At 44.9% G+C, this 72,089-nt stretch overlaps 1 protein-coding gene across 1 annotated transcript; it reads left to right on the top strand.

The window, feature by feature from the left end:
- Positions 1–13,658: 13,658 nt before the first annotated feature.
- LOC147624613 (uncharacterized) lies at positions 13,659–68,896 on the top strand. Its single transcript, XM_086819629.1, has 5 exons — positions 13,659–14,054; positions 53,912–54,177; positions 54,654–54,775; positions 55,010–55,092; positions 68,360–68,896. The coding sequence occupies exons 1-5, from the start codon at positions 13,698–13,700 to the stop codon at positions 68,660–68,662; spliced, it is 1,131 nt and encodes a 376-aa protein (XP_086675755.1). The 5' UTR covers positions 13,659–13,697; the 3' UTR covers positions 68,663–68,896.
- Positions 68,897–72,089: the final 3,193 nt, after the last annotated feature.

Raw genomic sequence — 72,089 nt, 5'->3', positions numbered from 1 at the left:
GTGGATTGATGAGATTGATGTGGATGATGTGAATGAATGTGGAAATGATGTGGGATGATGTGAATGAATGTCGGAATGATGTGAATGAATGTGGGAATGATGTGGGATGATGTGAATTGATGTGGAATGATGTGGGATGATGTGAATCGATGTGAAATGATGTGATGTGAATTAATATGAAAAAATATGAAATAATGAGAAATGACTTGGAATGATGTGGAATGATGAGAAATGATGTGGAATGATGAGAAACGATGAGGAATGATGTGAAATGATAGGAATTTTGCTTGGAAACTGTATTTGTATGTGAAACCTATTTTTTAAAGATTGTTTTACGTCAAGAATTTTGAGGGAAGCATTTTGACTATCTTATGGATGAGGTCGGGACCGAAGTGGAAAATGTTGCAAGCTGACGGAGAGTCAAAGAAGGACGTCTCGCGTGGCAAGATCGGCCAAGGTCTTGACCAGCCTCGATTCGGTTAAAATGGTGAGCTTCCGGTACGGTGGATGAGGGGCCAAGGAAGCGACCTATGAGTGATGCGCTAGGTCACCTATGAAGGAGCCTAGAGGGTGCTGACCATACGGTGCTTGGCGGGCTCTGGGTTGCCCAGGACACCCACGCGTGCATCGAGGAAGAAAATGAGTTGGAGTTGGAGTTGTTTTCTAAACACAAGCATGGATCTGGTTGATTGGCCTTGCTGGTCTTCAACGGATGAGTTCATGGCTCTTTCAAATAGATCTTGTTGGTTGATCTGGCTGATCTTCAATGGAGAGTCCATATGGATTTTATGGAAAAATCTTGATTATATTCCTGGGTACTATGGGCTAGGAACTATTGTAGAAAAGGCCCCTGAGTGAAGTACTAGGTGAGCCTAGAGGGACTGACCAAGTGGTGAGCATTTTGGTTGCTGCTGATGATGCCATAGGTATACCAAGGAAGGAATGATTGGAATTTGGATTCATGGTTGGAAATTGGAAAAGTTGGAACTTGAACCCTGGAACTGGGATACTGAGGATTATGATGGAAACACTGTGGTTTTATCGCAATTCTGTTTGGAAATAGTGAATCTAAGAAAAGGCAATTTCATATTGGGTGCATAAGTGGTGTGCCTATTTAATTTTTGCATGAGTGCCAGCTAGGGGGCTTGGGAACTCTTTTCCTTGGTACCCGAGACAAAACATAACCAAATTTTTATAATGGATCCTATCAATATAATGGTTGGGCGGTTGGCTAACCCATGGGATTGGATGGGTTTAGGCTGGATCGATGGATTCCTATAATAAAATTAAATTCTGTTCAAGTTACGATAGTTGAAGTAAGTCACATGATAATCCTTGTTCTATGGAAAAGAATCAACGGCTGTGCCTCTTTTGATGGGGAAAAAAGCGTTGGTCTCTATGAACCAAGTGCAAGTTCCTCCTTTGATCTGGCCATGTGACCCGCGGGTTCGGTCGGAATACAAAGGATAGTTAAGGCTCTTGACTACATTAGAAGATTTTCCTGGAGGAATTGCCTATGCTTTCTGGGCAAGGGAAGTTTTTTCCGGGTTCGGTTTTGGAAGAACCAAGGAATTAGTCTCTTGTCCGGACATTCATGGGCGAGGCCCCGAGTGGGAAGCTTTGCCCTACGCATGAGGCTTCTACTTCCGCTTCTAGCACTCCAAAATTTGATGCGCAGAGAGGGCAGGGATCTGACACAAACCAAGAGCAGTACTAAGGTGAAGACCATTTCATCACGTTAAAGGATAGTAACCAAGGATAGTAACCAAGGATCCAAGAGCAGTACTGAGGATAGTATAGTAACCAAGGATCCAAGAGCAGTACTGAGGCCAAGCAAGATCAGGAGTAGTGAGGAGCCATTAACTATTCTACCATATGAATGTGGGAGAGGGCGGGGGGAGAGATGGGTGGGTTCTAGTAGGACTAGAATAGAGAGAGAATGAAGAAAAGGTATTCAAAAGTAACACATACTTCTACACACAAATATGATTATATTTATAAAAGCAACAAATACTCATACACACAAACATGATGCTCTTAATGATATAAATATGATTATATTTATATCATTGACATTATATGATCTGACTCTATGATCATTTTTATTTTATATAAATGAATTTCTAAAATAGAGCTATACACGCATGTATTGCTCATGTATCCTCTTATGTATACATGTATTGCTCATGTATCCTCTTATGTATTTTGTTTTTCCAAGTTTTTATCATCTTCCTTGAGCTCTTTTCATTTCCAGTAAGACACAACACCATAGTCTTTGCTATTATACCCTAGGGTACATGGGAAAACTTTGTTTTAAAATATGTTTTTTTTTTCTAAAATGCATTCATGCATTCATGTATGATGATTGGCCATTTCTTAAAACCTATCCTCCTAGAAGAAATATACCAAAGAACTATGGTTAAATGCCTATGTTACATGATGTCCACCCTTTGGCTAAACGGGGACTCCCATGATGCTAGTGTGCCATGCTAGCGAATTGGTATCATAGGTGACCACATTAAATACTAGTTATCTAGTGTCATTGATAAAAGCTTGAGACTATGATTGACAGGTGTATGTTGTCGAAGTGTAATAAGTAGTGCCATGCTTGACGATTGTGTGTTGTCAAAGCAAAACAAATGGATTACACTAAATAACTACATATGGTGGACGTGTAATAAGCAGTTTGTGCAAATGACATGCCATGCTAGATGATGTGTATATCGATACGCTCATTGAAGTGTAACAACTGGTAAGACACACCATACAAGATGATGTGTATAATTATACTCTCATTGAAGTGTAACAAGTGGTGAGTGTATGTTGTGTTTATGTCTATCAACATTTCATACTGGGATTGATTATTGTGATAATAATTAATTGGAACAACTAATGTGTTTAAGTTAATGAGATAGGTGAAATGAGTAGTGCATGTGTCACACATAGAGGATCTTATTTATATCATCTTGGATTATTATTACTCCGTATGAGTTATTTTGTTGGCCATGTGCCAAATGATTGTACATATTATTTATGCACGCTTGTGCATGGCATTGTTATATTACTAGCACATGTATTAGAGGAGTTTTCGTTATTTTACACTTAGTGTGTGAACAAGGTTTAGTGCTTGAGTTACTTTTGTAAAAGTGGAAAATCAAGCTCTATTTTGTGCGCACAACTATTATTAGCTCCTTGGGCTATATTTTGAATAGAACTCTCAAAATACTCATGTCGTGAAAGTGGAGTTGCACGCATGAGGGGGGAGATTGCACCCAATAGTGTGTTGATGGTGATGTTTACTCTATTTTCATGTTATATACTATTCTTTAATCTTGACAATTTGATTCAAGTCGATGCTTTGTTCCTTGATGTGTATGTGAGTTTGATTAATTCTTCAAGAAGTACATGAGGTCCTGTGACAGTGGTATCAAAGCTATGGGTACTTGTACTTGAAGAAAAGAAAAGGAGAAAATCAAAACCTTGATCTTTGGTTAAAGTTTTTGGAGCAAAGGAAGCTTGAAAATTAATTTTTAAAGGGTTTCAATAATTATTCTCACTGTTGTGGAGTCCAAATTTGGAGAGGAGAAGCATAAGAATCAAGAGAGATAAGGACATATTGTGGAAGACGGTTGGGCACCAAGCAAAGGTAATTTTAACCATTGGAGAATGCTTTTTCACACCACCCATGCAAGAAAACCACTTCCCACCTTCCCAAAACCACCCTCTTCTTGAAAATTCAGTTTTCTTTAGTCCTTCACCAATTGGTAATCCAACCATATGGATTGATTCAGCAAGGGATGGAGATTATCTCTCTAATCTCAATTTTGCAGAAGCTTCATTAATTTTTTCTATAATCAACGAATGTGGATTTCCTCTTCTTTCTATAACTCTGCATTGCGCAAATTTACCGTTTGCTTTAATTTTTTTTTCTCTCTCCATGATTTTGTTTGGCTTTTTTTGTTTTTTTAATCCCTCTTCCCCTTTGTGCTATTGTGGCTGCCACCGTTCCCTTTTCTCTCTTCTCTCCATTTTGCGTTGGACAGGAAGTTTTTCTTTTTAAAAAGCTTAAGCTTTTAAGCTTTATAACCTTTAAAAGCCTATTACTATTATAAGCCTTAAAGACTTATAACCTTTATCAGCTACAAAAGCTTACATTTTTATAAGCCTCATTCTCTCAAAAAGCTTCTACAAGCGTAGGGCTAGCTCATAAACAAGGGGCCCTCTAAAAGTTTAAACATAAAGCTTAAAGATTGGGAGCATTAAATAATTCCGATAAGATTTCAGATTTGGGGACTCATAGAAAAACTTTTAAAATTTGTTTCTTGTTATTCAAAGAATTCAAAGGCAAAGTCTCTCGAGCTCTTTATGGCAAGTCCATGCCCATTTTGATACTACTCAACGGTCTCTTGGCACTGGTGGATTTTTTTCCTCATAGCATGAGTTGAACAAGCTTCCAACTTCTTTCAAATTGTGGGTGAAAGCTAAGAATTATTATTATTTCAATAATTTTCATTTCTACATTTAAAATTTGCACATTTTATCTATCTACACCTTTTTTTCATCATGAATCCTCTACCCCCAACCATTCAAGGGCAAATTCAGTCACTCCAAAACCATATTCTAGTTGAGAAGGAGTTGAGAATGTATAAAGGATAGGTTATCCCAAGAGGCATAGAGGTGTTAATAATGCATCTTTAAACTCCGATGGTGACCAAATTCAAAGAACCATCCAAGCTACTCTTAGAGCTCAGGAGTCTAGAAAGGATAAGAAAATTAGCCGCAAATCTTTCACCTTTCAAAATTTTGATGTGACAAGAAAGATGATCGCACAATACTTTCTTGGTTTAGTCAACTTGATGATTACTTTTCGGGGGGAGAAACTTCATGAGAAGGATACCAAGCATTTAGTGGAAGACACTAGAATTTATTCCACATAGAATTCCTTGATAGAATGTCTACTTGGTATAATTAGATAATATACTAGAATTTCTATATTGTAAGACCTTGATCTCCTTTGCTCAAAATAAGCAATCATGCAAATGAGGTGAGTTGCTTATCCAGGCAGGAGGGATGTTACATAATGTCCACCCATTGGCTAAATGGGGACGTCCCCGTGACGCTAGTGTGCCATGCTAGTGAATATGTATCGTGAGTGACCCTGCATGAAATGCTAGCTACCCAGTATTATTGGTATAGCTTCATGCTTGACGGGTGTTATTGTTGAAGTGTGTAACAAATAGTGCTATGCTTGATGACTGTGTGTTGTCAAAGTGAAACAAATGGACTACCCTAGACAACTGCACACCGTCAAAGTGAAACAAGTGGTTTATGCAAATGACATGCCATGCTAGATGATGTGTATACTTATACTCTCATCGAAGTGTAACAAGTGGTGAGTGTATGTTGTGTTTGTGCCTATCAATGCTTCATATAGGGATTAATTATTTGTGATAGCAATTAATTGGAACAAATAATGTGTTCACATTTGTGAGACAGGTGATGAGCAGTGCATGTGTTGCATATGGATGATCTTATCTATATCATCTCGGATTATTCTTATTTTGTATAAGTTATTTTGTTGGTCATGTGCCAAATGATTGTACATATTATTTATGTGCGCTTATGCGTGGCGTTACTATATTACTAGCACATGTGTTATAGGAGTTTTGGTTATTTTACACTTAGTGTGTGAACAAGCTTTTAGTGGTTGAGTTATTTTTATAAAAGTGGAAAAGAAAATGTTGAGAGTTAAGGGGACATGAGAGCTAGAGAGAATGTGATAAGAGTGAAGAATTATCTCACATACAAAATAAACCCAAAGTGGATTGTACATTCTCCGATATATAAAAGGAGCCCATTTCACTTATCTCAAGTCTCTTTATGTACCCAAGCTAATTCATCTTGGCGTCTAATTGTACTTGAGTGCATCTTAATTAGCACACACTCATTATGAGATTTCTTCATTTCTATCCACCTTAAAGTAGTGACGTGATTAGTTAACGATTAGGTCAATATTTTGTCATTAGGAGAGCTTGATCCATAGTTTCAACATGGTATCAGAGCTAGGGTGAGGCTCTCCATTAGCTTAGTTTTTATCTCAATATAGCAAGGTGACTAGGGTTACCTTCTTGTCTCGTTAGGGTTTCATTTGTGTGAGAGAAATAGTGTTCTCTATGTAGAGCCAAAAGAGAGCAGCACCATGCAACATAATAATTTTTAAAGTAAGCTCCATTTGGAATATCCCTTGTGTAGCAACTCCATTAGCGAGCCATTAGCATGGTCTCCATGGATCTATAAGTGGTGCAAAGAAAGCAGAGAGAGGAGATGGCACAGTCCAAGGCAAAAGTAGTGCATTTGTAACAAAAGCTGAGCTTTACTAAGGGGCAACCCTCACAATTAACTTACACACACGTGTGCAACATCCAAGAGCTTGAGCTGACATAGTTCACTCCAGATTAGACAGCCTCTAAAGAAGCCACAAGCAGTGGAAGAGCAAGAAGCATCAAAAGGAGCTCAACAATAGTGAGCCTCGAGGATCAATACATTAACAAGGCTAGAAAGCCTTTGAGCATGCGCCTACTGATAGAGATCCATGCAAGTGACAAAGAGAAAGGCGTAGCAACATCATAAGTATCCGGTTCATACAGCCACGTAATATCAGCAGAGCGAACCAGTATGCATCATGATTGTTGTTGGGCAGAGCAAACATCGCAAGGCCACCGTATAGCAAAGCGCCTCCTGCGTAGATTGATGGTCACCACACACGAGCAGAAAGAAAACGGTGCCGTTATCCATAACTTTTTTTTATTATGACATGCTGATGATGATACATAAGTTATCCATAACTTTTTTTTATGATGACATGCTGATGATGATACATAAGTTATGTTGTAAGCGGCCGAATGAGCACGCAATAAAAAAATCCTACATCCTATAAAAAGTGCTTGTAAATAGCCTCCCAGACTGATGGCGTACCCAAGCTGGAAATACATCTCTCACACACCTAGAGCCAAAGTAGCATTAAGGGGGGAAGTGCACATGAGCCAAAGTTACTCATAGTACACATGGAAATGTAGAAAGTAAAAAAGTCAAAATCATTTTATAACCCTACTCTTATAAGAGACCTCTAGACCTCAAAGATAGGTCAAGTCACCATCAAGGGGGGTGTTGAGATTTGAGGTGACATGAGAGCTAGAGAGAATGTGATAAGAGTTGAGAATTATCCCACATGCAAGAAAAACCCAAAGTGGATTGTGCCTTCTCCTATAAAAGGAGCCCATTTCAAGCAATGAGATTATATCACTTGCACTTATCTCAAGTCTCTTTATGTATCCAAGCTAATTCATTTTGGTGTCTAACTCTACTGGAGTGCATCTTAATTAGCACACACTCATTATGAGTTTTCTTCATTTCTATCCACCTTAGATTAGTGATGTGATTTAGTTAACGATTAAGTCAATGACTTGTCATTAGGAGAACTTGATCCATAGTTTCAACAGCAAGCCCTGTTTTGTATGCACAACTATTAATTGCTCCTAGGGCTATATTTTGAATAGAATTCTCAAAATACTCATGTCGGGAAAATGGAGCTGCATGCATGAGGGGGGAGATTACACCCACCAATACTGTGTTGATGGTAATGTTTACTCTACTTTCATGTTCTATGCTACGCTTTAATCTTGTCAATTTGATTCAAGTCTATGCTTTGTTCCTTGATGTGTATGTGAGTTTGATTAATTCTTCAAGAAGTACATGAGGTCCCGTGAGAGCTTAAGCTTTAATACTATGTTACAAACACAAATTGTGGTAGAATGTAATTTACATTCACATCATGAGAACTAAACACTTATTGAAGCATAACTTATAAAAGAAAAGCATAACTTACACAAGAAATTGGAGAATTAAACACATATTGAAGAGCATAACTTATACAAGAGCGATAAGAAGAACAAATCTCCGTTTGGTTTTGATTTAATTTCAAAAGACGGCGCCCTATTTTAATGTTACATTCTTGAGTCAGATACTTGAATGGCATATCAAAGAATGCGATAAAGCCTAGCTGACGCTTTAAGAAAGAGAGAAAATTATTGAATTAATTGATGGAAGAATGATAAATATGTGGCCTTTATAGAGAGCGTTAGGTAGTGTAGTTGGTATGTTGTTTGACCTCTAAATGGTGGTGTTGACCTATACAACTCACTCTAGCTACTAATATTCTTCATGAGATGCCAAAAGTAAGGATGCATTCTAAAAAAGCCCCACAAACCCTAGATGTGTGTGCTTGGGTCCTCACAACATGTATGGAGCGTGAAACTTTAGTCCAACAATGTGGTGGCTAACAAGACCTAAACAAATTAGACACCACCATTATTGACACATAACCTTGTTTAGAATCCAAATCAATATATTGGGTCTTGGCATAAACCTTGCTACTCATATATATGGCCATACAAACTAGAGAAAGTTGAGTACCACATTACATAATTTAAAAAATGGTAAGAGTGGCATTAATTTCTAATAGTGTGTCCCATCATTAGGTCATATCCAATTGATACTCAAAATTATAAGAATTAATCCGCTCACCTCCTTCAGCTAAGATCAAGCTTATAAACACCTAATTGATGTGTAGATGTCTCAAAAACTACAGATATCTCCTATCTTTAAGTTCGTATAAACGTCTCACCTATACTTTCTTATACCCTTAGAATATCTCAATGTTTTTTATCCTAGCACGAAACACTTTGGTACAAGTTGCATGCTATAAGATTACAAATTTACCTAGCCCAAGCATTAAAGAGTGTGCCCATCCATCTAATCAAAGATGTTACAAAAGCATCCCCATGTACTAGTACTCTAATTATAGTCATTTGGGTAACATGATTAATGCGTCTTCATCAGCTTGTTGTAAGAAATATGAAAGCAAGAGCAAAACTAGAAATGAAACAAAACAAATGAAAGACAAAGAGTTACCTTGAGATGAGTGTAGACAAGACACGAGATTGATACTTTCATTGATGTGACACCTACAATATATAGGTGAGAAGTACAAGATTGAGTAGACTGACTTATGGGATAAATGTAGAGATGCCACATGGCACTAGACTCAAGACACAAAGACTTAAGTGAAACTAGACTAGAAATAGTACACCTAGTGTGCACTTATTTCCAACACCCTCCTTAAGTGGACACTAGGAGGAAGACAAAAAAAAGACAAGACTAGAAGATAGACATAAAGACTGATAGACTGAGAGACTAGACATGAGAGAAAAAAAGATCCTGAGACACCCCTCCTCAAGTGAGATCCTCATATGGGTCCACAAGGGTAGGGACAAGATGGATCTAAAACAAGACACAGTCAGATTGATAGACAGATAGACAGACAACAAATAGATAGACAGACAAGACTAGATAGACAGAAGCCTGACTGTAGACAAACAGATGGACCTTGAAGACAACCCCTCCTCAAGGGCAATCGCTGCCTCTTGGGTAGGGACAAGAGAGAGGTCAAAAAGCATAATGAGTAAGACACTAGAACCCCTTGACCTACATTATTGGTGGTCAAAGTGGGAGACAAGAAAGGTGAAGTAATCAGAAAGCCCATTCCTCATCATGTGAGGAATGAACAGCAAGATCTGCTGTTGTAGATGCTGCAGCAACATGTGCTGAGGCAGATGCAGGGGCTGATGTAGAGGTTTTAGAGTAGCAGTCCTTCTCCCGGTGATTATCACGGCCACAAATGGTGCATGGATGAGCCTTGAAGCAGTCCTTCTCCATATGATTAGTTTTTCCACAATGGGGGCAAGGCTTTCTTACCTTAGAACCTCCTTTCTTTGCTAAAAATGCAGTGTCAGTTACCTTTTGTTGTTTTGTTCTTTCTTCTTCTTGGAGAGCATTGATGATACCTTCAAGAGTAGGATTATTGTGATACTTGAAGGTAGTGACAAGAGTAGCATAGGTGTCAGGTAAGCTTTTGAGAAGCACAGCAATAGCAATATCTTCGGAGATGGGGGACTTCACTGATGCAAGCTGAACCATAAGACTGCGAAAATAATTGACATGAGAGGCTATAGTAGCTCCCTCCTGCATATATAGATCAAAGAATGAGATCATAAGTGCAATCTTAGAGTTTTTAGAGCGCGGTCCAAACAGGGTATCCAAAGTGATCCATGCTCGAGAAGCAGACTGTATGTCGGAGATGTGATGAATGTAATCATCTCCAAGACTGAGCAAGATGATAGCATAGGCTTTGTCATTCTTGGCAGTGGGAGCATAAGTGATAACTTGCTCAATGTCGGAATCTTCGGGAGTAGCATGATGAACAACATCCCACAGGCCTTCTTTCATAAGATGGCACTTGATTTTGATTTGCCAAGTATGAAAGTTGGACCCATTGAATTTGTCGATAGACATGAGAGAATGGGTAGAAGATGCCATGTGGGAAGGTCTTACCTCTTGCTAATGGTGCAAGGGCAGTGTCTATTCCCTTACAAGAGAGAGTTCAGTTTTGAATTATTTTTGAAGAAAAATAGAACTGAAAATATTGAAGCATACCACTTTGGTTTTTTTCCTCAGGTCTTCCACCCTTTCAGGGGTAACCCGAGAGAGAGAGAAAGAGAGAGAGCTGCGAACAGAGATTTTTGCAAATAGAGAAAGATGTAGTACAGGGCCACGATACCTAGAGAGACCGGAGAGCGAGCAGAGGTGGAGAATTTGTTGCAGAACCTCGGGCAGCTCCTGGAGAAGTGCAGCCTGTTGAAGAAGATGGCGCAGAATTCAGGAGCAGCACGGGGGCCAGGAGCAGGAGCAGATGTCGGGGCAACACAAGTGCTGCTCATCGAGAGAGGGAGGCCGACAGTAGCTGCAGGTATGGAGTGATGCGCAGCCTGTAGAGGGTGAAGCGCAGGCAGCAGCAACTGTAAACAGGCCAACGCAGGCAGCAAAAACTGGCGCAGAAAATGGCGGGCAGATTCCTGAGTGGAATGGCGTAGATCTGGGGCAGGAAATAGGCGGCCAGAACTTGAGCACGATGGAGAGGATAACGAGCGACGAGGCAAGGTAGAAGAGAATCAGGGCAGCATCAAGCTAGAAATGAACTAGGAAAGGCTGGCTCTGATACCATGTAAGAAATATGAAAGCAAGAGCAAAACTAGAAATGAAACAAAACAAATGAAAGACAAAGAGTTACCTTGAGATGAGTGTAGACAAGACACGAGATTGATACTTTCATTGATGTGACACCTACAATATATAGGTGAGAAGTACAAGATTGAGTAGACTGACTTATGGGATAAATGTAGAGATGCCACATGGCACTAGACTCAAGACACAAAGACTTAAGTGAAACTAGACTAGAAATAGTACACCTAGTGTGCACTTATTTCCAACACTTGTCCAATGTTTTTTAGCATATCCTTCATCAAACCAATTTTCTTTATACTCAATGATGGACCTATCTAAGTTGTACTTCAATTTGAACACCTAGGTACAATCTAAGATGTACTATTTTGAGCCTCATTTAAATATCTACACATGTTTCCATAGTTTATTTGCGTGTTCCCAAGTCCATGATTTCTCAACCAAAAGGACATGTGCTCAACATGCCAACTATGTCTCATGGGCCCAATTGGCTTGAACTTTGGTGCTTGGCTTGTAGGATTTTGGTGCTTTGCTTCTCAAATAAGAGGACATGTGCTTTAAAATGTAGCTATCTCTCATGGGCCCAATTGGCTTGAATTTTTGGGCTTGGGCTTGTAGGATTTTCTACCACCTACTTAATTTTGTTTTGGAATTTAAGGCCATCATGTCTAAATCTCATTAACTTGACATGTCTATAAGATAAAACAACTTCCCAGGTTTTCAAATACTTCATCCCTACTAACCACCACAAGCTTTGTAGAGGCTAGATTATCACATTTGTAGCTTCGAGTGGATTCTTGAAGATTTTTTTAATTTTGGTTGCATTGAAATGAATTTTTATTCTTACTTCATTTGGTATGGACATATCACACACATTTAAAATTGACAATAAGGCTTTACCTCTAATAAAATCATCAATTGGAGTCATGTCATGCACAAAGGTGGTTGGTGTTTTGTTCATGATGTAAACTACATATGCTACCACCTTAGATGGCAAGGGAGAAACAATGAGAGATTACTCCGTAAAGATTACTATGTGAGATGGTGGCAAGAGGATAGAGCAAGCAAACTTCCAATGTGTTAGGTGAAAATCATGTGGTGGCAAGAGGATAGAGCAAGCAAACTTCCAATTTGTTTGGTGAAAATCATGTGGTGGCAAGAGGATAGAGCAAGAAAACTTCCAATGTGTTTGGTCACAAGGATTTATTTCTATTTAATTCAAGTATTCAAATTTACTAAGGTTTTAAATTAGTTGGCAAAATGCCATTTGTAATGGTGTCCAACCAAATAATGTCAAAGATTGGCATTTGTGATCTAATCATTATGTTGAAACAAGAGTAGTTTAGTTATAAAATACAAATATAATAAGAATCGAAAAAACTTACCTAGAGATGGAAAATAGGTACGCAATGTATAACAACATTTTTTTCTCATTTGAACCACTATTCTATCTCTTTGCATTATTAAAGAAGTTGCACCATCTCTTTATCGCCTCTCTATTGGGTCAAAATTATTAACAAAAAGCTAAAGTTAGCAACTCCATGGCAAATATTGAAAATGTTGGAAAATTACGAAAAATAACCATTGTAGGATCCATCCCAGATGTTGACTAAACCATATTAACTATGTAAAACACCCAAAGTTTATCTTTGCAAGTTGGAGCCCATTGTTTTGTAGGAAGGTTTACTGGGAATTTGACCTTCTTGGAGAAGGGTAAAGTTTTTAATATGCCCTTTAATATATGGGCTAATGCAAATGTTACCTTTCACTGATATTTTATAGAAACATAAATACAACTCTTTTAAAAATTTTGGATAAGAACTAACCATAGATTGCAAAATAGAACCAATAATTTTCAAGCACACATACCTTTAAAAATGAGTATAATCATGATATTTATATATTTACAATGTGTATAAATTAAAAATATTTTTTAATTAATCATACAAGTGCCTTTTTGTGAAGGTCTGCTTCAGTTACCGCCTTTTAATGTAAAGGGTAATTTTTTTACATGCCCTTCTTTAGCAAGGTTACATCTTTCACCTCCTTTTATGGGGCAAGCTAAAATCGCTCTAGAAGGGCTTAGCAACCTTAAAAAATAAACACTGTGAATCACAATGTGTGTTGCAGAAGGTCATGATCGAAAAATCAATGTTGAACAGATTAAAGTTTTAAAGTTTGTAAGGAATATTCCTCATGAATTAATTCAAAATCTTGAATTCAACAAGCTTGGGACCCTGAACATGCATCCAATTGGCGATGGCCAAACATTCTGCTGTCTCGAACTTCAAAAGGTGTAAATGCAACTCTCTCTATGTACAATGCTCTTAAAAAACAGCATTCTAGTGTATTTGTACCGGCGAGAATTATGAAGAACAGAGCTGAGATGTTAAGTAGCCCTTATTTTAAGTAATGATTTTTCATATATTTTAGGTATAAGGCATAGAGTAGAGATAAAAAAAGGATAGATTTAACAGTTATCCTTATTTTGATTGGTTGAAAAATATTGACTGGCGCACCGAAAGAGGAAGGTTTGACGAAAGCCAAAATTCCATTTGGCCATGGCGGCTGCAACACGATCGTCGTCATCATCACCAGCCCCCTCATCAGAAGCATCCTCCTCTTCTTCAGCCCCATCGCTGCGCCAACTGTTCTCGTTTTCTGATTCCGAGATGTCTGCCCGCGGAGTTGCGCAGGTGAAGTTCGGCTCCTCCGTTTCCCACTCTCTTCTGGACGCCCTCCAGCTGGTGCCCACTGAGAAGCCTCAGGCGGAGCCTGGCCAGATCGTGGTGCGTATGACTGTTCGTCCGATCAACCCCAGCGATCTCAACACCATCCGAAACAGCCGCTTCTCCCACCTCGCATCCCAGGGCCGCAAAGTCATTATAGGCGACGAAGGCTGCGGTGTTGTGGAAGAGGTCAGAAATCTACCCTTCTGCATTTTGCCTCTTCATGTCTAGTTCTGTGTATCATTGGGTTTCATGTGATTTCGCTTCATTGGGTTTCATCTACCAGGTAATCGGGCTTCAGATGACCTTAAGTCCATACTAGGCTGGATGGGTCTCTAGCCGCTTTGTATGAGCTAGATGGGTTTCTTTTAAATCTCCCAAACAAGAGTGTAAGGATCTGTTTGAACCTGGATGGATTTTATGATTTATGCCAGGACCCCAAATCTTCACCTTATGCCAGTCTAGATCATGATGGATGCATCTAGATGGCTTGAATCCATTTCAAGTTAGATGGGTTTCATCTCATTTCCATTTAAAAATCTCCAACATAAGATAAGTGATCTAGCTAGATGGCTTCCATTCGAAGATCTGGTCTCAAACTAAAGAGAAATCAGGATACATCATTCTCATCTGAAGGTCCCAAACAAGACAGCCTGAACTGAATTCTGATCATGATGGGTTTTATCAAAGGTCCAAGACAAGAGAGCTTTGACTTTTGTAAGAGTGAATTAAACATCAAGATATGTCTTAAAGAAAGGTCCCAAATACGAGAGCTGTAATCTTGTACGAGTGAATTCAGAGCAAGATGCGGTAACCCTGTAAGAGTGATTACATGTAGATGTTTAAGGCACAGCTACTTACGCCCCCACCCCCACCCCCACCCTATTTTCCTTTATTTTTCATTCTCCAACAAAAGGAGTAGTTGCTTTACAAGTATGGAAGTTAAAAATTCAAATTGTAAGATGGACGAACAATACCTCACCTTGCTCTAAGTGCAATACCATTTCAGGAATGGAGTGGTCTCACTGTTTCTTACTTCAAATCTGACTGAAATGAAAGCGTTCCACTTTCTGCAGAGTTCCTTGCTCTAAGTGCAACACCCTTCATAAGTTTGCTCTTGCAGTAGCTGTGCGTACACCCCTAACTCGTCACTCTAGCCTATGTCCCTTTACCAAATAGGGCATGAGAATGGCCAACACTCATGTCTCATAGATTCCCCCAGAAGTAGGACATGCATCTATGTTGGATGATGCTTGTGACAGGCAGGCTAATATGCTCTCCTTATCAATTGGGTTTGGGTGTTTTTTGCAGGCGTATTACAGCCCATATGTAATGAAGTAGTTTTCATTGCACATGCACATGGGGAATGGAGCCTAGGCACTTGGGCTTAGGGACATTTACATGTGTACTTTTGGGGGGTCTTGGGCTATATCAGGAATAGGGCTCATGGACATTGTACCCTTTATGATCATTATACTTTCATGAGTAATCTTACTCTTTTGGAGCTCTAAGCTTCCATCGTGAACTTCTCCCTCTTGAGAAGCTATGTGTACTCCATTATGAGTGCAATAGGTGCTACTCCATGCTAATGAGTGCAATCCCGTAGGTTTCCTTCCTTGCATTGTTATCAGAGTAGGTTCCCTTCATTGCACCATACTTATAGCTGCATAGGCAGCAGAAATGCTAAACTGCATTGTCCATCTATCGGGGCTTGCTAAGGATGAGAATATTGCCTAAGCATTTCAGAGATAGAGCTCTTTGTAGGGGCAAGATACACTGATGGTGTGCGCTGAGGTTACTGTTAGGGCTAATGCCTAGGAGAAAGAGATGGAGAGAGCTTACGACAAGCTACACAGGGATTAATGTGTGAAAATGGCTTTTTGTCCAGGCCTAAAAAGGAAATTTTTTGGATTTATTAGGCTTTATTTCATATTTTTTGGATCTTGCTGCTGGCCTATAGCCCCTGGCCTGGCTGACCAACAGCCCCACATACTATATATAGTTTTGCCTCATCACCACATCATTTGTACCACTCCATTGACCATATCGGGTATCACGAGTCTATTTGCTGCTGCTGTCGGCACCTACATTGCATTTGATTCATCATCCTCGCTTGTCAGCTCTAGCGCATCAGCGTTTCATATCAGTTCATGGGATAGCAACCCTCTCTGCCACACAGTGCACACCAAGGTTGTTTTGCTTTGATCTCTCGTACATTTGGTCCTTTCGTCCTTTTGCGCTCACAATTAACACTTAATCGAGAGTAATGAGGGATTAGGAGTTAAACAATGGGATTAATGGGGATTAATCAGAGTCGTGGACAAAACATACTTTATTCATTAGTTTTTTGGCCCTTTTATAACCTTAGGTCCCATACATCATTTACATAGCAAGTAAATACACATTAGCAATGTCAAGTTAATGAGATTTAGACATGATGGCCTTTACCAAATAGGGCATGAGAATGGCCAATACTCATGTCTCATAGATTCCCCCAGAAGTAGGACATGCATCTATGTTGGATGATGCTTGTGACAGGCAGGCTACAGTTCAAGCCTTACTAGATTGTGGGCTAATATGCTCTCCTTATCAATTGGGTTTGGGTGTTTTTTGCAGGCGTATTACAGCCCATATGTAATGAAGTAGTTTTCATTGCACATGCACATGGGGAATGGAGCCTAGGCACTTGGGCTTAGGGACATTTACATGTGTACTTTTGGGGGGTCTTGGGTGTAACGGGAGGCGGACGCGTGTATTGGAATCGTATAAATGTGAACAAGATTCTGAGCACTTAACAATTGAGCATTACAACCACAAAGCTGAAAAATGACAGTACACCACATAAAGGGGCCGATGATAGGCTGACCCCCCCCTTTAGGTTATATTACCAAAAGAGTCTGCAAAGTACAAGATTATGGGTGCCTGGGGATTCACCACCAGCCTGCACCTGATTCTTCCAAATACATCATGTATGAATACATCTCAAACAAGAGAATCTGTAGGTACATCCGTCTTACACACAGGTACATCCGCCCTGCACAAGCCTCTTCACAGGTACATCCGCCCTGCACAAGAGTATCACAATCCTCACAGGTACTCCGCCCTGCACAAGATGTAAATGGATCTTTAGGCCCTGTTTCCACGCGAGAAACTGATCCAGAAACCTGTGTTCTCCGCGAGCAAGTGTTCCCAATGCTTGCCCTAAACACCTGTTACACCAGGAATCCTTGAGACACATCCATGCTCACATATTCCATTGCTGTCCGGCCTGTTTTATGCAATAACCAGTCCAAAACAGCAACTTTCCATCGCGAGAAATCCACCTGTAAAGGGTCCTACAGCCCTGTGGAGGTCCCTAGAGCTGTCCTGTATTGTCCAAGTTGACTTTGGACACCTGTAACCAGCCCAAAACTCGCAATAACCAGAAAATACAGGTCTGAAATTTACCAACCAGCCCTTTAGAAGAGTGTGGGGATCATTATCCAAGCTTGTGTGAGTCCGAGAAGCAAGCAACCAGCCCTGTAGCAACTCCCAAAGCTTCAATCAGCTCTCCAATGTGTTGAATTATGAATAAAACAGCCCAAATGGCCTCTTGAAGGAGGCGCCTTTCTCCAGTGCCACCTAAGGGGCTTGGTGGGTGCACAAACTGGCTGACATGTGTCCCCCATAAGGTGTCCAGGTAGGTGTCCAGCCCATAGTGCTCCATTTGTCCTGTTTGTATAAGTTTAGGTCCAACCAAATGGGAAATGGCCATAAGCTGTCCGGACTTCATTAATTTTGGTCCAACCAAATGCGAACGCATTATAAGTTGTCCGGCCACTTATTAATGAGTGTGGACCTGCAAACCAATAAACTTTAGTAGTAAATGAAATAAGCTGTAAATTGAGTGTGGACGCACTTACCATCTGCAAAACCCATAAGCCCACAATTTTAGGCCCAAACAAGAGTGCACACACGCGTCCACAAGGTGCCCGGGCGTCCCCGGTCCCTCGGACTTCACAAGCCAAAATAACAAGCATTGTCCAGACAGCAAGACAATGTCACACAAAGTAAAATAAAGTTATGGCATGCATCATTTATGCATTGTGCACATATAAACTTGGAGAACCACCTATCATCATTCTTGTACTTGAAAATATTCCGCCTGCCATCATAACACACCATGTGTGCATGGCCGGAATCCACACGGGCACCGCCCGAAAGTCCACAAATGTCCTGCCATGTCCTTGGACTCATATGCATCCACTCATATGATCCATACACATGCCCAGGTATAATACATACATGCATCCGCATGTTTCTAGGCCTGACACGCATCCGCATGTCCCTAGAATATAGGGATTTGTGACATCCCCCGGCTTCTAATCAGTTGACCGCAACTGAAAAGCCTCCAGATAGGCCTTCAAAAGATCTGGGTAATCCTCGAAGTAGGCCTCATCCATCCATTTCGCATCCAAAGCTGAATAATTCTTGAACTTCACAAGGTACCTACGAACAAGTTTGCCTCCCGCAAGCTTTCGTTCCTTGTGAAAAAGAATCTGTTCAGGTTGAAGAATCTCTTCCAGCTCATCCACCTCGGGTGGGTCTTCCAAAACCGGCTCAAACGGTGTCGGTCCCACATAAGGCCTCAATAGGCTCACATGAAAAGCATTATGCATGTTCCAATGATCTGGGAGTACAAGCCGAAATGCAACATCATTGATCTTCTCCAAGATCTGAAAAGGTCCATAGTACCTGTTGGAAAGTTTAGGATACTTTCCCTCTTTTCCTGGCCTCTTCCGAAGGCGTGCCTTTTCAAATTTCAGCAAGACCCAATCACCTTGTTTGAATTGTACATCCCTTCTATGCTTATCAGCTGCCTTTTTATTCTTGGTTTGAGACCTCTCTATGGCTGTCCGTACCTGTGCAAATGCAGTATCCAAGTCTCTGACATACTCATCTGCTGCAAAAATCTCATCCTTTGTACGAAGGATGGGTGGTAGTACCACCTTGCCATAGATAATCTCAAAGGGCGCCTTGCCCGTAGAAGTATGTACCGTATTGTTGTAGGCAAACTCCACAAGTGGCAAATACTTCTCCCAATCCGATTTGCGGTCGGATACATAAGATTTCAGCAAGTCGAGGACGGCTGAATTTGCTATTTCACTTTGCCCATCTGTCTGTGGATGGTAAGCTGATGAGAAGTTCAGCTTTGTACGCATATTGTCAAACAATGCGCGCCAAAATAAACTTGTGGTTCTAGGATCTCTATCCCCCACAATAGATTTAGGCATGCCATGGTGTTTGAATATCTGTGCCAAAAACATCCTAGCCATATGATCTGGCTTTATTGTCTTGCGCACGGGAATGTGCCTGCTTGCTAAACCTGTCAATAATGGTCCAAATAGCATCATTTCCCTGTGGCGTCCTTGGCAAATCCATAATGAAATCCATAGCAATGCTTTCCCATGGTTCATTTGGTATAGGCAAAGGTTGAAGCAATCCAGGTGCTTTATGTCTGTCAAATTTGACCTTTTGACATACCATACATTCACGTACATATGCTTCAATATCCTTGCGAATATGTGGCCGAAAGAAATACCTCTCCAAAGCTTGTGCTGTGGCCAAAATGCCTCTATGACCTGCATATGGAGGAGCATGGCACTCATCCATAACCTTATGGCGAAGGTTCTTTACCACACACATACGATTTTGCATCATGAGATATCCATCTCTTATGACATAAGATGGGACAGCAATACCCTCTTGCAAATCAGCCCATACATGTGCAAAATCCTCATCCAAATGATAAGTATTACGCATATCCGATAAGTCCTCATGGTATGCAACTGTAATAGCATGAACCTGTGGTCGTCTAGATAAGGCATCCGCCACCACATTCTTTTTCCCTGGAGTGTGTAAAATCTGAAAATGAAACATTGAGAGAAAATTTTCCCATCTCATATGCTTCTCTGAGAGCTTACTTTGAGTCAAAAAATATCTCAAACTTTGATGATCAGTTTTGACCATAAAATCAGCCCCTAAAAGATAGTGTTTCCAAATAGTAAGGGCATGAATTACAGCCAACAACTCCTTCTCATAAACCTGTAAGTGAAGCTCTGCATGTTGCAAGCGTCTGCTCTCATAGGCAATGGCATGTCCTTCTTGGTTCAAAACAGCCCCTATGCAGTCCCCACTTGCATCACATTCCACAACAAAAGGTTTGTGCAAATCCGGAATAATGAGTACCGGTGCCGAGATGATTGCACTCTTTAACTTTTGAAAGGCATCTCTCTCTTCTTGTGTCCATTTAAAGATTGCTTTCTTCTTCGTTAAGTCATGTAACGGAGCGGCAATAAAAGCAAAATGCTTGACGAACCTCCTGTAGTAAGCACATAAACCAAGGAAGCTCCTCACTTCATGGACTGATTTCAGCTCTGGCCATTCTTGCATGGTTTGTATCTTTGCGGGATCCATGCGCACACCATCCTTTGATACAATGTGACCAAGATAGTGAATTTTTGGGAGGAAGAATTCACTCTTTTTTGCATTTATATAGAGCTGATTTTCCTTAAGCTCTTTAAACACAATAGCCAGGTGCTCACGATGTTGGGCTTCATTCTTTGAGAATAAAATAATGTCATCAAAGAATATACCTGTGAACTTTCTATGCTTTCTGAACACCCTGTCCATCATCCTGTTGAAGGTAGCGGGTGCATTTGTAAGGCCAAAAGGCACCACCAAAAACTCATAAAGACCAAAGGCTGTCCTGAATGCAGTCTTGTGTACATCTTGAGGTGCCACTCTCACTTGATGATACCCACTCTTGAGGTCTATTCGGCTGAAACATGCCGAACCTTCAAGCTTGTCCAAGATATCATCAATACGCGGAATGGGAAACCGATTCTTGATGGTTATCTTATTGAGGGCACGGTAATCAACACACATCCTGTAAGTACCATCCTTCTTTTGAACAAGAAGTACCGGCGAGCAATATGGCGAGGAACTAGGCCGAATCAAACCCTTTTCCAAAAGTTCATTCACCTGTGCCATAATCTCTTCTTGTTGACTAGCACTCACCCTGTATGGTGGCCTATTAGGTGGAGAGCTACCGGGAATTAGATCTATGCAATGATCTTCCGGCCTCTCAGGTGGCAACCTTGCTGGCAAAGCATTTGCAAAACAATCTTTGAACTCATTCAAAAAGTTAAGCTTGTCTTGATCTAATGCAGTAACATCAACAGTAGAATGTTCAATGGTATCACGTACAAAAACCAAGTAAGAACAAGCTGATTTCTTTATTGCCTTATTAATTTGTACATGGCTTACAAGAGGTATGGTACTTCCAGTAGTACCAGCATCTATAGAGTGCTTACGGCCTCTATGTACAAAGCTGATTTTCTTCTCTTTGTAAGCCTTAACAGGCTCTAAACGGTGATGCCAAGGCATCCCCAACAAAACATCACAACCTGTAAGAGGAGCCACTAAAAAGCTCTCATAGTCGAGGTAGTCCTGTATATGTACACGGAGCTTACCAATGACCGGAGTTACATCAACCTGTTTGCCCTCAAAGGCGGCATCAGCATTCATTTGCATTCCCATGTCTTCCACATTGAGACCTATGGCGGCAGCCATCTGTACGGATATAAAGTTATCTGTGGAAGCATCATCAAAAAGAAACAAAGCGGGCTGATCCTTCAATTTGCCCCAAGCCTTGCATATGACTCTACTCTTGGGCTCATGCCCTGTATTACCCTGCACATCGGGTACAACATTCACAAGAGGCTTTTGCACATTAGGCTCAGCATTCTTAGGATTCTGTGGGCATTTAGGATATATATGATCTTTACTGCCACACTTAAAGCATTTTCCAGCCTTCCTGTACTCTTCCAATTGCTGTTTTGAGAGCCCAAAATTGTGGCGTTTACCCCCCGGCTTCTTTTCGGAGTCATCCTTTGCATCTCGGCCATCTTTGGGAGCATTCTTAGGTGGCTGTCCACCCTTTTTCTGGTCATAACCAGCCCTGAATTTGCTCTTGTTTTGACCTGCAAATGGCTTATTTGTGGGTGCTTTTATGTGCAAGTTCTCCGCAATCATGGCTGAGTGTATAAGCTCTTGTATGGTCTTATTTGGGTACACTCCCAAGCTTTGTTGAATGATGTGATGGAGCCCCGATTCAAACTTTCTCTTCTTCTCGTCCTCTCCAATCTTCATGAAGGGAGTAACCTTGAGAAGGACTTTCCAAAACTTTGCTATGTATGAAGCAACGGACTCTCCCTCATCTTGGGACAGCCAGTCCCACTCCTTGCGTACATCCTTTGCAAAGTTTGGTGGTAAGAATTGATCATAAAACTGAATTTTGAAAGAAGACCAAGTTGGGGCAGCACTTCCATCAAGTATTTTTGCAAGCCACCAATCACTTGCCGTATCCTTGAGATGCATTCCCACATGCCTGAGCATAGACTTTTCCGAAAAGTCTTCATTGCAAAAAGCTATCTCAAACTGTCTAATGAAAGCAAGTGCTTTGGTAGAGTCCATCCGTCCCTGAAAGTTTTCAAACTTTACATCCTTGTCACCGGACTTGAACTCTCGAGGCTTCTTCCTTCTATATACATCCCTATGTACATCCTGTTCATCTGCATGATGATGATGCCGCGATGAAGATTCACGATCCCTCTTCATTCTCTCTTGAGTCACACTCTCCAAATGAGTGGAAAGCTCAACACGAGAATGGACATGTCTTCTTGGAGCAAAGCGGGAATGAGTAGAGGATCCCTCATCCTTACTCTTCTCTTGACCTGCATCAAGCCTAGCACCAGGGACTCTTGTCCTTTCAGCATTTGGCACTTGCTGTGCTCTTTCTGCTTGTTGTGCATCATGTGCATCACCATGGGCACCCCTGAGGGGTGGCTTCTTGAAAGCCAAACTACCATCTGCTTCAGTGTATACATCACCCTTAACCATTAGGTATGCAAGTGCAAGCTCTCGGGGTTTCTCAACATCCATTTCCTTTGCAATTGCTTCAAAAGTGACTTCATGGACCGAAGCCTTTGCCTTCGCAGCCAACACCCTTTGTACATCCGGGTCATTTTTCAATGACCTAAGCTCTTCGGTTTCAGCCCTATAGCGTCGCACTTGACGCCTCAAAGATTCCAAATCAGAATGCATAGTGTCATGAGTACCTGCATCTCCATAGACATCATTGCCTGCAGCATCTCTTGCATCCTTTGTACCATGAAATTCACAGTCCTGTGTGTTCTCCACACTGTCAGAAATGTGGCTGTCCATGACACTCAAATCAGGTCACCACTTATGATTCCAAGCCTCAGACCGTTTTCCAATGAGGAGAATAACTGAGCTCTGATACCAATGTAACGGGAGGCGGACGCGTGTATTGGAATCGTATAAATGTGAACAAGATTCTGAGCACTTAACAATTGAGCATTACAACCACAAAGCTGAAAAATGACAGTACACCACATAAAGGGGCCGATGATAGGCTGACCCCCCCCCTTTAGGTTATATTACCAAAAGAGTCTGCAAAGTACAAGATTATGGGTGCCTGGGGATTCACCACCAGCCTGCACCTGATTCTTCCAAATACATCATGTATGAATACATCTCAAACAAGAGAATCTGTAGGTACATCCGCCCTACACACAGGTACATCCGCCCTGCACAAGCCTCTTCACAGGTACATCCGCCCTGCACAAGAGTATCACAATCCTCACAGGTACTCCGCCCTGCACAAGATGTAAATGGATCTTTAGGCCCTGTTTCCATGCGAGAAACTGATCCAGAAACATGTGTTCTCCGCGAGCAAGTGTTCCCAATGCTTGCCCTAAACACCTGTTACACCAGGAATCCTTGAGACACATCCATGCTCACATATTCCATTGCTGTCCGGCCTGTTTTATGCAATAACCAGTCCAAAACAGCAACTTTCCATCGCGAGAAATCCACCTGTAAAGGGTCCTACAGCCCTGTGGAGGTCCCTAGAGCTGTCCTGTATTGTCCAAGTTGACTTTGGACACCTGTAACCAGCCCAAAACTCGCAATAACCAGAAAATACAGGTCTGAAATTTACCAACCAGCCCTTTAGAAGAGTGTGGGGATCATTATCCAAGCTTGTGTGAGTCCGAGAAGCAAGCAACCAGCCCTGTAGCAACTCCCAAAGCTTCAATCAGCTCTCCAATGTGTTGAATTATGAATAAAACAGCCCAAATGGCCTCTTGAAGGAGGCGCCTTTCTCCAGTGCCACCTAAGGGGCTTGGTGGGTGTACAAACTGGCTGACATGTGTCCCCCATAAGGTGTCCAGGTAGGTGTCCAGCCCATAGTGCTCCATTTGTCCTGTTTGTATAAGTTTAGGTCCAACCAAATGGGAAATGGCCATAAGCTGTCCGGACTTCATTAATTTTGGTCCAACCAAATGCGAACGCATTATAAGTTGTCCGGCCACTTATTAATGAGTGTGGACCTGCAAACCAATAAACTTTAGTAGTAAATGAAATAAGCTGTAAATTGAGTGTGGACGCACTTACCACCTGCAAAACCCATAAGCCCACAATTTTAGGCCCAAACAGGAGTGCACACACGCGTCCACAAGGTGCCCGGGCGTCCCCGGTCCCTCGGACTTCACAAGCCAAAATAACAAGCATTGTCCAGACAGCAAGACAATGTCACACAAAGTAAAATAAAGTTATGACATGCATCATTTATGCATTGTGCACATGTAAACTTGGAGAACCACCTATCATCATTCTTGTACTTGAAAATATTCCGCCTGCCATCATAACACACCATGTGTGCATGGCCGGAATCCACACGGGCACCGCCCGAAAGTCCACAAATGTCCTGCCATGTCCTTGGACTCATATGCATCCACTCATATGATCCATACACATGCCCAGGTATAATACATACATGCATCCGCATGTTTCTAGGCCTGACACGCATCCGCATGTCCCTAGAATATAGGGATTTGTGACATTGGGCTTTATCAGGAATAGGGCTCATGGACATTGTACCCTTTATGATCATTATACTTTCATGAGTAATCTTACTCTCGCGAGTTTGTGAGAGCTCTATGGTCTTGGAGCCTGGATCTAGTGCAGACGTGCACCTGCTTTACGCAGCCGAGGCCGGCAGCAGTCTCGAGGCCTGCGAGGGCAGCTTTGTGGCGGTATGGGATGTCGCGAGGAGGAGATTGGTTGGTACGTCATCCTAGTTAGCTCAGCTCGTGGCTCGGTGGGGACAACCAAGACTGTGGGCTTGCCCACGGCTGTCATGGTTGGGAGGTGAGTCAGGCCTGCACCCCTTGTTGTTTGTTCGTTCGTTTGTTTGCAGGTTTCGAGTCTCGAACCAAGATCGATCACGAGGAGATCCGTTGGGATTTGACAGTGGTATCAGAGCATACCTCGTGAACGAGTAAGTCGGTAGGTAGAGAAGATGAGGTCGAAGAAAGGTATGTGTTAAAAAGCTTGCTGTTTTAAGAGAGAGAAATCAGGCAAAAGCAAGTTTGCTTTTCTGGTTGAACACGAGAGAGAGAGAGAGAGAGAGCGAAGAGAGATGCGAAGAGTTGAAACGTGGTGGCGTGCTCGAAATTCTGCTGGTTGACGTGTTGCAATCGGGTAGTCATTCGGGCGCCTAGGACTGTGTATGCAGGCAGCCTAGGCTTACGCAGCCAGGCGGCTAGGCTTGCCAAGTCAGGCGGCCAGGCCTGCGTAGCCAGGCCCCAGGCAGCGCCTACGCCAGGCCAGGCCAGGCCAAGCCAGGCTTTCGTAGCCAGGCGGCCAAGGAGTGCCTACGCCAGGCCAGGCCAAGTACGGCCGGCGCCCAGGCCCACGTGGCCCCCTGGCCAGGCCTATGAGGGGATGACGTAGGCGACGGTAGCACCTCCAACGACGTCAGCACCTCCAGCGACGTAAGCAAGGTTGACGATTGCAACCAGCCGACGGCGGCTAATCCTGGAGGAAAAAAAAAAAGGGTGAAAGCACACGTTTTTTTTAATGGGCTTTCGCTTTTTTGAGTTTAAATTTTTTTTAAAAAGACCCCTCCTCCAAGGTTTCAAAGTGTTTATTTTTTTTAAGAGTATAGAATATATATATATATATATATATATATATTCAAGAAAAAAAAACACAAAAGCAAAGCAAAAGCTAAGCCTAGCTTTTGAAGATTTTTAGCTTTTGAGAAACTTTTATAAACCTCCTCAAGTGGGCTTCTTGCCACACATCTCTCAAGTTTTCAAGCTCTCAAGGTCTCAAGTTCCCTTGTACTTTTATTGTGCAAAGATCGAATTTTCTCTCCACGTACCCTCTTCACGATGTCGACCCAAAAATCAGAGTTGGAGCCCCTTGTGGAACGCAAAGGCTTGCCGGCTACGGAAGGTACCGATGCCGATCTTTTTGACGATTTTGTGTCAAAATCAGATTTCCAAGAGTTCAAAGTAGCTCTCGAAGCTTCTTCGACGGAACATCAGGCACAAATCGTAGCCCAGATGTAAGCTTTGCAAAACTCCATTGCTCTATTGACCACTACCCTCTCTACTTTCTCGGGTATGGATACCTTGGCTTCAGCATTAGGCCCCAACATTACTCCGGAACCGTTCGGGGGCGAGCAAAAGCAGCGCACCAAGGAGATAGTGGACACGTGGCTACATAAGTGGCAAGTTCACTTTCAGTTTCATCCATATGATGATGGAAAGAAGATCCAGTTAGCAGTAGATTTCCTGTCTGGCAAAGCTTTGCTTTGGCGAAAGGAACTCAACCCTAAGCCAACGACTTGGGGCACAATTCGAAGACGTCCTCAAGAAAGAATTCCTCAAAAAAGAGGATGACTATGATGTTGTTGCGTGGTTTTCAGCTTTGACCATGACCTCGCAGCAGCTCACTTATGAGGTCTATCTCCAGAAGTTTCGTGACTTGCAGATGAAAGCTACAAAGATGGATCGGGTTTTTCGTAGCTGGTTTACCAGACTCGTACCGATTACAGGTTAAAAATAACAAATGTAAAACATTGGACGAGGCCGTTCATTCAGCTCGTATCTATGATGATACAATGGTCTCTTCCAAGTCAAAACCCGTTACCTAAGGAACTGCCATCGGGTTTACCACCTGAACGGACAATAGATCATCGTATTGACTTGATCCCTAGTACTCATCCTGTGAATATTTCACCTTATAGGATGAGCCAAGCTGAGGAAGATGAGTTGGCTAAACAATTCGAAGATTATTTGAGGATGGGCCAGATCCGTCCAAGTAAATCACCTTGGGATGCACCTGTGTGGCTTAGGAGAAAGAAGGACAATACCTAGAGAATGTGTATAGATTACAAGAGATTGAACAAGCTGACCATTAAGAACCGTTATCCTCTCCCTAGATCAAATGACCTGATTGACCGTTAGCAGGAGCGAAATATTTCACAAAGATAGATTTACGTACTGGCTATCACCAGATACGTATTCATGAAAGGCATGTCGAAAGAACCACCTTTCGAACTAGGTATGGCCATTACGAGTTTCTCGTATTACCTTTTGGGTTAACCAATGCTCCAGCCACTTTCCAGCAAATGATGAACGATCTTTTTCGTGAACATTTGGGAAAATTTGTGGTGGTGTTCTCGGATGATATTTTGATATATAGCCGTACACTTGAGGATCATGTTAGACACTGTAACGAGAAGCGGACGCGTGTATTGGAATCGTATAAATGTGAACAAGATTCTGAGCACTTAACAATTGAGCATTACAACCACAAAGCTGAAAATGACAGTACACCACATAAAGGGGCCGATGATAGGCTGACCCCCCCCCCTTTAGGTTATATTACCAAAAGAGTCTGCAAAGTACAAGATTATGGGTGCCTGGGGAATTCACCACCAGCCTGCACCTGATTCTTCCAAATACATCATGTATGAATACATCTCAAACAAGAGAATCTGTAGGTACATCCGCCCTACACACAGGTACATCCGCCCTGCACAAGCCTCTTCACAGGTACATCCGCCCTGCACAAGAGTATCACAATCCTCACAGGTACTCCGCCCTGCACAGGATGTAAATGGATCTTTAGGCCCTGTTTCCACGCGAGAAACTGATCCAGAAACCTGTGTTTTCCGCGAGCAAGTGTTCCCAATGCTTGCCCTAAACACCTGTTACACCAGGAATCCTTGAGACACATCCATGCTCACATATTTCATTGCTGTCCGGCCTGTTTTATGCAATAACCAGTCCAAAACAGCAGCTTTCCATCGCGAGAAATCCACCTGTAAAGGGTCCTATAGCCCTGTGGAGGCCCCTAGAGCTGTCCTGTATTGTCCAAGTTGACTTTGGACACCTATAACCAGCCCAAAACTCGCAATAACCAGAAAATACAGGTCTGAAATTTACCAACCAGCCCTTTAGAAGAGTGTGGGGATCATTATCCAAGCTTGTGTGAGTCCGGGAAGCAAGCAACCAGCCCTGTAGCAACTCCCAAAGCTTCAATCAGCTCTCCAATGTGTTGAATCATGAATAAAACAGCCCAAATGGTCTCTTGAAGGAGGCGCCTTTCTCCAGTGCCACCTATGGGGCTTGGTGGGTGCACAAACTGGCTGACATGTGTCCCCCATAAGGTGTCCAGGTAGGTGTCCAGCCCATAGTGCTCCATTTGTCCTGTTTGTATAAGTTTAGGTCCAACCAAATGGGAAATGGCCATAAGCTGTCCGGACTTCATTAATTTTGGTCCAACCAAATGCGAACGCATTATAAGTTGTCCGGCCACTTATTAATGAGTGTGTACCTGCAAACCAATAAACTTTAGTAGTAAATGAAATAAGCTGTAAATTGAGTGTGGACGCACTTACCACCTGCAAAACCCATAAGCCCACAGTTTTAGGCCCAAGCAGGAGTGCACACACGTGTCCACAAGGTGCCCGGGCGTCCCCGGTCCCTCGGGCTTCGCAAGCCAAAATAACAAGCATTGTCCAGGCAGCAAGACAATGTCACACAAAGTAAAATAAAGTTATGACATGCATCATTTATGCATTGTGCACATGTAAACTTGGAGAACCACCTATCATCATTCTTGTACTTGAAAATATTCCGCCTGCCATCATAACACACCATGTGTGCATGGCCGGAATCCACACGGGCACCGCCCGAAAGTCCACAAATGTCCTGCCATGTCCTTGGACTCATATGCATCCACTCATATGATCCATACACATGCCCAGGTATAATACGTACATGCATCCGCATGTTTCTAGGCCTGACACGCATCCGCATGTCCCTAGAATATAGGGATTTGTGACAGACACCTCACGATTGTCTTATCTATTTTAAGACAGAATTGACTATACGCTAAGTTAAGTAAATGTGAGTTCTTTATGACCGACATCATTTACTTGGGACACAAGATCACTAGAGATGGATTGAGCATTGACTATGACCGAGTTCAGAAGGTTCTGGACTGGCCTATACTGCGAACAGTGAAACAACTTCGTTCTTTTCTCGGTTTTGTAGTTTTTCTTCGGAAATCTGTACGGGAGTACTCTCAGCTCACACTACCGATGACCGAATTATTGAAAGGTCGTGGACGTAAGTCAAATCAGCCTATCACTTGGAAAATCTGCTGCACCCGAGGACAGTCCCATAGGCAATGTCTCTGTGTCTCCATAGGGTGGCCGCATCGGACGCAGGCCGCCGAACACCGCTGTAGACAAGCCAGGTGCCAACTGCAGAGCCCCTGTGGGCGACCAGCCACTGGAAATTCGTGATCCCGCGTGTCTGTCGACTAGCCCAGAGCTTGGTCCAAAAATCCTCCAGGAACTCCTGTGAGAGTCCCTGTAGCCGCCAATGCTTCGATGCAGCTGGAGAGACCATCCTCCTCGCCGTCAAAATATATCGCCCCAATCGAACAGTATACTGGAAAAAGGTGATCTCTGTGGCCTCGGGGGATGCATAAGGATCATGCCACTCGTACTCGCCAAGGTCCCACTCAAGGGGTGCGCTGCATATGCCCATATGCGCCAATCAGAGTCTACATCTGCAGGGTCTGGGTCAATATGCCACTTTCGAGAAGCGGCGGCCACTACCCGTATCCTCTGAAAAATACACTCTGCAACCAAAGGCGACTCCACCTCCACTCTCTGAAGTCTGCCCTCATCCTTGATCTCATAGTAGAGGCATCTACCATCCTCAGTGCAAGCTCTGACAGCAATCAGGATCTCCAACTGTGTAAAGGCTCCCATCCACCGTGGGGCCACTGGCTCGAGAGGCGTGAACCACTCCTCTGTGAGTGCCTCCTGAATGTCATCCCTCATAATCAGCCCCCCTCTGAAGTGACTCAGCCTCTCCACCTGGATCTCCTCTGGGAGACTGCAGAAGGCCTGCCAGTCTCCAAAACTACGTGCTGGGCCTGCCGCCAATGGTCCCCAGGCTAGACGAGGCCGAGAAGCCAGCATATGACCCTGCTCTGTGCGAACCGCTGGGCTCCAGATGAGCGGCTGTCTGGCCCGCTCCTCATCACAAGAAGGAGGTCTCTGAGAGAGTCCCGGTCTCAGCAACTCCCAAGCTCGCAGGATGCTCAAGGGAAATCTGTCCTCCCATCCTCTACTGAGGCCTGTCCTCCTCATCTATGAAGATCCATCGTATCTCTGGTGCCCAAGTGCCCCTTGCTGGGGGAGCCCGAGCCTGCAGTCGCTGCAAAAGCAGCTCTTTCCAAGGCTCAGCGCCTGGAAGCAGCCCCCGAACAATAAGCTTCCCCAATAAGGCTCCACTCTGATCAACTGGATCTATAATGCCCAAGCTCCCCTGGGCTAGCGGAAGTGTAATAACTGCCCAAGCGACCTTAGCCCGGGCTGGCTGACCATCCCGCCCAGACCAAAGAAAGTTCCTGATCAGCCTCTGTACCTGGCTGATGCAAGAGCTCGAGAAGATCCAGCAAGACGTGATGTACCACATGGTCGCTAAAAGCACCTGATTTGCCACCACCACCCTCCCAGCCAAGGATAGTCGAGCTGTACTCCAATACAAAAGCTTCTTCCGAATGCTCAGAAGAAGCGGGGCAATCTGTTGCTCAGGTGACAAATCTAGTCCAATCTGGCATCCCAAATACTGCACTGCTGTGCCAGGAGAAATCCATCTAAAACCCGGGTCTGGGCTAGTGGGAGCGCTACTGATCCAAAAGGCCACTGTCTTGCGCCAATTGATCAATGCTCCCGAAGCTGCACTAAAAACCTGAAGCGATTGCTCTGCCCTCTGAAGATTGGCCTTCTGGCCATGCAAAAATAAACCCGTGTCATCAGCAAACTCAGCATCGAGCTGGTCCTCCCCTCGGACTGGAAGCTGGAGTCCTCTCAAACCAACCTCCTCTGCCGTCAGATACATGCTCATAGCCTCAAGTTTCAACAAAGAAGAGAAAAAGAAACGGGGCGAGAGGACACCCCTGACGGACATCTGGTCAACTCAAAACTCGGCCCCCGTCCTCCTGCCATCAGCACTTGGCTACGAGCTGTGGAATATAGAGCCGCCACTCCTCGAATCCAAACAGGCTCAAAGCCCAGGCGAAGCATAGTGCCCTCTAAGAAGCTCCAATCGACTCGATCGTATGCCTTCTCAAAATCGAGAAGCATCACGACCAGGTTCTTAGCGAGAAATCTAGCTCGGGCCGTCGCCTCCCAGAAGGTGAAAATGTTGTCAAGGATACTACACTCCTTGACGAATCCTGTCTGGGTAGCATAAATCAACTCCCCCAGGAAGGGCTGGATCCTCAAACTCAAGGCCTTTGCTAAGACCTTGTAGATAGTATTGAGGATCGTAATAGGTCTCCAATGCGGAATATCATCTGATACTCCCTCCCCCTTGGGGATAAGAAAGATCAAGCCCTCTGAAAAGCTCTGTGGCATTGCCCCAGTGTCCAAAACATACTGAAAGCCCTTGCGGAGGCCTGGCCCCAAAAGGTCCCAATAGCGCATAAAAAAGGCAGGCGTCAATCCGTCCTCCCCAGGGCAACTATGGCGCGGAAGGACCCTCAAGGCCTCAGCAAGCTCAACCTCTGAAAGAGGCTCACCCAGAACTGTACGCATACGATCTGTGACCCTCCTCTGCACATGGGCCCACACAGTCTGTCTGCAAGCATCCCGAGCCTCAGTGGCTGGCTCCGCTGAAAGTAGGTCTCTATAGAACTCAGTGGTGGCAATGGCTCTGATCTCCCCAGGCTCAGTGGCTACCGATCCGTCCTGCCTCCTGAGCTGGCGGACTCCTGCTCGAGCATGGCGAGGTCCAGTGATCTCAAAAAACTCCCCAGTCACTCTATCACCAAGTTGTGTCCACTGAGAGGCCTGGCGACGATAGTAGAACTCATGTCTCTGCTCCTCTGTCTCTCTAAACTCCTGGCGTGCCTGGCTCAGCTGGGACGCCACCCACTCACATGTAGGCTGCTGCTCCTGAAGGCGCTGAAGCGAAGCAAGGCTACGTCTCAACCGACGCTCCCGCTCACGTGTCTCTCCCAGCCGTGTCAAGGCTGCAGCGTGCAAAAAAGAGCTGAGCTCGATGAGTCCCTGGGCACACTGGCCTGCTGCATCCTGGTTAGAGCTCTGGCTATCATGCCATATCCTCTCAATGTCCTCAGCGAGACTAGGATCTGTAAGTACCCTCTCTGGGACCCTCAACTGCAAGCTGGTCTCCCGTGTCCTCTCCTCAAGTGTCAAAATAACTGGTGCATGGTCTGAAAAAGAGGTGCCAGCGAGAACGCCAACGGAGCCCCCTCGCTCCCCTAACCTGTCGCCCACATAGGAGCGATCAATCCGTGATAGATTAGTCCCCCTCTGGCGGTGATCCGACCGAGAGAAACTAAGACTGTCCTGAGAACGGGAGAAAGCCTCATGCTGCCATGCATCAGTGATCCTTAGTGTCATGCAAAATCGCTCCCAAGCTGCAACCTCCGTGCCGTGCACTGTAACATGACTGCCTCCCACCCTATCGGCCGGGTCCTCAAGTATGTTGAAGTCTCCCCAGACACACCAATGTGCGGCCTCTGGCAATGCATCCGTAACCTGGGTCCAGAACTCTGCTCTGGCACTAGCATGGTTGGGCGCATAGACATTGAGCACGCCAAAGAGCTCATCCCTGCTGAGGTGGAGGCTGTCTTAGCTGTACGGCGGGCCTTCGCAAGCGGCTTGGATGGAGAATAGTCCCCATCCGAGCGGTTGCGAATCTGCCCACCCGGTGTGCTGCAAGAATCTCGGACCAGGCGCCAGTGGCTGTGTCCCATGGCGACTCCCTCCCGCTCAGACAAAGCAACCTCGTATATGCATACATATCCAAGGTCGCGTGCTAAGTCTGCCACTATGTGAACCACCAAATGTCGAATCCCGGAGGCATCCACACTCCCGAGATCAAAGAAAAAATGAGCCAACTCCCATAGTCGGCCTATCACGTCTGTCACCTCTAGATCGCTCACATGGTGAGAAAACTCAACTGCTTGAGTCTTCAAAGTGCTAAGAGCGAGATCCATAGTCCACTCCCGGTCCCTAGGGCCACAGAGAGGGAATGAGAAGGCCACCGCTGAATCAAGTGCCTCCTCCCCTCGGGCCGGAGGTATCACTACATGAACTCTGATGGGTGCTGGCTCATGGGGGCCCTCCGCTCCAAAAAGCCGTGTGAAGGAATAATCAAAAGCCTCCGAGCGCTGTCTAGTGTCGAGACGACTCAGCCGACTGCGGATAGAGGATATCCGTGAAGCCCGAATCGGCATGGTACGTCTCCTCTGCGGTGCTCGAGCAAGGTCGGTGCTCAGTGTCCGTCGGACTGCAGGTGAGCGCCAGGGAACAGCTAGGGCCTCCCGGGGAGCTGAGGCGAGCGGGCGGGGGGGGGGGGGGGGGGGGGGAGGAGGAGGGGGCGGAGAAGGAGCCGCTGCCAAAACTGGAGCGGGGATGGGAGGAGGCGAAGGTGGAAGCGAGGCGGGAGGGGGGGATGGGGGAGGGGGGGGGTGGGGGCGAAGGAGGGGGTGCTGGCATCTCCTGGTCCTCAGTCGGCGCTGGGGTCTCCTCCTGCAGGGGAGCAAAGCTGTTCCTCACGGGAACCCAGTGATGCTGAGACTGTGGCTGTTGCTGCATCGGTCTCTGGGCGTGCTGCTGGGGCTGTCTCCCTTGACGGCGCCCCTGTCCAGGCTGCCACTCCGAGGTCTCTGTGGGCTGAGCAGGTGTCCTGGAGGCTGCCTGCCGAGCTGCATCTGTGGGCGGGCCATCGGGGGCCTGCTGCTGCGGTAAAGGTAAAGCACTGGCCGACCTGCCTGCAGATAAAGCACTGGTTCGGGAGCCCTGAAAACTCCACTCTCTGATCAATCCATCCCCCCCCCCTATCCTAGGTAGCTGAATGACCTTCGGAAGGGAGGAGATCTCCGGAACCAAAACTCTGACCGAAGGTAGCCCAGTTGCTCTGGCCACCATTGAAGCTGCTGTGGGGACAGTCTCAAGCACCGAACCTACCAATGCTCCTAGCCTAGAAAGGAGCGGAAGGTACTCACGGCGGAGTCTAGGGAAGCAAAATGTAACATGGAAAACGTGCTCCCCCTGCTCGGCCGCTGCTGGGTCAAAGCCATGCTGCCAAGGTCTGAAGAATGCCCGAGCGCCCCTGATGTCAAGGGGACTCATGGCTAGGACCTTGGCCACGCTCTGGGTTGTCTCGAACTCGATCTGGTAGTGTCCACGGCCCAGTAGCTGAACGTCCAGGATCTTGCCCACATCTGCAAGAAGGCGGGCTTGGAGAAGATCCCGGATCCCCCCTCTGCTGGGGCGAGTGCTGACTATACGGCAGATGGTGGAATGTGCCTGGAGGCGTTCCACCTCTGCGGCGAGGCTCTCTTCCTCTTCTGGTGAAAGAGAAAGCCTGATGGGGGTATCCTCAGGGGCGGGCGAGGGGGTTGTGGGAGAGTCCCTCTGAGGTGGGGCGGGAGGAGCCTCCATCAGAGTCTGAAGCTATGTTGAAGGCGGAGCGAATGCGGAGAGTCCTGCAAGAACCGAGCTGCACACAAAGGGCGGAGGGGGAAGGCGGAAGGCAAAAAAAACCCAGGGGGACGGAAAAAACAGAAAGAAGGGGAGGGGGGGGTAAGGCGGCGAAGACAAAAAAAGGATCCCGGGGGGGGGGGGGGGGGGGAGCAACGCGAAAAGGGGGAGGTGGGGGGGAAGAGAGGGCGACGGCGGCTGGTGGAGGGGGGGCGGGGCGCTGAAGAAGGGAGGGGGGGGGGCGCGAAGGAGAGTAGCAGGGGGGGCGGCGGGCGCTACAGCGCTGGGGCGCACAAGCAAACCAGGCGGGGAAGGGAGAACATACGCAGGGCAGGCGGGGGGCCGGGGGGGGGGGAGCAGACGCGTGGGCGGGAAGGGGGGGAGGGCGTGCAGGCAGCGGTGCTAGCAGGAGGGGGGAGCGTGAGCTTCAGCGAGCGTGCTGATCCAAAAAATCCTGGGAATCCTTGGAATAACGATTTGGATATGGCCTTCCGACTTTTGAAAGATAAAGTCAAGGAAGCACCTATCCTAGCATTGCATGATCCTAGTCGGCCTTATGTTCTTGAAACTGATGCCAGTGACTATGCTATCAGGGCTGCTTTATTTCAAGATGGTAGACCGGTTGCTTTTGAAACTAAAAAGCTAGACGACACTCAATCTCGTTGGCCAACCCTTGAGAAGGAGCTTTATGCTGTGATGCATGCTCTCAAGGTTTGGAGACATTATTTATATGGCTCCAAGTTTGTGGTATTGACTGATCATCAGTCAATCAAGTATGTGTGTGATGCGGATGATTTGAGAGGAAGAAAAGCTCGTTGGGCAGAGTTAATGCAAGATTTTGATTTTGAGATCCGTTATCGAAAAGGGTCCATGAATAGTATTGCAGATGTGCTTAGTCGGATTAGAGAGGTGAATACTTTGTCGTTCACCGAGATTTCTACTGACTTATTTCAGTCATTGAGAGGGCTTTACAGGACTGATAGTTATTTTGGTCCATTTTGGCAGAAGATCCAGGACGGGAGCTCATTGATTGACCGAGACTTGATGACTGAGCAGTCTACTATTCAGGCTGCAGGAGGCCAGTGGATGATTGGGAATGGTTTACTATTCCGTAATGACAAAATTTGTGTACCACAGATCCCAGACATTAGGTCCAAGATTCTTAAGGAGTGTCATGACGCCCCTTCTGCTGGACACCCTGGGGTACACAGGACACTATCATTAGTGAAACACACTTTTTATTGGCCAAAGATGAAAGGGTATGTAGAAGATTATGTTCTCAAGTGTCAAATTTGTCAGGCAAATAAAGCTGAACGCTTTAGACAGGTTGGGTTGTTGCATCCTTTGCAAATCCCAGGTAATAAATGGGAAAGTATTTCCATGGATTTTATTACCGGATTGCCAAGAACACATCAAGGCCACGATTCTATTTGGGTTGTGGTAGATCGCTTGACAAAAATGGCTAGATTTTTATCGACCCGGAAGACTATTACAGCTACGCAATTAGCACGGCAGTTTATTGAGCAATTGTTTAGACTGTACGGGTTAGCGCAAGACATAGTCAGTGATAGGGACTCTAAGTTTACGAGTGATTTTTGGAAACTTGTTTTTGAGAAGTTGGAAACAACTTTGAATTTGAGTTCCTCTGATCATCCTCAATCTGATGGCCAGACTGAAAGAGTGAATCAGATTTTGGAGGATATGCTTCGAGCATATGTATCCAAAAGACAGAGTTCATGGGAGGATTATCTTCGTATGTTAGAATTTGCATATAACAGTACTAAGCATACGAGTACAGGGTTTAGTCCTTTCATGCTTATGTATGGTTTTCAACCTAGATCACCTGTTATAGTAGGATTCTCAGGACTTGAGCATGTAATTTTTTGCAAGATATGCAGGAAATGTTACAAGTTGCAAAGGAATCTATTAGAAGTGCTCAAGACCGAGACAGGTTTTATTCTAATAGACATCGTTTACCGAGAGAGTTCTCTGAAGGAACGATGGTGTATTTGCGAGTTCCGAAAGATTCCGAGACTTTACAGGCAGGTAGATCTGCGAAATTATCCCCTAGATACTGTGGACCATTTCGTATTACATGACGGATTGGTTCAGTTGCATATGAATTGGATTTGCCTTCTCATGTGAAAGTTCATCCTGTATTTCATGTCAGTAGACTTAAGGAAGTATTGGGTGGAGCAGATCAGTTAGTTACTCCTCAAGAAATTATAGATGTCGAGGACATGACATTTGTTCCGCACGAACCTAAAAAGATTCTTGGATTTCGTGAACGAAGATTGCGTAATACGCTTATCACGGAATCCAAGATCAAGTGGAAGGATCGTGTTGAGGAGGACGCTACATGGGAGACATTGACTACCCTTCAGAGAGATTACCATGGCTTTTTAGTGAGCTCAGGAGTGAGCTCTTGGAGGAAGGGGAGTATGTCATGTACACAGTGTGTATCTACCGTGTGCTACACGCACGCAAGACTAGTTTTGAGGCTTGGGGAAGCTTGGAATTAGGCAGGCTGATTGACGAGCTGAGTTAGGGATATACTAACGGGCGAGCACCCAAGTATGGACGGACAGGCGCCCAAGTGCGGACGCCCGATGACCGGCCAAGAGCCTATAAAAGGGTGGCCAAGGTTAGTTATTGGGATATAGAGAGTCTCGCGAGTTTGTGAGAGCTCTATGGTCTTGGAGCCTAGATCTAGTGCAGACGTGCACCTGCTTTACGCAGCCGAGGCCGGCAGCAGTCTCGAGGCCCGCGAGGGCAGCTTCGTGGCGGTATGGGATGTCGCGAGGAGGAGATTGGTCGGTACGTCATCCTAGTTAGCTCAGCTCGTGGCTCGGTGAGGACAGCCAAGACTATGGGCTTGCCCACGGCTGTCATGGTTGGGAGGTGAGTCAAGCCTGCACCCCTTGTTGTTTGTTCGTTCGTTTGTTTGCAGGTTTCGAGTCTCGAACCAAGATCGATCACGAGGAGATCCGTGGGATTTGACAGGCCAGCTATTGGAGTTGGAAGAGGGCAGCGCAGAAATGCCGCACTTTAAACCTGCATGACAGAACCAACGACATGATATCAATAGCAAACGATGGACATCGGACGAAAATGTGCAAATGTCAATAGATGGCATCAATGATGGTAGCTATGATGGAATTGTTGATTGACAGAGCTTTTGACGAAGCCTTTGGAGGGAAGCGTTATGGTAGAATCGCATGACAACAATCCCTTCCTCGCACATGACCCTTAGCTGTGATACCGATTGTTAGGGTTAAGGCCCAGGAGAAAGAGATAGAGAGAGCTTACGACGAGCAGCTACACAAGGATTATCAGTGAATCAGATTAATGAGGGATTAGGGGTTAAACAAAGGGATTAATGGGGATTAATCAGAGTCGTGGACAAAGCATGCGTTATTCATTATGGCCCTTTTATAACCTTAGGTCCCATACATCATTTACATAGCAAGTAAATACACATTAGCCATGTGTTCTCTTAGGTGGCTACTAATGATAGGTGTCTGTCTACTTACCCTATAGGTGCTAGACTAAGGTTTTAACCTTTTATTTATGTGTGTTCCTAAGTGCACCACCCCTAGCACTTTATTCCTAACTACCAAACACATTTACACTACCACAGTGTGAACATTTCCAACAGTTACTCTTAAAGAGAATGGATATTTACAACATGGTTGGCCAGACAACTAGTAGAGAATCATTGTCCTTGTGCGAAGTTGAGAAAGAAAGTTATATTAATCTTGTCTACGAAAGACCCAAAGGGTCTATGAGACCAAAAAGTGTACAATGATGGCCATGGAATCTCATCATCATGGGAAAAAAGAAAAACACAACAACAACAAAATGTATACAATGCTGTCTAGAGATGCAGTGATGTACAACCCATCGTGATCTAAAGCATCAATCTATCAATATCGATGAGCCTCTCTCATCAACAGTTGAATAAGTCACTCCTGTGGTACTGGGAGCAGCTTGTCCAGGGGGAGAGAAGTAGAGTCGATAGGCTTGCTAGATCCACTAGGTGTGGGAAAGTGGCGCGTGCAATGGCTCTAACGGTGTAATCCATGTGGCATGAATGTAAAGTCTAAGTCAGATCACCCGGTTCGTGTCCTCGTGGGTGAGCCATAGGAAGGGGGCATCTAGTGTTGCATGCGCGGAAGCCTTGCTATATTGATCCACAGCCCTAAGCATGATTAAGAACATTGATGCTAATTATTGAGATAAGACAGAGGAGAGAGAAGAAGAGAGAGTATTTAGTGTCAGGGTTTTCTTGTATTACTATGGTACAAAAAGGTAACTGATTGCTTGTACATGATTTAGGGCTTTGGCCAGCCCCATAGGGGTGGCCCTGGCCCTTCTTTTTACATATGTCCTATTGATGCTATAATGAATTATGCTTATATATGTGGGTTAGGTTGTAGTCGGCTAGTTGGACAAATAATCAAGTTTTCTTTACTTTAATGGTGCACTTGGCTCCTCATGCTGCCCAACACCTGCTGGCCCGTGTAGAAACCGACTGTTGTATGGGCCCTGCTGCCATCCGACAAGCCCTATACCTTACCTAATAGTGTTGTTGATGATGTAGATGCTGTAGACCATGCTAATGGTTCTAATGCTGATGAAGATGATGATGTTGATGGTCCTGATGCTTAGCTACTGATGACGTTGAGGCTATTGATGCTTCTTATATTGACTTAAATGGTGACTAATCAAGGATTAAGACTGTTCCTGCATAGGGTTAGCCATGGTACCGGCGTGCACGTGACATTCCCTTCTACTAAACTTGATGACGGGGTGGACACTTTGTCATCATTCCTCCCTGGACTTCTATTGACCTTGAATTGCTACTGCTTATTGACTTTGACTTCTACCGATTGACTGATATTTCTGGTCTGAACACCTTCACTCCTGATCTCCACTTCCAAGTCTTTATGAAGAACTGAGCATATGTTCACTGCTGTCCCCATGCCTGCCTTCCCTTAACCTTGACACAACGATGGGTCACCTGTCGGAACTGATCATGTTTGTTTTGCTAGGCCTTTGGAAATGATCTGAGAGCTTAATGAGGTATTGGGTATGCGTACCTACTCTCAGGGGATGCTTCCTTTAGCTTCACCTGTTTTGCAGACCACTCCTGCTGCTACCTTGCTGCATCCAATTTGATGGAACTGTGCACCTTCCTTGGGACATAGTTTAGTGGGCTGAGCTTGAATGCTGTGATACCAATGTTGCATGTGTGGAAGCCTTGCTGTACTGATCCATAGCCCGAAGCATGATTAAGAACATTGATGCTAATTAATGAGTTAAGACAGAGGAGAGAGAAGAAGAGAGAGTATTTAGTGTCAGGGCTAATGTCACCATTTGGCCACCCGAATGGTTCACTCTTGCTTTCACACTATGTACATATTGGATTGGTGTCCATGGCTTATGGAATGTGCCTATGCATGTGATTGACACGTGTCATGCTGTATAGTTGGATATGATATTCCGCTGGGACTTGATGTTATCATGCCCGGAATATGAGGACTTGGCTTTCCGCTGGGACTTGTGCCTTTGTGTACATGCCCGGAAACGCCCGGAGGACTTGGCTTTCCGCTGGGACTTGTGCCTTTGTGTACATGCTCGGAAACGCCTGGAGGATAGCTTTCCACTGGGTCTGGTATTGCATATACTTGCCTGGAAACGCCTGGTCTTATATGGTTTCATGAACGGAAATTGCTCATGCCAATGCTGCATTGCATAGCATCTTTATGTGCTTGCCTGCAAATGAAATTGCATGCTGTTTTCATGCCTACGTGACCTATGTGTAGTTCCGGGCTAGGGGACGCCCGCGCGTGAACCGTGCGTGTGAAACTGTCTGCTGACATGGTTGTGTGGCATGTGAAAAGGTGGTAAGTATTACCCAATCTAGGCTCAGATAGCCCTTAGGACTTAGCCAATAATTATAAGTGAGTGCGTTTCCATTTCATTAAAGTTTGGGCGCCCAAAAGTCACTTATAAATTATGACCGCTTCCAAGTTCACACTCACTGAAATCGTGAGGCGGACAAGACTCAATGTCCAGGACCTGATCCTCCCTTTTACTCATAAATGGGCATCTCCCCATGTCCCTTCACCTGATTGGACCCCAATGTTGGGGTAAAGGCATTATGCCCGCCCTTATAGTGTGTACAAGTCCATAAGTTTTATAGTACATAGTACACTTAGTACTTTTAATGTACTAAGTGCACTATGTGTACTAGAGCAAATGTACATGTGTGATAGGGGAGTCACACACTCATACTTGTGAGTTGACTTATCCCCACATGTCTCTCTCTCTCTCTCCCTTCTTCTGTGTGTGTGTGTCTCCCACATGAAATCCTAACTCTCTACAGCTGAGCTTCCATAGCTCCTTCAACTGGTATCAGAGCACGAAGGAAATCAGTTTGGCCGTTGTGCAGACAAGGTTTTATCCCACATGTTGACCCTGCTGTCTGCTGTTGCGTTCCCATGTTGCTACACCTTTAGCCTTCGAATCTCTCTGTGATCGCTTTGCTTACAGGTAGTAGCTTTTGTTTCACACACCCGTGGAGGTCCCGTCGCCCACTACCTTGCCTGCACCTGTGGCCGCTGTGCCCACCATCGCCAGCTGTGACTGTCGCTGCCTCCTGTGGCTCTTGCAGCAACCCACCTGTGCCCTGTTGCACTGACTGTAGAAGCCCGACTAGCAAGCCATCTAACGCCTCCTGCAGCCCCTACGTCAGCAGCAAACTACGCAGTGCCACCAGCCATGCCCCTGGGGGGTGGTTTCCGTCCAGCGGCGTAGACGGTCTCCCGTGGCACATCCTCATCTTCAGGTGAGAGCTCTTCATTGCTTCACATCAAGAAGCTTGAAGGCTCACATAATTATGACATTTGGCAAACCCAGTGCTATAATGTGTTGCTCCAGAAGAAGCAGCACAAGCCCATCAAAGAAAGGGGTATAATGCCCGCTTCTCTTACTGCTGAAGAATGGGAAGATATGGATGAGCTGGCAAGATCCACCATCATGTTGTCTGTGTCAGACACTTTACTTTTCAGCATACGTGAAGAGCAGACAGCTTGGGGAATGTGGCAAAGATTGCAGGACTTGTATACCCAGCAAAGTGCCTCAAGCAAAGTGTATTGGTTGAAGAAACTCATAGGTCTTCAAATGAAGGAAGGGGCGTCTATGACAGCCCATCTAAATGAGTTTAATGGTGTTGTCAGCCAGGTCATCAATCAAAAGTTGGCAATGGACAATGAGTTCAAAGCCACCTTTCTCTTATGCACTTTGCCAGAGAGTTGGGACACATTCAGGACAGCCACTAGCAATTCAAATTTCAAATGCTATGCTGTCATATGCAGATGTGGAGGGTGCTCTCCTTCAAGAGGAGATGAACAGGAAGAACAACTCTGTTGGAAAGTCCAATGCAATGAATGCACGTGGGAGATCCCAGCAAAGGGGTAAAAGCCAAGAACGGGGAAGGAGCAAGTCCCGCTCCAAAAAGGACTTGGAATGCCATTATTGTGGCAAGAAGGGACATTTCAAAAAGCAATGCTACAAATGGAAGAATGATCAAAAGGAAAAAGGCAAAGGAAAAGACAAAGACAAAGATGAAGCCAAAGATGCAAAGCCAAAGGGCAAAAGTGGAGTCAAGATTGAAGAAGTCAATGTGTCACATGCAGGTGACAGTGAGGATGAAGTCCTATTCATGTCTTCACTTGATGCCCATTCACTCCATGCAGGAGATGGTGATGGTATGCACTCATGGATCATTGATTCAGGTGCCTCCTTTCATGTCACAGGTTGCAGAGACTTGTTTGTCAGGTATACTGCTGGCAATGAAGGAGTAGTTTATTTGGGTGACAACCATGCATGCCAGATTCTTGGCAGAGGTGATGTGAGGCTTGTGTTTTCAGATGGCTCACAGCTTATGCTCCATGATGTCAGGCATGTGCCTGAGATCAAGAAGAACCTGTTTTCTACTGGACAGCTTGATGATGCTGGTTATGTTACCACATTTGGTGGTGGAAAGTGGAAGATTAGTAAGGGCTCACTGGTTGTTGCCAGAGGCTCTAAGGTGGACACTCTTTACTTGATGCATGCTAATGTTTGTCACCATGCTAATGTAAATGCAACCGAGCTGCCGGAAATTTCTATGTGGCATAGCCGGTTGGGACACATGAGTGTCAAAGGAATGGAGCAATTGTCTCTTTTTGGTTACTTGCCTTCTCTAAAGTTCTCAAGTTTTCAGTTTTGTGAGCATTGTATATATGGCAGGCAACTCCAGTCCCCCCACAAGAAAGCTCTTGGACAGAAAGATGCTCAGTTAGAGCTTGTGCATACAGATGTATGTGAGATGCCTCAGCTTTCTTTGGGAGGGGCAAAATATTTTGTCTCTTTTATTAATGATGCCACACGCAAGGTGTGGGTTTATCCTCTTCGTTTGAAGAGTGATACATTCTCAGTGTTTGAGAAGTTTGTTGCTCATGTTGAGAATCAAACTGGCAAAACACTGAAGGCTTTGCGTTCCGACAATGGTGGAGAGTATATGTCCAAACAGTTTCAGGACTTTTGTGATGCTAAAGGCATCAAGAGGGAGCTCTCTGCTCCTTATGATCCTCCACAAAACGGGACAGCAGAGAGGATGAACAGGACCATTCAGGAGAAGGTCCGTTCTATGTTGTCACATGCTGCGTTACCTCATGGTTTTTGGGCTGAAGCTGTTATGACAGCCGTTCATCTTATAAACAAGTCACCTAACACGAGGCTTGGTGGGAAAGTGAAGCCTCCGTCCTACAAGCACTTGAGAGTGTTTGGTTGCATTGCGTACGTGCACATACGCAAGGAAATACGCACCAAACTTGATCCTAAGTCTCACAAATGCATATTCCTAGGATATGGTGACAGAGGTGAAATGGGGTATAGACTTTGGGATCCAGTGAATAGAAAGATTATATGCAGCAATGATGTTATTTTTGATGAAACATGCATGTATAAGGAGCCTGCAAGGCAACAGGAGCCTGGCAGAGTCATCTTTGATGATGATGGACATCATGGACAACAACCAAGGGCTGTAAATCAGCCATTACAGCAACAAAACCAGCCCTTAAATGGTGCTGGAAATGGTCCAAATGGACAGCCAGAGAGGGCAGAAGATATCCCTATGGATATCCCACAGTTAGAGGAGATACCGGGCATGATCTTTCAACCTTATGGCATGGAACAGGAGCCACCAATAGGTGATATGCAGGCTGGACAGCAACCTGCAAATGATGGTCATTGGGTATGGAGGTCCACAAGACCCTCCAGACTCCCTGACAGGTTTGTTCCAGGGGTTGACTACTTGATGCTCACTGACTGTGGGGAGCCCTCTTGTTATAAGGAGGCTTTACAGAGGGCAGACAAGGCTCTTTGGGAGCATGCTATGAAGTCAGATATGGATTCTCTGCACAAAAATGGAACATGGAAGTTGGTGCATTTGCCTACAGGCAAGAAGGTTTTGCCATGCAAGTGGGTTTACAGGCTCAAAGTTGCACCTGATGCAAAGCCAAGATACAAAGCTAGGTTAGTGGTTAAGGGCTTCAAGCAGGAATATGGTGTGGACTTTGATGAGATCTTCTCTCCAATGGTCAAAATGACCACACTTAGAGTTGTATTAGCTTCAAGCAGGAATATGGTGTGGACTTTGATGAGATCTTCTCTCCAGTGGTCAAAATGACCACACTTAGAGTTGTATTAGCTTTGGTTGCTCATGATGATCTGGATTTGATTCAGATGGATGTGAAGACTGCTTTTCTTCACGGTGATCTCCATGAGGAGATATATATGCAACAGCTAGAGGGTTATGCAGTGAATGGAAAGGAGAAGCTTGTATGCAAGCTGAAAAAGAGTCTTTATGGGCTCAAACAGGCACCAAGGGAATGGTATCATAAATTTGATACATTCATGAAATCCCAGGATTTCAGGAGGAGTGACATAGATCACTGCTTATATACCAAGAAAGCTTTGGATGGCAGTCTATTGATCCTCATCTTATATGTTGATGATATGTTGATTGCCGGGAAATCTCGTAAAGAGATGGATGCCTTGAAGAAGAGGCTGCATCAGACCTTTGATATGAAGGATTTGGGTGATGCAAATAACATTTTGGGTATGCGGATACTTCGGGACAGAAATCAGCATGTGTTGTATTTGTCTCAGAAGGAATACATTGGCAAAGTTTTGCAGAGGTTCAATATGGATGGGGGGAAGAAGACTAGTACTCCTTTGCCTCCATATGTGAAACTCAGTGCTATGGACAGCCCACAGTCGGATAGTGAGAGGGCTGATATGGCCAAGATTCCGTATGCTTCAGCTTGTGGCAGTCTCATGTATGCTTCAGCTTGTGGCAGTCTCATGTATGCCATGGTTGCTACCAGGCCGGACATTGCATTTGCAGTGGGAGTGGTTACTAGATACATGGCCAAACCTGGCAAGAAGCATTGGGAAGCAGTGAAAGGTGTCATGAGATACCTAAAGGGCACACAGGATATGTGCATCTGCTTTGGCAAACAGGATGCATTAGTGCATGGTTACACGGATTCGGATTATGCCGGTCATCCAGATAACCGGAAGTCTACTACCGGTTATGTGTTTACATTCACAGGAGGTGCTGTGTCATGGATATCCAGGATGCAGAAGTGCACTGCCTTATCTACTACAGAGGCCGAGTATATTGCAGCCACAGAGGCTTGCAAGGAGGCATTATGGCTATCTCGGTTAGTGGTTGATTTGGGTTATACAGGGGATATTTCATTGTTGCATTGTGACAGTCAGAGTGCCATCCAGTTGGCAAAGAACCCTGTCTTTCATGCAAAGACGAAGCATGTGGATGTGAAGTATCACTTCATCAGAGAGGTGATAGAGAACAAGCTGATTCAGCTTGTCAAGATTCATACGGATGACAACCCGGCTGATCTGTTGACAAAGAGTTTGCCTCTAGAGCGGTTTGCTCATTGCAGACACTTGATGGGCATTGGATAAGGCCAGTTTTAGCCTTGATATGGCCTTGTATATTATCATGTACATGCTGATTTTTCTTTTCCTTCATTTAAGGGCACTTTGCCTTTAAGTGGGAGGTTGTTTGGGTAAAGGCATTATGCCCACCCTTATAGTGTGTACAAGCCCATAAGTTTTATAGTACATAGTACACTTAGTACTTTTAATGTACTAAGTGCACTGTGTGTACTAGAGCAAATATACATGTGTGATAGGGGAGTCACACACTCATACTTGTGAGTTGACTTATCCCCACATGTCTCTCTCTCTCTCTCTCCCTTCTTCTCTGTGTGTGTGTCTCCCACATGAAACCCTAACTCTCTACAGCTGAGCTTCCATAGCTCCTTCACCCAATTCACTTACTTATTAAGAGAAATTCGTGTTTTCTCTTCATGAGGATTTTTGGAGGCTGAAAACTCTGTTTTTCCACCATTTCTCTCCATTTTCAAGCTCTCCATAGCCATACCCAACTTGCTAGGGTGTTTTCCAAGCTTCCAAGAGTGTTTCCAAGTGCTAATCACTCTCCTACTCACTCCCAATGACTGAAATTCAGCAAAACAGCGCTCATTTTTGCTGTAATTTCTGGTCTTTTTGCTGAAAACTCTAATTTCAGCCTTCCTTTCTCAAGTTGAACAATAGGGGAAGCTTTCCGAGGGTTCCCTTCATCCTCTTGAAGACTTTTGTCGCGAAGGATTGCGACAAATCGAAGATATCAACACTTCTAAAGCTTCCAACGCGAAGGCTTCCGCTTGCAACAACTTCTATGAAGACTGGTAAGCTAATTGGACAATGTGTTGTCATTACTTACTCAGTAGAAGGGCAGGACTCCTTGTTTAGCCGCTCTGTGTAGTATTTCTCTTGTCCTATGTGCTCTTGAAGATGTTGCTACCTTGCTTGGTAGAACATAGAGCCAATGGTACAAAATATGGGCACTGAAGTCAGGCTGGGCATCAAGGCAGCTCCTTGGTGATCTACATCGACATACCATTGTTTTCTAAATGCTGAATTTCATATGCATTGGCATGGAGGATTTGGCAATGGATGCCCGTGAAGCTATGTATTGAATTTCTCCAATAGTAATACAATTTACTCAAGGGAGGGGTTGGCCGTTCCGGCTCATTGTGTGTCTCTTGTCAATTCAGCAATTTACTTCTTGTATATGAGCAAGTGTCCTTCAAATCTTAGTGTATTTAAGTGTATTGATTAGCATTGTGTTCTACCAAGTTACATTGGTATGAGAGCATACGGTTCTCTTTCACTTCTATCGTGAGAGACGATCACCGTGAACACTAGCTATCTCTACACTTAGAACATTATGGACAGCTATACAATGAATGTTGGAGATGCTAATACAAGAGGCAGGGACAATGAAATGCATGCCTCCAATGCTTTACAAGATGAGCAAACTCATGTGGTGCACAATAGGGAACATGAATATGTGGGACAGCCGTCCCGTGGCAAAGAGAAGATGCAAGAAGAAGAGTCGATAGTCTTGAAGGCTGAACTTACTCGTATGCAGGCTCTTCTCCATGCACAACAACAAGAATTGAATCTCTATCGCCGCGAGGATCCATTGGTACATGATCGTTTGAAGGCCAAGAAAGCTGAATCTTATATGGATCATGCAATGGCAATGATTGCTCAAGAGTTGCACATGCAACCAAGGGATGCAGCACGTGCATACTTGGCTCGTACCGAGGATGCCTATGCAAAAAAGGCAACCATCCCACATGTCTTGGAATCCCCACTGGTGCCCGAACAAGAACTTATGTCTAAGAGGATAAATCTCCATGCTATGGGAGAGGAACAATCAGTGACTTCACGCCATGCAGGAATACCTCATGTAGCCCGTGAAGGATACAATGTTTATGGCACAGGTCAAAATGTATGTCAAATGCCATTGCCGGCTGAAAATGTACATGCACAACACATGCAACATGGGCTGCAATTTTCTGTTGGTGCAGGTATTCCGCGTACTCTCATGCCACTCATGCCTTCGAGTGTGCTCGTGAGGGAGAAGTTATGGCTGAAAATGTATCAATGCATGTTGAGGGGCCAGCCATGCCTCATGCTTACAGGGCACATGTATCTATGCCTTATGCATCACCTTTTGGTCCAAAAATGATGCCAGTTACAGGGGCTGTCCCAATGGACAAACATGGGGGAAAACATGTTGAGATATACACACATGCATCAAAGTCTCGTGACTTTAAACTCGGAGACAAATCTGTGAAGTTTGACACATATCATGGGGAATATGATGCATCAAAGGCACTTGCTTTTATTGCCCAGTTTGATATTGCTTTCAGTGATGAGGATTTCACTCAGAAATCCATGATCCGGCATGTAAGCATGTTCATGAAAGGCACTGCTGCCCATTGGTGGCTCACGGAGAAGCTCTCACCGAATCCTGTTAGATCATGGGAAGAGTTCAAGGAGAGGTTCTATGCTCAATTCTTGCCTCCCAATGCATTGAATGAGATAACAATGAAGTGGGATTGGGTAAAGCAAAATGAGGGGGAATTGGTAAATGCATATGCACAAAAGTTTTGGAAAGTGCTCTTGGAGGTGTCTCCATTTATGCATGTCACCGAGGCGGAAAGGAAGAGAAGGTTTCAATCGGGATTGCAACCCGTGTACAAAGCGGGATTACAAATGTATCCTGGTCATACCTTACACCAATTAATCACAGCCGCCACCGCCACCGAGCAATTGGAACTCAAATTGAGTCGATCCAATAAGGCTAAACCCTCATTTAAAGGCAAAGAGAGGGCTGTCCAAAACCTGCAAAATGATGGACAGCCACCTAAAAGGGACCAAAACCAAGCCAAATCAGGTCCAAAAGCTGAAAATAAGTTTGCCGCCCTTATAAGCCGGCAAACTTTGGTCTTAGTGCTAAGAAGGAGGAGCAATATATGCGTGAAGGCAAATGCTTTACTTGTGGCAGCACTGAGCACATGGCAAGAGCATGCCCAAATAAGAAGAACAAAGCTGAAAATGCTAATGTACCGAAGCCTAATGTGCATATGGTTCCGGATGTACAGGGCAACACTTCACATGATAGCAAAGATAGGGTTGTATGCAAAGCTTGGGGACAACTCAAGAATCAGCCCGCTTTGTTTATGTTTGATGATTATGCATTTGAAAATTTCATATCCACTCAGATGGCAGCTGCTTTGGGTATTGACGTGGAGGACATGGGTCCTCAAATTGAAGCAGGGGCTGCCTTTGTTGGTAGAGAAGTGCAGGTCATGTCTATTTTTGGCAAGTTGCGCATACACATTCAAGGCTATGTGGATCATGAGGATTTTCTTGTGGCGCCTTTGAATGGCTGTGATGTATTGCTTGGAAAGCCTTGGCATACACGTATTGATCCGTGCAAGGCTTACAAGACTAACAGGATCACCTTCATGCATAAAGGCCGAGAACATGTAATTGATGCTGGTGAAGAGGGTTATACCATTCCCCTTGTATCTCATGTACAAATTAAGAAAGTAATGAAAAAGAGTATTTTTGCGTACTTGATTTTTGTACGAGATCTTGTTGAGGAAAATGATGTACATGTAAACACTCTTTGTAATGATAGGTTGAAATTTTTGCAAGAGCACAATGATTGTTTTGCTGATGAGTTACCAAATGAGTTACCACCTGTACGACCGGAAGATCATCGCATTGATCTTGTGCCGGGTACCTCACCACCTAATAGGCCAGCCTATCGTGTAAGTACATCCCAAAAAGAGGAGATCATGAAGCAAGTAAATGAGCTTCTTGAGAAGGGTTTGGTTCAGCCAAGCTCTTCCCCATATTGTTCACCCGTCCTCTTAGTTCAAAAGAAGGATGGATCCTTTCGTATGTGTGGGGATTATAGAGCTTTGAATAAGCTTACCATCAAGAATTGGTTTCCGATTCCATGCATAGACGACATCCTTGACAAGTTGGATGGATCGGCATGCTTTAGCCGAATTGATCTCAAGAGTGGATATCATCAAGTGCGTGTAGTGCCTGAGGATGTACAACACAAAACTGCTTTCAGGACAGCATTTGGGCTTTATGAGGATCTTGTTATGCCTTTTGGTCTTACAAATGCCCCGGCTACATTCAATAGAATGATGGATCGCATATTCCGTGGGTACAGGAAATTTACAGGTGTCTTCTTTGATGACATCCTAGTCTTCTCGAAGACCAAAGAAGAGCATAAAGCTCATTTGACTATTGTTTTTGAAGAGCTCCATAAGCATAAACTCTTCATAAATGCAAAGAAGAGTGAGTTCTTCTTGTCAGAGATACATTATCTTGGGCATATTGTGTCCAAAGATGGAGTGCGGATGGATCCTGCAAAGATTGATGCAATTCGGAATTGGCCCGATTGTGTCTGTGCATTGGACTGGTGTCCATGGCTATTGGTTTATGCTTATGTCACATTCATCCCACACTTGGATGCCACATAGACATATCTGAACAAGAAGCTGCAGGACTTGGAGTTGAAAACTAGTCCCATGTGAGCCCAATCTGGGATGAGTTAGCCAGGGTTCCACTCTATGCGTCTGAGGTCAGATGTGCATTGCCCTGCACATGAAGCAATGCTAGTCCGCGCTGTGAGTCTCCCTCTGGAATGATGTCAAATGTTCTGTGTATTTGGTTTGCAACTGGATGCTAGACCTTTGTGTAGGCATGTAGGTTTGCATGTAGAGATGGGGCCAGCCCATAGGGCTACCCCAAGGCTAAGGTTTGCACTCTTAGTGTGGGCATGGGGGAGGTGTAGAACCAAACCCAAGGGGCAAGGAGGGCCCCGGCTGTGCCCACCAGCCATGACTTCAGCTGGAAGGGGCTGTTGGCCAGCCTTATGGTCTGTAGACAGCCAGCTGACTGGGCCCAGGCCCTAGAGGGGCTGTCGGCCAGGTGTGGGACAGCCCACACAGGCTGCCCAACAGCCCAACAACCGATGTGCAGGGCTGCCCAGCAGCCTGGGCAATGTCCTTGGCCCATGCGCAGAGTGGCCAGCCCACTTGCATAGTGCGAAAGCATTTTATTGCTCAAGACTTGGTCGCGAGCCTTTAATAAAGCTGGCCGACTGGAGGCTTCTAGGAGTATAAATACTCCAGCCAAGAAATGATGAAGATATCTCATTATTCACAATTGCTGAGGGTTTTCAAGGGCCTGAACAGCCAAGGGAAAGCTTAACGCAAGGTGAAAGGTGAAGGTCAAGATTTTTGTTTTATTTTTGCTGATTTGCATCATTCTAATAAAGCAAATACACCATTCGTGGTGGGGGCCCTACAGAGGGTATTCGGGACTCAATACTGTGTCCTCTTCTCTCTCTCTCTCTCTCTCTCTCTCTCTCTTCTGCACATCTACTTCAGTTTTGTGCATTATGTTCATTGTGAAAGATTGCGCTGAATTCTGAGCATTGAAGTTACAGATTCGACCCCGAAGCTTCCGCATGTTAAATTGGTATGAGAGCCTTCTTCAAGTGCGAAAATTCAGCCAAAAAAACCAGAAAAAAAGAGAGATTTTTTTTTCTCGCTGGTGTGGTTGGTTTCTTGACTTCGGTGGACCACCCCCTTTTGGTGAGACTCCTGTCCCTCGAAGGACAGTTGGTTTTCAGCCTTGGGAAGCCTCTGGAAGTTCCCCACACACATAGTGGATGGTCAAATTGCGCTCCAGAAAGGAAGTGCGTTTTCTTGCTATGGCGAGCTACGACGACACGAGAGAATGACAACCTTGGGACCAAAGTGCACCAGGTAGTCCATCTAGGGCATTAGGCATGAGTGTATCGGAGATGTCCCAACAGATGATGTGAGCAATCGCAGAACATGGTACCAAATTGGAAGAGCAGAAGGCGTAGATCTTGGCCCTGGAAGAGCAAACACGTTCTCCAGCTCCTCTTTTTCCTCCTCCTCCCTCTCCTTCCGTTCCCCAGATTCCAGATCCTCTACAAAATGACCTTTTTGAAGGGTCTCGACCGTAGCTGAGTTCTATGCTTGAGGTGCAAATGCGTGCATTGGAGATTGGACAGATGGAAGACCATGCGGCAGTAGCCCGTGCTCTTGCACAAGACGACGCCGGACGACGCGTGGAACACGAAAGATACCTTGTGGCTTTGGATGCAAGAATGACACCGGCGGCTTCCTCGAGTCACTTTCCCGAGAAAATAAACTTCAGTGAGTATAATGGTAAACTCGAGCCGATAACTCTTTATTCCTAGTTGCATCAGTTTGAAGCTTATTTTGCCGCAATTAGAAAAAGTGATATTGACAGAGTGATCTTGGCTAGTTGGTATTTGGAAGGTGAGGCCATTCCTTGGTGGACCCAGTGGGCTCATGCCCACACCAGATTAGGTATGGCAGCTTATGTTTGGGACGAGTTTGTCCTCGACCTTAAACGGCGGTTTCTATCGCCCCATTGCCTTGAGCGACTTGAAGACGAGTTTAGGGGAGCGCGTCAAAATGCGCAACCAGTCCTGCAGTTGCCAATAAGATTTCAAACTTATGTTTGCAGTTGGGCTTATCTAACAAGGACAAGAAAGAGCAGTTTCTTTATGGCCTCGACACGCAAATCCAGTGGGAGGTATGTATGTTTAGGCCAGCCACCTTCGAAGACGCACTCTCGCTTGCACAGAGTGTTGAAATGAAGCACAATGGTAGATAGCCCAAGACTTCCCAGCCTGCTACTCCCAAGGCTAATGTCTCAAGGGGAAAAGGCCAGAACTAGACGGGGTCTTCCCCATGACAGAGCACGGGAGCCTCTGGCTCCAAGAACTCGACCAATGCGCCCAAACTTACTCTAGACAAGAAAGCTCAGGCATGCAAGACAGGTGGTAAATTGAGTGCTATGTCCATGTGACGAAGGTTCCTCTTATGCCTTGATGAATGATGTCAGTGCGCTTGGATGCCACATGGACATATCTGTACAGCATGTGCAACTCTCACTGTGGTCAACAACTCTCAATCTATGAACGTTGGTTGTTTTGAAGCAGAGTGAATGATGTCAGTGCGGAGTTGGATAGGGTGGGATGCGAGTATGGCCCGGTAGATAAGAGAAGTGTCACGTGCATCGTGCACTTGGATGCCACATGGACATATCTGTACAGCATGTGCAACTCTCACTGTGGTCAACAACTCTCAATCTATGAACGTTGGTTGTTTTGAAGCAGAGTGTTTCGTTGGATTAAACCTGCATCTGGCAAGTTTTATGTGACCCCTGTCGGTACAATGAAAGAGTGCATCATCCTTGAAAGGGGATGGATTGCAGCCACTAATTATGTAGTCAGCTAGCAAAGAAGAACTACAGTTGGCAGACAGTTTGAGTCTAGCATTTGGCTTGGGAGTGCTTTGGACGGAGCTATTGTTGGGTGTTGAGCCAGCTGGCTTCCTGTGCATGTGGGTTTTTGGCGATGGTCACTATAAGCAAACGGGTTACGTAGAGGTGTGAGTTTGTTTTAGTGCTCCTTGGGTAAAATGGAAGTATGAGATGAGGTGACTTGGTGCTACTGCAAAGTGAGTGGTTAGGTGGTTGATGTGCTTTGACCAGCTGGTTCTTTTGGTTCCTGTACTGTAGATTGCATTTACATAGCTAACTTTAACACACCGTTATGTTTTCTAGATTTCTTGTTCTCCTTCATTGGTTTTTTTCAAAATTGTTTTAAGTGAATAATATGATCTCTAGTGAGGCATGGCGTGTTTTGTGGTATGAGAATGATTTTCCATGCACATAAGCGAGAATGACTCCTCACCCCAGGGATAAGGTGTTTGTTTGAGCAATAGAGTGTTAGCATTTCAAACTTTGTGTGCTGTAAGATTATCATGTTTTTTCTCTCGTCATTAAAACTAAGTGCATTTGTATTGATTTACCCAAGCTGACTGTAGAACGGGCCTTTTTAAACATTGGTGCAAGTGTGCCACATGCACAAATCCCATATATAATTTACCTGATTGAATGTCATGGATCTTGTGATGTAAGCTTATTTCAAATTGGGCTGTTCTACACGTTGATGCAAACTCACTGCAGAATTGGACTCCTGCAGGTGGGAGAAGGAGTGACCAAATTCATAAAAGGACAGAGGGTGATTCCACTTGGCATGCTGACTTACTTCAAGGATGGACAAGGTACTTGGCAAGATTACATCGTAGTAGAGGAGGCCAATGCCTTCCCTGTGCCCCCTAGTGTGAGTGATGAAGTGGCAGCCCAATTCATCGTTAATCCATGGGCTGCTATGGGCCTTTTAGAGAGGCTAGCTATTCCCAAGGGTGAATATCTCTTGCAAACAGCAGCAGGTTCTACTATGGGAAGGTGAGAATGCTATCTCCTTTTCCTGCAACGAAACATGTGCACGCGCATGTGCACACTCACATTCTCTCTCTCTCTCTCTCTCTCTCTCTCTCTCATAGACTACTGTTTGGTCTCATATACCCTTTTGGTCTTTCGTAGACGTTTATAAAATCTCTCTCTTGCGTCCAAGGGTGCACATGCAGTACGCAGCATGGTTTTTTTTTTTTGTGGGGGGGGAGGGGGCATTCACACATATACATTATGCATACATACAGGCATGCATGTATGCACTTGTGGAGGCATGATTGACTGGTCCAACTTCTCTCTAGTAAAACAACAAGGTTCTGTAAGTTGTCATGTGACACTTTTTGGACTCATAATGCTTCTTCTCATCACCTTTTATTGAGTGTGTATCTGCAAAATATATAATTATGGCTTTGGAAATTACAAATCTTCATGACGAAGGGGTTTTTAAATTTGTGTTACTTGCTATGTAGGTTGATAATACAACTAGCAAAGCATTTTGACATTAAAACAATTAATGTTGTAAGGAGGGAAGAATGGAGAAAAGAGCTGAAGGCCCTTGGTGCAGATGAAGTTATTAATTCAAAGACAGAAGGTACGATTTACCTATCATTGTACACCCAAATACCTTTCTATCTTTGTTTGTGCCTCTGTCTCTTTTTTGTTTTCAGGGATTACATACACACAACTTGATAGACTTTGAACATTTTGTTTTGGTTGTGGTTTCTTGTCGTAGGCATGTGTGCACTCTGTATTTATGCAAGCATGTGCATGACTGCGTGGTGGTTTGAGAATTGTGGATACTGATGAAGGGACATGTGCTTCACAGATGTAAGATCGAGGGTGAAAGAAATTACAGGACAAAAGATGGTGTACGCTGCTGTGGATGCTGTTGCAGGCACAAGCACCAAGGTTTGTTTTTCAAAACTTTTGCGCATTTGGCATATCACATTTTATTGATCTTATGAATGGTCACTGTCTCATACTTTGTTCTTTGGCTAAACTTTCAATTACTGATTTGCTCCTAGACCTCCTGCTGGTGTCGAGACTGGATGGCCGCGATCTCTCTGTGGTGTAGCTGTGGTGTCTGGTAGCCGGCTAGTTTGGGTCGTTGCCTAGCTCGAATCTCCTCCGCTCGCTGAGATGTCACTCCCAATGTGTGTGGCTGGGCTACTGGTGCCAATCTCTGGAAGAAGTCAGTCAACTGGGACTGTCTTCCTCCGCTATGATGTGCGGGTGTCTGAAGTAAGATCTCCCTGTGTCTGTGTAGTGCTAGTAGTAGTCTGCCTAGCTGTCTCTGGTCCGATCTCTCCCAGATCTGTCTAAGTGATGTGGTCCCTCTAAAAACCTCAGTAGCATGCCCTGATCTCCTGCAAAGCACCACACTGGCAAACAAAATGCTCCTCTGTCTCTACCCCCGTTTGGCATAATCTGCAAAATGCGCTCTGCTGGAGGGATGCGTGCTGCTCTCCCAGTCTCGATCTCTAGTTGGTGTGATGAGACCCTTAGTCGCCCAATGGCTACTCTGGCTCCATGTGACAAGTGGACCTCCAAGTATCGTGGTCGCTGGATGAAGCTGTCTGTGGAGGTGCTCAAGAAGTGGTCTCTGTAGTAGAGCATCTTCGTCGGGAGTGGCTGACTGGGAGATAGCCAAGTCTCCTGTATGTGGCCCTGCCAAATGTCATGTCCCATGAGTCTGTTCCTCTCTGTCTGAGAGAGGCGTCTGTGTGGTGCAGATAGGTCATACTGTAAGGGTGGTAATCTGTCAATATCAATCCTGTGTGATGATATCCACTGTCTGAGAGAGAGAGAGAGAGAGAAAAAGAAAAGATAGATTAACGTCTACGGAAGGCCAGATTGGGCTATGAGACAAATGTGTATACAACAAGTCCATGTCCTGAGTATCATGGAATTAACGTCTACGGAAGGCCAGATTGGCCTATGAGACAAATGTGTATACAACAAGTCCATGTCCTGAGTATCATGGAAAGAAAAACTGAAATGAAAAGCTAATCCTACTCATATGCAGCTCACTATGCAATCACTGTCTAGCATGCTATAGATGTATAATCATGATAGGTGGTATACTACTAATTCCACCCAGTGGAGATGGTGGGGTGTAGTACATCATACATGGGGCATGGGGCATGGGGCGAGGAGGACTCTCACATCTGTTGTGCCTTGGTGTAACCTCTAGACTCCCTCCTCCATTGCTTTGCGGTATCATGCCTGGATCTGGGCAGACTGGGCCTGATGGAGTAGTGGTGGTCTGCGTTCGGGTAGTCGCGGTCTCTTGGTGGCTCTGATCTTTGAGGCTCTTTGTAGTGTGAGCCCTTGTCAAGAGGTAGATGATATAGGGGGAGGGGATGTGGCTCACTGATAGGCGTGAAGAAGCTGGTGATCTGTGTCTGGGATCTCTGGCTCTGCACCTGTAAAAGCCTCTCTCTATGTTAGTGTAGCTCAAGGAGGAAAAGGCATAAGCATCTCTATCAAGATACTCCATCACCCGGCTAAGTGGGGCAAAACCCTCTCTGAACAAGCAGTGGTATCTCCCTCTGATCTCAATATATACAGGGCATCCGCATATGTGTGTGAGAGAGAGAGAGAGAGAGAAAGTTATATTAACGTCTATGGAAGACCCCAAGGGCCTATGAGACCAAAAGTAATACAATGGTACCATGGATATACTGAGCCATGGAAAACTGAAAGAAAAAGTAAAATGAAAACATTTGACAGTACGGGTGATCAATAGATGATCCTGTTTAGAGTGAGATATGCTGTGATTAGCTAATGATGATACCCGCCCCGGCCAGAACCGATCTGATGGTAGAGTGAATGTTAGGCCTCTGTGATGGGAGCGTGTCATGTCAGCGGAGAACCTCATGAATCTGTTTGTGTACAGTGTGGTGTGAAGGGTCTTGATGCTCTGGGTCGGGGACGTCTGGCTCACAAAATGGATCGAGCTCTCTCGCTAAGAACTCATTCGGGGCATGGAGCTGGAGCGTGGGTACAAGTGGTGGGCTCTGATGTCTTAGTAGAGGAACTGCTGTGGGCAGTGGATTCCGTTGTGGATGTGTGTACCACAAAGAAATCTGTGATGGCTCTCTGTGAGGTGTCCTGTCGGAGATGGGGTGTCTCTTGAGTCTCAGCATGCTGCCACAACACTACATCCCTGTGTCGTCTGAGCTCCACCAAGTACATGCCCAAGGTCCTCTGATCCTCAAACTGTATCACCCATGTGAGTGGTCCGAATCCTTCTCAGAAGAGGCAGTGGAATCTCCCCTGTATCTCATAGTAAGCTGGGCAACTGAACATATAATGGGCCTCATCCTCTATTTCTCCTGTGATGCATAGTGTGCATGCCCTCTCCTCATGTGGGATATCCTCAGTTCTGCCAGTCTCTACTCTAAGGCGGTGGGAGGATACCTTGAGTTGGCTGATTGCGATATGCATATCATGTGGCACGTGTATCTGTATGTATCCCGGGATCTCAAAGAATCCATCCTCGGGGAGAGTCTCAAGAAGTGATCTCTATAGAATTCACACTTCTTACCAATCTCTGAAGGAGACACCCATGTCTGGTGTACGTGTAGCCCGAGTAGATCTAACCGGATGATTTGGTTGATCTCTTGTCGTGAGAGATCAAGGTAGGGGGGATTCAGGGTATATTGAAATGGGGGGAGACGGTCCATCTGTATGCCATGTGCATGAAACCACTCGACTACCTCAAAGTACCATGCATGTCTCTCTGAGGACCTCGCCTCCTCTATGATAGCCCGTAAAGTAGAGATATGGTCTAGTGTGGAGAAGTTTCTCCTGAAGCCTACCTGGCCTAATGCTTTGTTTCCCGTCCTCTTTGCCATAGAGCTCATCATGTCCTCTAGTACTGCCCCATAGATTTTGGCCATTGTGTGACCAATCATGGTAGTCATGTAGTAACCTAGGTCCGTGGGGTCTCCTGCTTTGTGGATGGGGACAATGGTGTTGGTAGTCCAGGAGGGTGGGAAGCCTTCACAGAGTGCTTTGTAAGAAAGACTGGCAAGAATGGGAGCCAATAAGTGGGACCGTGGGCAAAATGTTCCGCGCATAGATCCTCATGATCTTTTGCTCTCCCATTATGCAGCTTTTTAAGAGCCCTAGTGACATTGAGGGAATCAAAGAGAAGATGATGTAGGCCGAGGGATGTGTGACATTTGTGGTATAGGTTGGTTTGGCACATCATACAACTGTCGTGCATAGGCTTCCCAAAGGCTAGGATCTGTGATAGGTGTAGGTGCTCTTTTTTCTTCAGGAATGCGCCAAGCTTCTGAGTTGTCCTCACTCAAAAAGAGCTGGTATAACTCTTGTTCTCGTCTGGCGAGAAATGCCCGTTGAATGTACAGAAGAAGCGTTGCATCTTATGTGCTGAAATCAGTCCATGTTCCCTCTCGCGTAAGAGGCGAAGCGTGGTGGTTTTGTTCTCTTCATCATACCATCCATTCTGGGGTTGAGATCCCACTGACAAACTTGCTGTGGAGCATGTGGTGTAGGGGAAGTTGGCGTGGGCGGAGTCATGGACGATGGAGGAAAGCTGGGATGTAATGGTGGTGATAGGGAGGGATAAGTTGAGAGCTGAAATCTGGCGGGAGAGGTGGTCCTCGTAGATGTGGTCAAGATCGTGATGGAAATGAATTTGGGTGAAGGTGGTGGTAGGGGGTTCGGGTGTGGGCGGTAAGGTGGGGCATGAGATCGTGAAAGAAAGTAATGCGTGGTCAGCTAGTATGCGGAGGGATGGTGAAGTCTGGGATGTGTGGTATAAGAGCGGGAAACCACATGAGGTAATCCACCGTATTAGTGCCTATCCCATGCGGAAAAGATGTAAGGCTGTCCGACTGCGGCCATCTGGACAGCCCATTATATATAACCAGCTCATGCATAGCCCCCATCTCCAAGAAGTGTCTACCGTATGGTTTTGCATTCCCCATATCCTGGTTGGCCCTCTGGAGGCCCATCTCAGCCAAGTCAATTTCTGACAACATAATGGCATCTCCCTGGAAGTCATATGTTTGCAATTGTTCCCCTTTTGTCCGTGCATTAAAGTCTCCTAATAGGAGGACCTCTCCTTGTTGGGAGAACTCTGCAATGTTTGCAAATAATGGCACATATGGAGTCTCCTCTTTCTCTGTCAACCTGCATGCATATTCTGATTTCTCTGGTGGGAAGTAGCATACTGCAATATGCATCACTCTCAAGCCAGGCCTGGTGTAACATGTGGAAGCTTCGGGGGAGATCGGTAACTTCAATGCTCAGAAATCAGCACACTTTTCATGACGGAATTAACGCACAAAACTGAATGAAGATGTGCAGAAAATAGAGAGAGAGAGGGAGAGAGGAGAGGACACAGTATTGGGTCCCAAATACCCTCTGTAGGGCCCCCACCACGAATGGTGTATTTGCTTTATTAGAATGATGTAAATCTGAAAGAAAATACAGGAAAACTTGACCTTTCTTGGCTGAGATAACTCTGCCCTTGACCTATAGTCCTTCACCCCTTTGCGTTAGCAAGCCCTTGGCTGTCGTGGCCCTTTGGTTGCTTGAGCTCTTGGTGAATTATGAGATAACACAAATGGATCGTGGGCTCACTATTTATACTACCCCATAAACAGCAGTCAACCAGCATTGATCCAGGCGGCCAATTTATATTCTGCCCATGACTGCAATAATAGCATTAAATGCTAGAAAAACCTATTAAAAGCTGCGCTTCTTTCCCTTGTTGGCTGGGCGTTAGGCGCATGATTTCTCTAGGGGTTGGGCACTGAATCCCTTTTGTTTTGAGGGCTGGGCAGCCTGTGTGCACTTGCCCTACAGCCATCATAATGCTGGATGTGCTATTGGCTGCCCCTGACATGCCCCTGGGGCTGTCCTACAGCCCCTCCATGGCTGGTGGGTTCAGCCAGGGCCTTCTTGGCCCTCATGGGGGTGGTTTTACACTATCCCCATGCCCACACAAGGAATTGGGGTAGCCCTATGGGCTGGCCCCTTTTCCTAAAAGCAAACCCTAACTACCTACACAATGATCTGGCATCCAGTACCATACCAGATACACAGAATCACTGACATCATTCCAGAGGGAGACTCACAGCGCGGACTGGCACTGTTTCATTTGCAGGACAATGCACACCTAACCTTGGACTCCTGTGCAAGACAATGCATACCTAACCTCGGACTCATCCCGGACTGAGCTCACATGGGACAAGTTTACCATCCCAAGTCCTGCACCTTCTGTACAGATATGTCTACGTGGCATCCAAGTGCGGGATGCACGTGGCATCCCCTTCTGCCTAACTTGACGGAAGCTGCATAGCCTCCAAATAATCCGTCAATAACGCCGGATAGTCTTTAAAAAACTCTTTGTTAAGCCATACCGCTTCGTGGGTCCCTCGGTCCTGAAACTTCGTGAGGAACTGTGTCTTTGCCTTCGGTCGGAGCCATGCTTGAAACGGTGCAGAAGGATCTGTTCTGGTACCATAACTTCTGCTTCATCAATAATATCTGGTTCCGCCTCGTCTTTAACTTCTGAAGGGATAGGACCTGCATATGGCTTTAACCAACTGACGTGAAACACATCGTGCATACTCCAACTCGGAGGTAGCTTTAACTGCATGAAAACCTCATTGATCTTTTTCTGGATGGGAAAAGGTCCGAAGCTCCTGAAAGACAACTTTGGGCATCGCTTGCCCACCTGCTTCAACCTTTGCTTCACGATACGAAGATAAACCCAATCCCCTTCCAAAAACTTCATATCCCTTCGGTCTTTGTTGGCTTGTCGAGTGTAGGCCTCTTGCGCTTTAGCCAACCTGTCTTTTATTGACTCTAAAATCTCTTGGTAAGACTTCGTCACTCTGTTCTCTTCAGGTACTGAAGACGAGGTCCTGGTCAACAACGACCGGAAAGGTCTTCCAAATGCTACCTCATATTGAGTTGTGCCAATAGCTGAAGAAAAAGAATCATTCAAAACAGCTCGAACTAAAGGCAAATAAGATTCCTACTTACCTTACTGATCGTGGACATAACACTTCAGCACATCAAAGGCCAATTGGTTGTACATATCTGTTTGGCTGTCCGTCTGTGGGTGGAATGCACTGTAAAAATTCAATTTAGTACCAAAGTTATGAAACAATGCCCTCCAAAACTGGTAAACTTGGTATCGCGGTCTGACACTATTGTCCTAGGAATCCTGCCAATCGGGTACCAATGCCGAATGAACAACCGGGCAACATCCTCGACGGTCACACGGACCTGCAAGGAATAAGCATAACAAATTTGCTAAATCTATCGACTATAGTTAAGCACTGCGTATTACGCTTACTCGGACTTGGAAGCAGATTCGTGACAAAATCGTACGTGTGATTTGTGTCATCTAGTCCTGTACCAACAAGGTCGAGTCTAGAGGTTTGAATCGAAGTCACTTGTCCCTTCCTGCTCAAAGCATCGGTCACTGGGTTGGCCTTTCTTGGAAGGTACTCAATCATATCACCGAATTGCTGGAATATTTGGCTCCAGCGGTGTTGTCGGTCACTCCACTGTGCTCTTGGCATTGTCTGAATCCAGTGTAATGCCTGATGGTCAGCGCAAACCTCAAAGTCACGGCCATAAAGAAAATGTAAAAAGGTCTTGCAACTTTTGCGAGACAATGTGCTCTACATCAATTCAAAAGAGAGTGAATTTGGAGTAGAAGGAATCCATTATGTGGGATATGTTATCAGTTCTGACGGGATAAGCCTAGATCTTGAAAGGGTAAGGGCACGGGATGTTCCTAAAAATGCGCAAGAGATCCGCTCTTTTGTTGGTCTCTGCCAAGCATACGGTACCCACCCACATGGACAAATTTTCCGACCTTGTAGCTCCTCTCACTGATCTGCTGAAGGGCGTGAAGATGCGTCGTCAAAAAGTGTCCGTCACGGGCAAAGCACTCGAGGCATTTCATGCAATGAAAAAAGTGAATCACCAATGCTAGCGATTTAGCCATAGGAGCTGTCCTCCAACACGGAAGGGCGCCCAATGGCTTATTACAGCTAGAAATTAAATGATGCAGAAAAAAAATATTCTGTATATGACAAGGAGTTATTGGGGGTGATGACAACACTTAAACATTGACTATGTATGACAAAGAGTTATTGGAGGGTTTACTCCGAATTATGTGGGAGAACATCATAACTTGAAGTCACTCAATCCTGGAATTATGAAAGAGAGAGAGAGGGAGGGCAGGGGGGATCTATTAAAGCTTGTGGGAGGCCAAATGGCCAATGACGCCAAGAAGGTACGTTGTGGTACATAATCTGTATTAGCAGACACATCCTTTTTCTCTCCTCTTTCCCAAAACCTGCAAGAAAAGCCTCAGTGTTAGCCAAGAAAAAAAACCCCAACCCCACCCTTGTAATGTCCATTTCAAAGCCCACTTCTAATGTTCCAAGATTTTGAATCTCAAATTTTTAAATTTTTGGTAACTCTTTACAGACTTGTTCTGCAGTTACGTTTCTTTTAGTAACTAAAGTGAATTTCTCCACGGAACTCAAAAACACAAGCTCAAACACAATGTACAGAAGAAGAGGTTACAACTCAATGTTCGCAAGTACAAAATGATACTCAAACTGATCTCTTGATCTTAACCCTAAACATTGCTGTCAGAAACAAGTACTCAGCCCAGTGTTTGGTGCAGAGCGTTTTCAACCTTTAGTCAGCCTTGCAACCAGACGTGCCAGCTCCAGAACATGAGATGAACAAATGAGGATCCAACCCTCTTTGTACAGGAAAACATGCCAGGTCGGACAGCCCTTTTTAGCCCAAAAAATAATGTCATAGAACATATGCTTTAATATTGTGCTCTAAAGGTGTACCATCCATGGGTGCCTTTCCTAAGCACTTTTGGGCACTTTATGGGCTGCTAAACCGGCCCCAAATCTGCCCCAAAAGTGGCTGTCCCAGCACAATCAAATCGTGTGTAAAACAGTTTGGCCAGGTGTGTAGAGGTAGGTGCATCACATATTGTCTACTTCTCCGCAGTCTTGCCTTCCTATTCAATATGATGTTCAAGGCACTCAATTTTCGTCAGGAAGTATACTAAGTATGTGGCTCACAAATTTTGTGGGCTTATTTGTGGTTTTTTCATGAGCTTTACCTTTGATTTTTAAGCTCTACACTTGATTTTTGAGGCGTGGGAGCATCTTGACTTGCAGCCTTATTATCAAGCTCTGGTCAAGAGATATGAGATTGACTTATAGAGCCATGCTCCATACATGGCTAATGGGTATAGACTAAGGAGTCAAAGTGGAGAGACTTTGTTTGTACCTGATGGAAATGTGTGGGGAAACATTGCCTCTGTAAGATGCACATCTCCTTGCCAATCATGCCTGTGCTGGTGGTTTCATTTGAAATTTGGGCTTGAGAATACCATAGTACATTGTACACTCCTTTATTATTTCCCATTAACTGGCTGTGTTGAACGTAAAAGCGTCTTTTCGGAGCCCCCCCATAACTCCTTCCAAGATCCAAGCTCTCAAGTCCCATTTTTGATAGAAATCTAAACGGCTTTGTAATTATGTTGTGTGACAAATAGTGCTCCATCTTTTATATGGAAAAGAATGGAGATTATCGTGACAGCTAGGGTGGATTCTGTTAGTAGTCATCTCCTGTCTGTATATTTACATCAAGGCCTCTGTTGTGGGTGTGCCCGCCTGATTTAGGTGTTTTCTCATTTTTTCCCACTCTCCATATTTTTCCCTATTTTTTTTGCTGTGGGAGGCTGTCCCGTGCATGTCGGCTACCTCTGTATGCTGGCCGACTGTAGGACTGTGTGCTCTGAAACTAGCCGACTGCTCCTTGCTTCTCTCTGTTGCTGGCCGATTTCACATGTGTGATGGCCGACTGACTGAAGCTGGCCGACTGGAGATGTAGCAGTCGGGTGTCTTTATGGCTGCTGTTGGCTGCCTTTTGTGCTTGCCGACTGGCTGATGGGGCCATATAAAATAGCCCCATGGCCCCCCACACTTTGTATTCAGTCTTCGGGATTTTCTTGTGTATATATAGCAGAGTTACACGCCTCTCTCTCTCCTTCTCTATTGCTGTATTTTTCTGCAGTGCACTTACTCTTGTGTTCTCAGATTTTGTCTTCATCTCTGCTGCATATTCTGACATGGTATCAGAGCTCTAGGTTCTTGATAAATCTTGGGAACTGTGTGAGCAAGAGGGGGGCTGTTTTGTTGCTGATTGGTGGACTGTTCTGGACCGTTCGGGAAGAGGAGAAGCAAGAGGAAGGTGGGCTGATTTGTTGGACAGCCACTTGCAGGTTTAAGTTCTTTTTTTCCACCCACCCACCCTTTTCAGTTACACTCCCGCAATGGCAGATTTACTTGAGATGGCTGAGAGGCATGTGAAGATCCCGACACTCCCCACGTTCCCAGTGGCTGTCAGTTGGATGGGAACAACTACGGCATATGGAAGGTAATGATAGAATCTGTTTTGGAGTCCTATGACCTTGTTGATTTCATTGTTGTTGGGGTTCCACGGCCGGAGTTAGAGGAAGGGGAGTTACCCTCGGTTCGGAAGGAACGCGAGGCACAGGCACAGTTGTGGGATCGTGTCAACACTAGGGTCCGATCTTTCATTTTCCTCAACTGCACACCGCAAGTAATCAATCATATCAAGCATATGACGCTGGCCAGAGGTATATGGCAGCATTTGGCTTCTTTCTATAGCAGGGTATCGCCCATGAAGAGGATCTCCTTGGAAGTACAGATGTGGGTGATGAATCTTGCAAAGTCGTCGATGATGCGGGAGCACATCAACAAGTTGCAGGCTCTTCAGAAAGAAGTTCTCCAGGCTGGGAAAGAGATATCATCGGAGGATATGGCCATTACGTTGCTGTCGCATTTGCCCTCTCAGTACTCAGCATTTTACTCTTCTTTGATTACTAGTGGCAGGCTCAGTATCATCACATGGGAGGAGCTTGTGCCCATGGCTTGGACCAGGAGGAAAGATTCTCGAACCCTCCACAAGGCGGAGGTTCGGAGGCCTTAACTGGCCAACGGTCGAAAGGCCGTAACAACAAGGGCAAAGGTAAGGCTTCATCGGAGAAGTCTTCTGAGAAGATGTCCGACTTAGACCTCCAGAAGCTCAAGGCAGAGAGGACCTGTAATGATTGTGGCGAGAAAGGCCACTATTGGCGGTAGTGTCCCAAGCGGAGTACCGAGAAGGGTGCCGAATCCTCAGTAGCAACCGTGAAGACTCCAGCTTTTGTGCACATGGAGGTTATGGACACTGGTGTTTCATTTTCTTCATGCAGGGAGGAGGTTGGAGGACTCTCCGCTACGGATACTCAGGAGTGGATTCTAGACAGTGGTGCTTCCAGGCACATGACTTCTTCCCATTCAAATTTACAAGATCTCTGCAAGTATTCTGGTCACATTCTTACTGGGGATATATCCACTATCCCAGTTCACAGTGAGGGCAGATTGGAGATAGTTCCTGATGGTAGAGGGGGGAATCATTCCTCCCAGGTGTTGTATGTTCCATCACTTGGTTTTCATCTGTTGTTAGTGCATCAGGTTTGCAAGACTGGCGTACAGGTGGAGTTTGATGAGCATTTTGTTGCTCTCCGGGACAAAGCAACAGGCCAGGTAGTTTGGGAAGGCGGAGTTTACAAACTTTCAGCACTCTCTCCCAGGTCCTCAATTTTGTGATGAGTGGCAGTCTGGTAATGGCCACTTAAGTGTGGATACGCTGCAGGTGCAGGATTTTCAAGACCAGATGGTGGATGGCTTGCCAGATGATGGCAGTAGTTGGCAGGAACTTTCCAGTATAGATGTTGGTAGTTCTTGTGTTCGTCAGTCAGAGGAAACTTTACAGGTAACTTATTCTCTGATGTCTCGTAGCATTCGGGACAAAGCTCTTTCCACGGGGACCTATTGGACAGCCAGGCAAGGGACACTTGATTACTTGCAGGTGGAGGTGGATGTTGCACATTCTCCAGGCTTTGTGGTTCCGGATTCAGAGGGGGTTGGTTACAGGTTTCCGAAGGCCTTGAGTGGTCTTCAGCAGGTTTCCAGGACTTGGCATCCCACTGTAATAGGTGTTGATCCTTGTGAGCAGTATGATGCCTCCTTGACTCTGAAGCAGAATGGTTCATTGATTTGGTTGATGCATACCAGATTGGACGGGAACTTCTTGATGAGGCTGTTGAGCTCATGTTTGTAGAGGACTCTTTGGGAGGCAGGATTGCGTATCTCGTGGTTTCTGCAGCATGCGAAGGATCTTAGACTCTTTTACACAAGAGGGGGATTGATGGATGGAGTCAGACTCCACGGATGGAGTGACTCAGATTGGGGAGGAGAGCTAGACACGAGGACCTTGACATTAGGCTACAGTTTTTCCCTTGGCTCAGGAGCAGTAAGAGGCAGCCATCTATTGCCTTGTCGTCGACAGAGGCGGAGTACCGGGCTGCTTGTGGTGCTGCTTACGAGGTGGTGAGGTTGCAGAGGTTACTTGGCAAGATTGGGTTTCCACTGGAGGGACCCACGGTCATCCAAAGGCACTTTGTTCTTGAAAAGATTGTTGCTGATGACATCTTGCTAGAGTTTTGTTTGACGGAGGACGGTACGGTGGACCTCTTCACGAAGTCTCTATCTCAGGCTTTGGTCCGGCGGCACTCCAGTTCCCTGGGGTTGGTTTCACATCCAGGAGTTGAGAGGGGGTGTTAGCAGTCATCTCCTGTCTGTATATTTACACTAGGGCCTCTGTTGTGTGTGTGCCCGCCCGATTTAGGCGTTTTCTCATTTTTCCCCACTCTCCATATTTTTCCCTATTTTTTCTGCTGTGGGAGGCTGTCCTGTGCATGTCGGCTACCTCTGTATGCTGGCCGACTGCAGGACTGTGTGCTCTGACACTAGCTGACTGCTCCCTGCTTCTCTCTGCTGCTGGCCGACTTCACACGTGTGATGGCCGACTGGAGACGTGGCAGTCGGGTGTCTTTATGGCTGCTGTCGGCTGCCTTTTGTGCTGGCCGACTGGCTGATGGGGCCATATTAAATGGCCCCATGGCCCCCCACACTTTGTATTCAGTCTTCGGGATTTTCTTGTGTATATATAGCAGACTTACATGCCTCTCTCTCTCCTTCTCTATTGCTGTATTTTTCTGCAGTGCACTTGCTCGTGTTCTCAGATTTTGTCTTCATCTCCGCTGCATATTCTGATAGATTCCTCACTGCCCAATTTGTGAATGAAATCTGCATCTCCCAGGTAAGAGCTGTGTCCCATACCACACCGTCCCCACCCCCACTCAGTCCCCATGGTGTCAAAACCTTTTAGAGGGCATAGTTAAGCTTGAAATATTTGATGACTCCCAATCCCCAATAATGAATAATGATAAATGAATTTAAATGGTCCATATTATAAATTAGATTTAACTCTTGGTTAACCTAATGTCATTTTATCTTTAGGGGACATACTAAGCAGCCCAATGGCAATAAAGCATAGTCCTTGGGCTAGTCACAGGCACCAGACGCTTCTATCTACAATTGTGTAGAGACCAAACATAAGCTCGAATGCAAGACTGGGGTTCCTGTCTCAGGCTAAGCTGCAACAGTATCAGAAAGAACGGCTGTTACTACTGCCACATTCTAGGACACAACAAGCCTCTTGCCTTAAACATGTGACAGCTAATCCGAGCCACAAGCCTTCCACAGCAAAAGTAGTGGTTCAACCACCTCCATCTCCAGTCCCTTCCATTGGTGTTATCATCAGTGGTGAGCTGCGCGGGGGGGGGGGGGGGGGGGGGGGGGGGGGGGGGGGGGGGGCCGCATTTCACTCAGAAGTCAAGAGTACGGGCTGGCTATGCAGGTAGTTAGCATGTTGTTTGACACACTGTTGCATTCCATACTCATATTTTGCGGTTGACATGCACACACGTGCTTTCTCTATCTAGCATGTTGTTTGACACACTGTTGCTTTCCATACTCATATTTTGCAGTTGACATGCACACACGTGCTCTCTCTCTCTCTCTCTCTCTCTCTCTCTCAAATGTGAATCTGGATGAATACCAAAATATCTTTCAAAGATGAAAGATATTGGTTATATCTCTATGTAACCATAAAATAGAATTTTGTAAGCATTAGTTGAATATATGTATCTTTTGCATACATACAGGTAGTAGCAGCTTGTGTGCGTGCTGGAGGAATGGTGATAGTTTATGGAGCTCTGTCAAGTAACGATGTCACTTACAGTATTTACGACTTACGGAGGGGAGTGAAGCTGGATTGGTTTTATCTTGGCGACTATGTACCAACTAGGGATAAGATTGATCAAGTTGCGGCAAAAGTTATGAGGCTTCTGGAGCTGAAAGTTATGAGACCATACATTGGAAAAAAATTCCCTCTTTCTCAGTTCAAAGATGCTGTTGCAGAGTCGGAAAGAGAGGGGCGAGGTGGGAAGGTTCTCTTAGTCTCTTGAGTTTTGTTCTTGAGATGAGCTCCTTTTTTTTTTCATGAGCATGTATCATAGCAAGTGGTTTACTCTCTCTCTCTCTCTCTCTCTCTCTTCAAACCCCCACTAAATGTATAATGGGCCTTGTGCCACATTTTCTTCGGCAGTACAATTGCTTGCTTGAATTCTTCTCAAGACAACATAGCACATGGAGCTATCTGTAAAACTATGTAGTTCAAGAATAAGTTGGGTTAACCTGAGCATGACTTAGTTGGGCATATAAGTTGTACTAGGTTGTGTGCTTGTAGTCCTTGACAGTTGAAGATACAATGTGCCCACGTTCGCAGTGTCTGCTGCATGGTTGATACCAAATCAGGTTCTACATTGTCAGTCTGTCAACCCCCAAATTTGTCCCTGGCTGAATTTTTTGACCCTCCGTTATCTTGTCATTTTCCACACCAGCTAAAGTTTGTAGTTAAATTAGGTGATTCATGTGCATATCAAAGCGTCACTTGTTTGATGCTTGGTCAAACATCTTTTATCTATTGCAAAAGGTATGTAAGATCAAAGTGTTTCTCCTACTTTTTTGGGACTGTTGTTCCTTGGAAGAGAGCGATAATACTTTGCTACCTCTTGTTTCTTTGCTTCCTCCTGCTTGTTTGGGACTGCTGCTCTTTGGAAGAGAGCCTTGCGATAGCCGCCACCAATCTTTATTTTGTGAGCTTCCGTATCTTATCTTTTAGATTATTATACAAGGGCACCTTGGATCCTCCTTTTACTGATTTCACTAACCCATAGTTCTTCGAGTAGGTTTTGTTTATAAGATATATCATTTCCACCACAAACTTCATCTATTAATGTCTGTCCTCATCTAGTTTACTTGTAATCTTATACTCCTTGGCTCTTTCCTCTTAACGGCCCAAACTGTTGGAATGAGGTCCTCATTTGCTAGCTCGATCATAATGTCTCCCTTTTCAGGGAGCTTGAATACCTCTGCTACATATGCTAGAGACATAGTAATGTTTCATAGGTCAAAAAATATATTGTTACTTTAGACCATAATATATCAAGCTTGATCAACATCAATGGGCCCCAATTCCAACATGATGAGGTTGGCTTGCATAGAGTATTGGGGAGTGAGTACTATAGAAGCAGAAAGGCAATATATGGTAGCAACTTCATTCTCCTTATTTGCCACTTGAACTTTTGCTTTATGGGCTCTAATCTTAAATATTGAATGGATATTGAGTTGATAAAGCTATGTGCGCTCCTTGAATCCACCAAACTATGAGCCACCCTTCCATTGATAGTGCCTTGAAGCCTCAACGTAGAGTCTCCTTTGCATCCCACAAGTGATTCATGCGATATAGAACATACGTGGGTTGGTATACCACCTAGATCAAATTGAAACTCATGGATCTCCATAGATGGGGACTTTTCCTCGTGGAAATCCACATAAGCATCCTCTACAATATCATTATTTTCAGCTATGTCATCCTCATCTAGACAATCATGCTCACATTGTTTTTTTTTTTTTTTTGTTGGGAAAAGGGGGGGGGGGGGGTTGTCTAGGTACAAGAGAGATCACTCTAGAGCCCCTTGGCCAACATGATTTATTTAAAGTTACATGCATAAGACAAACCCACCGATAAACAATAGTTTCCATTGAGAATCACTTTAGATTTTACCAAAAAGCATTATGAATACCATACATATGCTTTGGACCAATTTCTTTAGGTCTCAGACAAATAACTTTAGATGCCCCAGTTCACGGATGATATTGCTAGCCTCTGGAGCATTGCCCTATCTGGTTTAGGGAGGATTTAAGAACAATAGATCAATGACGACTTATTTATCAAAAATTTCTCCCTCTAAATAAAATAGGAAATGGGTTTTTGGACTTTTTTTGCAAAAGCTTTGGTTGAGAAATATCTCTTTTGCATAGGTTACCTTTTAAAATGCTTGAAAAAAGTAAAGAGCTGTGTGTGTGTGTGTGTGTCTCTCATTCTTTGATTTTATTGATAGACTTCGAGACATGGTCGTGGTTAGCTAGTGCCCATCCTCTTATATGCAAATGATGTAGTCATCATATCAAATTCAAGAAGCAGAGACACCTTGATGCACTTCAACATTTGTGTGATGAGAGGGACTTCATAGTGAATCTTGGTAAATTTCTTTTCAACTCTTTCCATTAGGTTGTATCCATACAAGGGACCTCTTTGAATCTTGGTAAAATCGAGATTATTCTTTTTGACTCTTCCCATCAAGTTGCATCCACATAGTCTTTCATGTACAAAGATGATGCAGTTGACCTTGCCTCTTTATATGTATACCTTGAGGTTGCCTTTATTGGCTAATCTTCTCCATGCAACCAATTGCCCAAGCCCACCTCGCAGGAGGTCACGTTGCCATGGCCCGATTTGAGAGAGTGCTTCTAATCCCACTTTCTAAAGCTGAGCACTTTGACACATCGGTGAGTTTTTTTGTGATGTATGATGCTTCATTGTGGGGGGTAAACTTGGGAGAGGCGGATTGGAAGAGGATAGTGAAATTACAAGTGATGATGTTCTCGTGAATGATCAAGAGTAAGCTATCTGTACCACATGGAATTTGGTTGTGTTTGGGGTTGTTTCTCTCACCTACATCTAACATGTAAACACATTGGATAAAGGCGAGTACTCTCCCACGATTGACACTCGTCTTCCAAGCAACTTGGACAAGAGGGACATACTTCATGGCAGTATTTACACACTACTTGTTGGTGTTATATGGCCTTCACACGGATCACTTTGAGTGTATCCTAGATGCACCCTTCTTGGTTCTTTCCCAGTAGGAGATCAAATGTATTATTGGTATTGACTTGGCTCCCCTTCACACGAGCTGGACATGGCTATTCCCATGGGAAGTTCCCGAAGTTACAATTCTAAGAGCACTTTTCTTACACTTATGGAGGATGGTTTCATTAAGAAACTTGGATACCTAATAAGTGTCATGAAAAGGTCCCATCCACCCAAGGAACTATCATATGGGTGCGTGGATCAAATGGTGGAATCGGTCTCTTGGGGGCTAGCTCATAATGGTGGCCAATCAGGCACTTTAGGCTCATAAGAGGCCTAATGCTATTACAATGACTACTCTCATAATATATCTATTTTGTTCATGATGTATGCATGTCAGTGGAAGAATCGGATGCCTTGTTCTTTGATAGTGGTGCTAGTAAGCATATTACTTCACAAAAAAAAATGTTCTCATCTCTGGAATCTGTAGAGCAAGTGCAGAAACTGTCACATGTACAAATGGTTCCTCATATCATGTCAAAGAAGTTGGTAGAGTTGTGCACATTGCTGCAAATGGGGGTGCATTTTAAAAATAATTAATGGAATCAAATATTCACTCACTTCTTCCTTTGTCTCCAGTATATTATCATCCATGTTGATTGCCATTTGGCAACACT

This window comes from Cibotium barometz, chromosome 25 (genome assembly GCF_041138505.1).
Source record: "Cibotium barometz isolate CiBa-2024 chromosome 25, ASM4113850v1, whole genome shotgun sequence".
Lineage (NCBI taxonomy): Eukaryota > Viridiplantae > Streptophyta > Polypodiopsida > Cyatheales > Cibotiaceae > Cibotium > Cibotium barometz.
Note: the sequence above shows the minus strand (reverse complement) of the source record. Positions and strands in the feature narration are given on the sequence as shown.

Coding starts and splice junctions, on each gene's coding strand:
- LOC147624613 (XM_086819629.1), top strand. CDS start 13,698: ATGGCGGCTGCAACACGATCGTCGTCATCATCACCAGCCCCCTCATCA. Junction 14,055..53,911: donor GCTGCGGTGTTGTGGAAGAG/GTCAGAAATCTA, acceptor GGACTCCTGCAG/GTGGGAGAAGGAGTGACCAA. Junction 54,776..55,009: donor TATTAATTCAAAGACAGAAG/GTACGATTTACC, acceptor TGTGCTTCACAG/ATGTAAGATCGAGGGTGAAA.